The sequence below is a fragment of the Syngnathus scovelli genome, chromosome 18 (genome assembly GCF_024217435.2).
Source record: "Syngnathus scovelli strain Florida chromosome 18, RoL_Ssco_1.2, whole genome shotgun sequence".
Classification (NCBI taxonomy): domain Eukaryota; kingdom Metazoa; phylum Chordata; class Actinopteri; order Syngnathiformes; family Syngnathidae; genus Syngnathus; species Syngnathus scovelli.
Window position 1 is genome coordinate 693,780 of NC_090864.1, and position 60,948 is coordinate 754,727.

A 60,948-nucleotide genomic window follows, 5' to 3' on the forward strand; every position below is an offset into this window, starting at 1 on the left:
AGATTGACAGCTGCATTTGCGGTCAAATTAGTTGTACCTCGCACTTAATTCATCGACTCCCCTATCTGGGTGGAGCGAGAGCATCTTGCTCTGTGCGGCATCCATGCGCTCTCCTATCTGGGTAGAGCGTGGGTAAATTATAATTTTGCGTCTAATTGTTTTCCTATTGGCGCTAGTTTGCGCTCCCTTTTATTTCCTCCTTGTGGCCATCGACAACGTTTCGGCATCTTTTGTGCCTTCCTCAGGTCTGGCACACGGGAATTGCAGCTAAATTTAGTTTTGTTGCATGTGGGTTAGGGTTAGGGTTAGGGGGTTAGGGTTTAGGGTTAGGTATTTTGAGTTTATCTCGCTAAACCTTCCCCAAAGGGTCCGCCGACCCTGTCGGTTAGATAGAAGGCAACGGAAGGCACGAGCCTACGCATGTCTCACCAGTAAACCTCGCCGTACCAGGTCACATAAAATCTGGATTGGGTACGAAGGACAGCGAAGTGAGAATGCACCTCTGCCAGAACCTCCCCCGAGTAGCTGAGGCGCTACCCAGGTCTTCGGCCAGCAAGATGGAAAAAATAAGAGAAGAAAAAAAAAACAACCTAAAGTCCTACCCTTGGATTACATTATGTCTATTCACTTTGAACCATTGTTTACCTCATGTCTTGTTTTTATATTCAACCAACCGTTTTCCTTAGAAGTTAGGGGTTAGGGTCAGCTAAAAAGTTCCTCCCCCGAAGGAGAGGAGCAAAGGCACGGTCCTTCTATCCTTACCTGCCCCCCATAACCGGCTCCAAAGTATCCTACCCATTGCGGACGCGCCAGCCATGTTGGCCCGGACTACTTAGGGCTTAATAAAGTTATTTTTTTTACCTTGAACTCGTGTTTGTGCTTCTTGTATGTTTGATTTTGACTGTACTTACCCGATCTGGTCACCTGAGGGAAAAAAAAAACACTAATTTAAAGTCCTACCCTTGGATTACCTTTGTCTATTCCCTTTTAACTATTTTTGAACTAATATCTCGTTTTTATATTCAACCAACCATTTTCTTTAGAGGTTAAGGTTAGGGATTAGGGTTAGGGGTTAGGTTTAGGGATTAGGGGTTAGGTTTAGGGATTAGGGGTTAGGGATTAGGGGTTAGGTTTAGGGATTAGGGGTTAGGACTAGGTCTATAAGGTTATCTCGCTACACCTTCCCCAAAGGGTCCGCCGACCCAGCCGGCCAGACAGAAGGCAGCGGAGGGCACAGGCCGACGCATGTCCCCCTCAGCAAACCCCGCCGCACCGGAGTCGCACAAACTCCGGAACGAAGGACGGCGAAGCGAGACCGCACCTCAACCAGAAACCCCCCCCCCGGAGCAGCCGAGGCGCCCCCCAGGACCCCAGCCAGCAAGACGGAAAAACAGCGAGACGCGAGAGAAGAAAGCCACCCCATCCCTGGACCACATCACGTCTACCACCCTTGCAGCATTCTTGACCCAATATCTTGTTTCTATACTCAACCAACCACTTTCTTCAAAAGGGATCCCATTAAGTCGACATTGTTGTTCTGGGTAATTTGAACGTCATAATTTTGTAGACACCTTGGGGTCACAGAGTGTTTCGGCCATTATCACCAGACACCCTCGCCCAAGGGAGGCCCCACCGGGGTCGATCAAGCCCCGGAGTGTGTCTACCTCCTCAATCGAAATCTCAGTATCTGTCTAGTCAACTGTCCAGCTTTAACGCAGACAGCATAAATCAATTGGTCAGTCTTTTAGTCCTTTTGTTGTGCTGATTTGTTCAACCATTAAACCTACGTACAAAACCTTTGTATTCCTTTGTATGGCATGCCACAAGTCTGGTAAAACAAAGTTTAGGGCTAACCTGGTATAGTTTTGCTTCGCATGCTCCCGCATATCCCATCTCAATAAAGTCTAGCATAGCGTAATACAGCATAACCTAGCCTTGACGATTAAAAAAGTTTCACCTGATATTCTCAAAGAATCGGAAGAATCTTCCATATTAACTGGAAACAAGGTCTTCCCCAGTGCCCTTCCCCCGAGTCACCATCCTACCGCCGAGCACCTCCTCCCCAGAGCCTCAGCGAAGCAACTGACGGCTCTCGTCATACAATCACGCACCCACATCTAACTGATAAGCACCAAAAAATATATATATCGGCAAACCCTATCGGTACTGTTTAATTGGTTTAGTCGTGCAACATTTAAATGTAAATTGAATTCATAATTTAAATCCAATCATATATTTAGGAATACATTCATCTACGTAAATTGCGATCCCCCTAAGTCCCGCCCCCTGGAAACACTCGTAAACTCCTGTCAATCACCCTGGCGGCTCTTTTCTCCGTAATCCCCCTATCTTTCAAAACCTCACATCGCCCAAATAAACGATCAATATAAAATAACATTCTCCTAAATCCCCTGGTATTATTAAAGTGTGTACCCCGATCCCCTTCATTCGTAGAATTAATTTATAACATTAATACGATCGTACATTCAAGATTCAAGATTCAAGAGTTTTTTACTCGCCATGTTTGAGCGTGCCAAACAAGGAATTTGACTTCGGTAAATCACAGCCTCTGTTCAACATTTAGGTGACTAACAACAACACTCAGGACATGTGAAGAACGAAAGATATTCTCAAACACCCCCTGATCTTAAACTCCCAAGAGGGCAAGGAAAAACTCAAAACTCCAGCTAGGGGAAATGAGAAACCTTGAGAAGAGACCACAGATGGGAGGGTCCCTCTTCTAGGATGACCAGGCTGCAATGGATGCAGAGAGGACACATAGTACAAACAGTGTAGACAAAAAAGGTGTGGCAAGCGGGATGTTATTGCACAGTAATGACTCTGAGACTCTAAGAGTGGTGTGAGTTCATCAGAGCGACAGCCTGGGGGAAGAAGCTGTCTCTGTGTCTGCTGGTTTTAGTGTACAGAGCTCTATAACGGCGTCCGGAGGGGAGTAGTTCAAACAGGCTGCAACCTGGGTGCGAAGGGTCTGTTGAGATGTTACTTGCAAGTTTCCTGGTCCTGGACAGGTACAAGTCTTGGATAGATGGGAGGTTGATTCCAATTATCTTTTCTGCAGTCCTTATTGTCCGTTGCAGTCTGTGCTTGTCTTGTTTGGAGGCCGATCCAAACCAGACAGTGATGGAGGTGCAGAGGACAGACTGGATGATGGCAGTGTAGAAGGTCTTCAGCAGCTCCCGTGGCAGGTTGAACTTCTTGAGCTGTCTCAGGAAGTACAGCCTCTGCTGGGCCTTCTTCCGGACAGAGTCTATGTGGCCGGTCCATTTCAGGTCCCGAGAGATTGTGGTTCCCAGGAACTTGAAGGTGTCTGATGAGACAATAGTATTACTGCGGATAGTGAGGGGTGAAAGTGGTGAAGGGCCTCGCCTGAAGTCCACTGTCATCTCCACGGTCTTGAGCGGGTTCAAGTCCAGGTGGTTTTGGCTGCACCAGTGACCAGCCGCTCCACCTCCTGTCTGTACGCAGTCTCATCACCGTTCTGGATCAGTCCGATGAGAGTGGTGTCGTCTGCATACTTCAGGAGCTTCACGGAAGAGTCACTTGCGGAGAAATCGTTGGTGTAGAAGAGAAGAGCAGTGGGGAGAGGACTGTTGGGTTGACAACATTTATCTGAAATCAATCTCGGAGACGGTAGGTCTTTCTTGGCTTAGCGTTTTCTCCTGCGCAGAAGGGCGCATCCCAGACACAGCAAGTGTGGCTGAGATTCGCGCTCTGCTCTGAGTTTTGCCGAGCTTTTTATTGAGAAAGAAACAATTGGGCAAGTGTACATGATCGGGTAGGTTCACAGGCAGGAAATACATTCCATAGTTATATCTCATTACCACAGAACAAACTCTCATGGACGGAGCAGTATGGACGTCTCATGACTATTAGCTTAACAAAAACGTAGTCTTTAGTGGCCCTGGGAATACATCCCGGTGTCGTACTCATGACTTCAACTTAAATGAGACCTCTGTCTGCTTCAGCCATCCCATGACAATCTCATGATCTGAACATGTCTAGCTAACTATGGGGCTTATTGTATAGCGCGGCTAATGACTCCAGTCATTAGCCGGCCATATGCCCCCAAATCATTTTCACAAGGCTAGATGGTCACATACTGCGGAGAGTCTTGCACACAAAAGTAGATACATAGAATCCAATGATAAAAAGTATATCATTTCCAACATTCCCTCCTGTTTTTAACATTGGAATTCATGGGAAAACAAAACATCAACTAATAACTACATATGTGTATAAATGAGTATATGCTTACACAATATAGTATAGTACCATCAAAAAGCATGAAAGTTTACATTCCAGAGTTTATCAGAACTACAGCCCTTCATCCGGCTTTGGCTATGTTCGTTATAATGGAATGTATTTTGTTCTGGATCGTCAAGAAAAATAGACAGGTAGGCGATTTACGCAAGGCGGTCCCACTCATCTTGTTCACACTGGGCCAACATGATATTCTGGACAGCAGATGCTGATGTCAACCTTTTAGTCATGTGACTAATTAAAATAATGCCGCATGTGGTCGTTTGATAAAGTAATGAAGGACATAATATTGACACAATATCACAGCATACTGCAAAGTTGAAATGCTCTTAGTTTTGCCCCCCTTGCATATGTATGTGTCTGTCGTTGAATTGCTCTGGGATCACTGCCCAGGGCCTGCTGTCCATCCAAGATCTTTATGTCCACTTCACCGTCCTCAGAGTCTCTTCCCAGGCCCCGGTCAGCGTTCAGGAGTTCCCTAGTAATCGACATCTCCATAACCAGTCGTCAGCAAACAATTCTTCTCCTTTGTGGTTGTTTGGGGCACGGGGATGATTGGTGGTCGTTGTTCAATAGAACCTCCAAGCGTCCCTGCATCTACTCCTACGATCCAGAGGCCCGCGTGAACCTAAAACAAACAAACAAACAAACAAACAACAACACTCCCCCCAGGAGTTATGAATTATCTTCCTTATTTCTCATCGTGCTGTCAGTCTCGCACGATTTCTCCTGTGACTGCTGCCTGTTGAATTCTGGCACGTCCTGTTAAAGCCTCCAAAACAAGTGAATCCAAAAAAGCATTGAATGTCACAATTAAATTTTATATGTATCTATTTACGCACTCAAACGTAACTCCACCCCCCTTTAACACATTCGCCCAATGTGTCATTAGGCATTTAAAAAGGAACCGGCAAACGTCCTACCACATCATCACGTCTTGCAGCCAGTCCTGTCGAACCTTGCAGTCATCCAGGATCGTCATCCCCAAGTTCCTGAAAATTGACTGTGCACCTCACACTCGGCAATACCAACAACGGACACTTGTGCTCACAAAACTACACAGGCATCGAGTATCTACTAAATGAATATAGACACACAATGAATCATGGCGCACGGGGATTCCGTCCTGAAAATCATCAATCATCATAAAAATCAAAAGGGTTAGGGTTAACATTTTCACGTGAATTCAACATAAACTTTCCAAGACTGCAATCGACAACCTGCAAAAGTAATACAAGTTATAAAACTGATGGAAATGATATACTTTTTATCATTGGATTCTATGTAACTACTTTTGTGTGCAAGATTCTCCGCAGAATCTGGCCTCGTGAAAATGACTTGGGGGCATATGGCAGTCATTAGCCGCACTATACAATAAGCCCCACAGTTAGCTAGACATGTGTAGATCATGAGATTGTCATGGGACGGCTGAAGCGGACAAAGGTCATGAGTACGGCACAGCAATGTATTCCCAGAGGCACTAAAGACTACATCTTTGTTGAGCTAATGGTCATGAGACGTCCATACTGCCCACTCCATAAAGAGTACTCCCTGTGTTCTGTGGTAATGGGATATAACTGTGGAATGTTGTTCTTTCTGTCTGGAAACCTATTCGACCATGTACACTTGCCCCTTTGTTTCTCTCTCAATAAAAGCACGGCAAATCTCAGAGCAGAGCGCGAATCTCAGCCACACTTGCTGTGTCCGGGATCCGCCCTTCTGCGCAGGAGAAAACGCTAAGCCAAGAAAGACCTACCGTCTCCGAGATTGATTTCTGGTAAATGTTGTCAACCCAACATTTTTGGGGGCTCGTCCGGGATTTCCTGAAAATCTGCTCGCTGATCCGAAGAGTGTTGAAGACGCCGAATCCGTGCACGGCAGAGGTCACAGGACGCCTGAAGGAAAGCCCTGGGGAACAATGTTCATCCACCAGGCCGGCGTCCGGTTCAGCACCTCTCGGCAGCGAGGATTGACGGAAACTTCAAAGGAAATCTCTCGGAGACTCGGTGAGACCTTTTTGTTGGCTGCGTGGTTGGGGTATTTTAGTCCCCAGAAAAAGGGTACCTGGGTAAGGACAGCGGAGTCCTTGTTGTGAATTCCAAGTGATAGGAATTCGGTCTACAGATGGAACTTGTAGACGGAAATACTGTGATGGACCTCATTTGAACCATTTTAAATTGACAGATTACCCTAAACTTAAATTGCAAGTCTTAACTGTTATTTCTCTCAATTATACTGTAATTTCCAGAAACTCCTCCTATTTTCAGGCCACTATCTATCTTTTGTTTTCCTAACTTTGATTTTATGCCATTCTCTCTATTACCTTTCCACCTTTCCTGATTTGAGCCTTCAATTTCTGATCTAGTTTCCAAATTTTGCCTAGTATCATCTCTATTTTGACCTCAGTATTAATGGTGTTATGCTCACTTTACAGATATTACTGAACTGTCCTGAATTTATAATTCACTGCCAGTACATCGAAGGCCATTTCTCAGCTGTTCACTTTTTCCATGTTCCTGTTAGGCTCCACTATTCGAATCTTCGAATTTTCATATAGAGTTTCTTTTAGGTTCCTGTGTGGATCATGTTTCACACAAACAGGACATGCTTAAAAAAACATTTTTTTTTCAAGAATCTAAACCAAAGGTAACTAATAGGTAACTAATAACTCATCTCCCCCCTGTTGTCACATAAGTGACACAACAGGCGTTGCCTTAAAAGTCATTTTGGCAAAACAGTTTTGTTATTGACATCGTCAATAGCACCTTATCCATTATCACACCCTTTGTTGTTTGAACTAATATCATTTTCAATCTTGTCAATCCTTCTTCTACTTTTGGTGTCCACGCGAATGTATCTTTGACTGCTAACGGCTGTCCATGAGCCACTCCTGTTAGTGGCTTAGCAATTTCAGCATAGCATGGAGCCCAAGCTCAGCTGTAATGACAAAAAAAAACATCAGTTGTTCTTCGTGGCACCTCCTGGCTTTCCTGACCTCTCGGTTCAGTGTGTTTCTGGTCTGCTTGAACAGGTCCCGGTCGCCGCTCCTGTAGGCCTCCTCCTTGACTTTGCGCAGCCTCCTAAGGTTCGGTGTAAACCAAGGTTTGTCGTTGTTGTACGTGCAGAAGGTCTTAGTCTGCACACACAGATCCTCACAAAAACTGATGTATGATGTGACAGTGTCAGTGAGTTCATGCAAGTCTGAATTTGCAGCTTCAAAAACACTCCAATCGGTGCAGTCAAAGCAGGCTCGGAGGTCCTGCCTTGACTCCAATGTCCACTTCCTGACAGTCCTCACCACAGGCTTTTAGTTTTTAGTTTCTGTCTGTAGGCAGGGATCAGATGAACTAGACAGTGGTCCGAGAGTCCTAAAGCTGCACAAGCCACAGAGTGGTATGCATCCTTAATTACGGTGTAGCAGTGGTCCAGTGTCTGTGCCCCTCTGGTGGGACACGTTATGTGCTGTCTGTATCTGGGGAGTTTGTGTGCGAGGTTCGCCCTGTTAAGATCACCCAGAACAATGATTAGTGAATTTGGTAGAAGTTTCTCCATGTCTGTCACCTGGTCAGCCAGCATCTGCGTGGCTTCACTCGCACGTGCGTGTGGTGGGATGTAAACAGCCGCCATGACGATCGAGGAGAACTCCCGTGGTGAATAGAACGGCCGGCAGTTTATGAAAAGTGTTTCTAGGAGAGGGCTGCAAAACTCTTTCAACACCATGACATCGGTACACCAACGTTCATTAATGTAGAAACAGAGACCACCTCCCTTTGATTTTCCGGAGAGCTCCGCGCTGCGATCTGCACGCGTTAGCCGAAACCCAGCTAACTCCATGGCGTGGTGGGGGGTTCGTTCGCTAAGCCACGTCTCAACAAAACACAGCGCGGCGGATCTGCTGAAGTCCGTGTTCCTTGAAGTGAGGAGCAGCAGTTCGTCCATCTTGTTCGCCAGGGAGCGGACATTCGCCAGATGAATTGACGGTGGGGCAGAACGGAACCCTCTCTGCCTCAGCTTTACGAGGGCTCCCGCTCGTTTTCCGCGTCGCCGCCGTCGCGCTAGCTTGTATAGCACCGCCGCTCCGGCTAAAATCTCCGACAAACAGTCTGAATCAGAGAGAACAGGAGAGAAAATACCAGAAGAAGACTGACCGATGTTTAACAGTGCTTCTCTAGTAAAAGTGATCCGGGATGGACAGCAGAAGACACAGAAAACACACAAAATAAGACAAAGAAACAGAGAGCGACTCACCGTGGCAGCCATCCGCGGCGCCATCAGTCGTAACCAAATCCCCGTAAGCGTATCGTAGCTAATGTTATGAGCGTTAGCTGTGTTTCCTTTATTGATATCCGGCAATTTAATATTTTCTCTTTTCGTTCTCTTTTACCTTAGCATACTCCCGCACATCCTATACCAATAAATTCCAGCATAGCGTAGTACCGCATAACGTAACTTTAGCAATTAAAAAGGGTTCACCTGTTTCTCTCAAAGAATCGGAAGAATCTTCCACCTTACCTGGAAAGAAGGTCTTCCCCAGTGCCACTCTCCTGAGTCACAGCGCCACCGCCGAACGCCACCCCCCCCACGAGCCTCAGCGAATTAACTGACGGCTCTCGTCATCCCATGACGTTCCCACATCTAACCGATAAGCCCTAAAACATTCGGTAACCCCTATGGTACCGTTTAATCGGGTTAGACGTGAAACATTTAAATGTAAATTGAATTCATCCTCTAAATCAAGACATATATTTAGAAATACATTCATCTACATAAATTGCGATCCCCCTAAGTCCCGCCCCCTGGAAACACTCGTAAACTCCTGTCAATCACTCTGGCGGCTCTTTTTTCCGTAATCCCCCTATCTTACAAAATCTCACATCGCCCAAATAAACGAACAATATGGAATACCATTCTCCTAAATCCCCTGGTATTATTAAAGTGTGTACCCCGATCCCCTTCATTCGTAGAATTAATTCATAACATTAATACGATCGTACATTCGTAACCAAATCCCCGTAAGCGTATCGTAGCTAATGTTATGAGCGTTAGCTGTGTTTCCTTTATTGATATCCGGTCTCATTCATCCGGCAATTTAATATTTTCTCTTTTCGTTGTCTTTTAGCTTAGCATACTCTCACATATCCTATACCAATAAAGGCTAGCATAGCGTAGTACCGTATAACTTAGCTTTAGCGATTAAAAAGGGTTCACCTGTTTTTCTCAAAAAGAATCGGAAGAATCTTCCACATTACCTGGAAAGAAGGGCTTCCCCAGTGCCACTCTCCTGCCTCACAGCGCCACAGCCGAAAGCCAACCCTTCTTTTCTCTTTTCTTTTCTCTCCCACGAGCCTCAGCGAAGCAACTGACGGCTCTCGTCATTCAATCACGTTCCCACATCTAACTGATAAGCACTAAGACATTCTGTAAACCCTATTGGTACCGTTTAATTAGGTTAGTCGTGAAACATTTAAATGTAAATTGAATTCATCATCTAAATCAAATTATATATTTAGAAATACATTCATCTACGTAAATCGCGATCCCCCTAGGTCCCGCCCCCCGGAAATACTCGTAAACTCCTGTCAATTACTCTGCCGGCTCTTTTTTTTTCTGTAATCCCCCTATTTTCCCAAACCCTCCCCTCGTCCAAATAAAAAATTCATATGGAATAAAATTCTCCTCAACCCCCTGGTATTATTAAAGTGTGTTACCCGATTCCATTAATTCGTAGAATTAATTTATAACATTAATACGATCGTATATTTGTAACGAAATCACTATAAGCGTATCGTGGCTAATGTTATGAGCGTTAGCAACGCGGAAGTACTTTTTCATTTCTGAATTTAAAGGGTATCATTAATCCCCTAATATTCGCGTCTAGCCGAGCTCTATTCGTACCACAGCGATTTAGTGTGCCAAGGGCGCCCTCAAGCGTCCCATCACGTACTATGTTTTCCTTTTATGTGTTAGAAGAAAAATCCTTCTTTTTTTTATATTTTTCTTTTAGAGTTTGCTTAAAATCAAAAATATAATTCGATTATAGTCCCCCCTTTTTTTTGTTTTGTAATTTAATTCAATTTAAACGTAAATTTTTAGATTTGGTTGGATTAAAATTCATTCTGGAATCTCATTGCATTTAGGATCAACATAAGGTTCAGTTTAGATTAATTTTGTTGAAATTTGGTGTAATTCCTAATTAATTTAGCGTTAATGGTTAGGGTCAGAGGTCAAGGTTAGAATTAGGGTTTGGGTTAGGTTTTCATTCTGAATCTGAACTTATGTAAATTTTATGAATTGATTAAGTGTTAGGATTTAATGTTAGAGTAGAGTCCAAATAAGGATGAAGATTAGAATTTGGTGTCCGAGTTGGGCACTTTATCTATGTTGTCAGGAAAACCAGCCAACCAGAGTTAGACTCTTTGATTAAATGGAAAGTGTCAGGTTTTTCTCCAACCTCCTTTCAGCCGTCTCCCAATCACATAAACATCCCCCACAAGAACTTAAACCAAGGAACAATTATGATATTTTCCCTAATTTCCATATATCGTTTCGGGAGGGCATTCCCTCCAAATTTTCCCCAACCGTGTAAACTCCACCACTAGAACTTCTATTTTAACCCCGATATTCCAGTGTTCTCCGTTTCCGTTGTTGCCAAATTGAGTCCTAGTGGATATTGAGTTTTCAACCTCCTGACCCATCTCATTTCCGCGTTTTCCCTATCCCTTTGTGTCCAGCCCGCACAGCTCTCCAAAATCCGTATTCTCAAGTTACGTAACCCGTGCAGGCGGAAATGGCGTACTACATGCGTGTTACGCTTCTGGTTATGTGTGATGCTGTAGCGGTGCGCATGCAGTCTGCTTCTGACATCATTTCGAGTCCGTCCCACATACATAACTCCACACAATCGACAGCTCATACAGTAGACCGCATTCCGCGTAGACAAGGCCTTACCCGTCTGTGTGAAGAAATGTTCTTTCTTCTGAGAGTCTGTTATCACTCCTATTGATCTCCTGGCTGCACGAGAGGACCCACTTTTCATTTTAGTGCTAACCAACAAATCTTTTAAATTTGGATTCCTTTTGAAGGCTGAAACCACCTTATGTTTCGCCTTCAGGTCAGTCAGCGCCGACGCTTCCAAATTCTGTTTAATTTTTCTGTGAACATTGACTGTGTAAGAGTTGTAAATCGAAATTAGAGGAAGTATCATTTTTTTAACCCGCTGAGTGTCCCCTCTTCTTCCTTTTTTCCATGTTTGTAGCTTAATCGTGCGAAGAAATGACCGAGAATAACCTCGTTGCTGTAATGACCTGAACAAGACTTTGGTCGCTTCTTCCCTATCTTCTGTGCGAGTGCAAATTCTCCCGAATCTCAAGAGTTGTGAATAAACCAAACCCCCAAACGTGTGTCTAGGGTGAAAACTCTTTTTGTGTAGTAGCGCATGAGTATCTGTGGATTTAAAAAATACTCTGACATCAAGTCCCCCTGTTGTATGAAATTCCGGTCCCTTATATGTAGTTGTGTCAAGAAAATTAATTTCCCTCTCGCTAATCTGTGCCGTCAGTTTAATTGAAGGGTGGTGGCCATTTAAGGTTTTAAGAAACACGTCAAATTCTTCCCTAGAATCTCCCCAAATTCCCCAAATATCATCTAAGAACCTCAGGTAAGCTATAGGTTTCTTAGAGCACTGTGTCAAGGCGTTCTCCTCCCATTCAGCCATATAGATATTGGCATAGGCTGGAGAGAAACGTTTCCCCATTGCTGTCCCCTTGACCTGTAAAAAATACCCATTGTCAAATTGAAAATCATTCTTAGTCAGATTGAGTTCCAGCAATGCCAAAATGTGTTCATCCGGGCGGCCCAAAATCGGATTACGTGCCAAAACATTGCGTACCGCCTCTAAACCCCTAGCAGTTTCAATATTAGTATACAAGTTTTCAACATCCATGGAAAACAACCAACAGGTCTGTGGCACGGTCAAGGTCCGTACTTTTGAAACAAAATCATTAGTATCTTTGATGTAACTCGGATGTAGAATTGACAAGGGATTCAAGTAATAATCTACTAGCTCAGCCGAGCCGTAGGATTCGCTACTACAATCTGACTCGATGGAACGTCCTGGCGGCATTTCGTAGGGCCAGGGCCACGATGCCGGGTCTTTATGAATCTTAGGGAGTAGATAAAAGTATCTCGGACGTGACGGGGATGCTCCTGTTAAATACAAGAATTGTTTTTTTAGTAATGTGGTGCTCTTTTCTCATTTGATCTAATATTGTGTGGACTAACTTTTCTGTATCCGGATAAATCGTTTTTTGGATCGAATGGTAATACTCCGTATTGCGAAGTTGTCGATGAGCCTCTCTCACGTAATTTTTTCGGTCCATAATGACCACCGCTGACCCTTTATCTGCTGGCTTAATAATCAATTCCTCTGCCGAACTTAAGTCGTCCAGGGCTCTTCTTTCGCCCTCTGTCAAATTTGGCATCTCTCTTGGGACTTCCACTTGTTTTAGGACTGCTCTGTCTTTGTGTATTAATACTTTTATCTCCCTGGGTACTTCATCATCCTTGGGCTCCCACATTGAAGCCGACTGGAATTTGGGTGGTGCTGCCGTCGTCGAAGTTCCAAAATAAGAGTCTAGTTTTAACCTTCTATGGTACTGTCGCACATGGGCCTTGGTGATCCTTCTCTGATCCTTCATCATGGTTGCGGTGGGGACGAATGTAAGCCCCTTCTCCAGAAGCTCCCTATGATCTTTCGTCAAACTAAAGGAGGTCGACAGGTTGACCACTGGATCAGCCAGGGTTATCTCCTTGAGTTAGGGGAGGCTCCTTGGCATAAAAAAGGTTTTCCACAAGTTATCTATCTATCTCTTCAGCCGTGTCCGTTGTCCAATGGATGTTGTCCGGTCCTGTGGTAAACAGTCTTGATGATAAGCGTTGAATCGAATGACCCGTTTCCTCTATTATTTCATTCAGTTCCCTAAGGTTGGCTTGGATCTCCAAAGGAAGTGATTGGGAATAATTAATTTTAGGAATGAATATTTTAGCATAAGGAAAAGTGGCCTTAGCTGCTCCCAGCAATCTGGCTATCTCCTTGGATATGAATATTGGGATGACCCTACCTCTATTGTTAAGGCCCAAGGATAAAATGACCCCTAGCACGTTGGGAGAGGTTGCAGTTCTGTTTCTGAGTAGGTGAATCCCATGGCGGATTTTAGCTCCCGGGTAACAGTCCACTTGTACTTCGCGGTCTTCGATTTTCTGCAATTTGGCCAAGTTTGAATCACCTACAATCAACCATCTTCTCTGGGGAAACAAAAACCAATTTGCCCTCTTATTCCCTTCATGTTCGTGTGTGGTGTACATCGATTGTGGTTCGGTTTGTGTGTCACGTGACTGGAAGAATATTGTTTCCAGTAATTTCGGTCGTGGTGTCTCTCTTCTCCTAATTGGTGTTTCTGACGAGTTAGGGCCAGTAGGTTCCTGGTATTTCCTCCTTATTCCTTCAATGCGCTTCATTAGAGTCTCTGTCGTCGGTTCTTCGGAAGCTGTCGAGTCTTCCTCTTGAGTCGGTGAAGGTAAGTCTTCCATCTGCTGGTCAAGGTAAGTCGTTTGAGGCGCTCCCCAATCCTCTATGTGTTGGGCATCCCTCTGTTCCCCTGAGTGGTGGGTGAGCTTCTTACTCCTCTTTCTCTTTTTCTTAGTCTCCTTAATCTTCTTAACTTCACCTTGTTGAGTGTCTTTTTTTAGGTTGGGGTTAGGGTCAGGGTCAGGGTTAGGGTTAGGGTTAGGTTTTGAGTACAGAGACCCACTCCAAAAGGAGCGAGGAGGTGCACGGACCTCCCGGTCCCAGGATCCCCTATCCTCCCTGTCCAAAAAATTGGGCGGTTGACGTGGTCCCCTCCGACCACGACTAACCACCGTCCACTCTGTCATTGTTGTTTTTTTTTAACTTATTTAATTTTGAAAATTTAATGTATTTTTAACTTTATTTATTTACCAAAGCATTTAATGTACTAATTTGCCAATGAAATCCAATTCAATCCCTTTATTTATTCACGTATTTATTGAGACCCCCAAATCAATAAAGTCCCCAATAACCCAAACCCAGTGTATTGTGCCAAAAACAACAAAAAAACTTCTTTTTAAATGAACTGAAACAAATACGACGTTTCGACCTTAATCGGTCTTCATCGGGTACTATAAAAAAAAAAAAAATGAAAAAAATGAAGAAAACCCCCAAAAAATATATTAGTGAAAGAGTTGGCTAGTTTTTAAGAGAGCAGAGAGTTGTCGACTGTTCGAGAGACAAAAGCACAATGAACCTGTTTTTTTCTCGCCTCCTTTTATACTCTTTCATTTTTTCTTTTTTCCGGGTCCCTTTTCCTTTTTCCTTTTTTCCTTTTGATTCAGATTTTATTTTGTTGACTTGTATATCACTTTTCGCACCATAAACCACTAAATCCACTGGTCTAATTATTTTCATTCGTTCTGTTGCTTATTTTACATCAAATGTATAATTTGTGTTAATATTGTTTTATTTATTTATCTCTTTCGACTCAATCATCAATTAATATTTAATGTTACCTCTGTGTTTTTAATACTTCTGAAATTTCGTAAATGATTTTAAAATTAATTAGTATTTATACATTTTAAATTTTGACGTTCTAAACTTTTATGTATTTTTAAGCTTTCTTAGTGTTTTTGAAAATTTGTAATTGTCATTTTTTTTATTTTTACATGTTATAGCGGCAGAATTATAATTTAGGCGATTGTTGATGTTAGGATTGTGTGATGTGGGTGGGGTTAGGGGTTAGGGTTAGGGGTTAGGTTTAGGGTTAGGGTTAGGATTAGGTTTGGGGTTAGGGTTAGGGTTAGGGTAGGGTTAGGATTAGGTTTGGGGTTAGGTTAGGATTATGGGTAAGGAGTAGCGATTGGGGTTAGGTTAGGATTATGGGTAAGGAGTAGGGATTGGGGTTAGGGATGGGATTGTAGTAAGGATCCAAATCAAGTGGTGTATGGTGAATCTTCAATGCTTAATGTTTAGTCCAATTGGCTCCCTAGTTCCCAATGTAAATATCCAATATCGTTCCCTCCCTTTTCTTTCTATGTCTGTCCAATTAATGTTCCTTTGTAATCCCGCCATTCTCATTGAGGCCATACCATGATCAACAACATGTTTAACTAAGGGTGTGTCCATTTCTTTCTTGTTCTTCACATTATACCGATGCTGATACATGCGTGTGGACAAATTGTTTCGTGATTCGCCAACATATTGGATCCCACATTTGTTACAAAAAATAACATAAACACAATTTCTAGATTTTGGGTTGATTCCCTGGTCAATTCCAAATACTGTTCCCATTTCTATATTTTTAATGAAATTTAGTCTCTTGAATTGAGTGTCCAACAATAAGGGTTTGTCCCACTTCAATGTTGGCAATTTTGCCCGGATCAAAATATCTGCCAGACTCTTGTTCCGCTTGTAGGCAGAAATGACCTTAGTGCCAGAAAATAGCCCCAGAGCACCCTGTCCGTCGTGGCTGCGCCAGCCATGCTGATCAGGCCAAGTTGGGCTTAAGAAACATGTATTTGCTTTGTATTTGTTGTTTGTTTTTGTGTTTGCACTTTGCCTATCCAGTCGCCTTTGTTATATATGTAATAAATGAGTCTCGACTTGGCATGATAGATTGACAGCGGCATTTGCGGTCAAATTAGTCGTACCTCGCACTTAATTCATCGACTCCCCTATCTGGGTGGAGCGAGAGCATCTTGCTCTGTGCGGCATCCATGCGCTCTCCTATCTGGGTAGAGCGTGAGTAAATTATAATTTTGCACCTAATTGTTTTCCTATCGGCGCTAGTTTGCGCTCCCTTTTATTTCCTCCGTGTGGCCATCGACAACGTTTCGGCATCTTTTGTGCCTTCCTCAGGTCTGGCACACGGGAATTGCAGCTAAATTTAGTTTCGTTGCATGTGGAGCTGTTTCCTCCTTCATGGCCGCATCGAGACTGAATTTCCTGCTCCGAGCAGTCCTTATATGTGTTTCATGTCAGCAATTTGCGTTTCGTTCCGGATAATTTTCCATCTACTCATTTTAGCTTATTAACTTGTTGTTTTTGCTCTTTTCTTGCAGGTACCGATTGGGTGTGAATATGTGAACTCGGCATAGTTAAGTATAACTGTGTGTTTTTCTGTTTCAGGTTATCCAGGTAAGTATTGTTTTTTTTGATAGTGTAAATTTTTACTTTCAACCACTTTTTAGTTTATATTCAATTTCGTGTTTGTGTTCAAATTTTTGACTTCTTAATTTCCATTTTTTGACTTCCAGGTTGAAATTTTTTTCATAATGGGAGTCAGGGAGGGATTTGGATTAGGGTTAGGGTTGGGGTTAGGGTTTGGGGTTAGGTTAGGGTTAGGGTAGGATCGGTTTAGGGGACAGCGCACAGACGCAGCAGGAGCTCAATGGAAACTGGAAACGTGGGGGGGCAGTGGAGGTGGCACAGGCGAGTTAGGATTAAGAAGGGAGTTCCTCCCCCGAAGGAGAGGAGCAAAGGCACGGTCCTACCATCCACGCCCACGTCCCACATCCAGCCCCAGAGCAACCTGTCCGTCGTGGCTGCGCCAGCCATGCTGGTCAGGCCATGTTGGGCTTAATAAACATGTATTTGCTTTGTATTTGTTGTTTGTTTTTGTGTTTGCACTTTGCCTATCCGGTCGCCTTTGTTATATATGTAATAAATGAGTCTCGACTTGGCATGATAGATTGACAGCTGCATTTGCGGTCAAATTAGTCGTACCTCGCACTTAATTCATCGACTCCCCTATCTGGGTGGAGCGAGAGCATCTTGCTCTGTGCGGCATCCATCCGCTCTCCTATCTGGGTAGAGCGTGGGTAAATTATAATTTTGCGTCTAATTGTTTTCCTATCGGCGCTAGTTTGCGCTCCCTTTTATTTCCTCCGTGTGGCCATCGACAACGTTTCGGCATCTTTTGTGCCTTCCTCAGGTCTGGCACACGGGAATGGAAGCTAAATTTAGTTTTGTTGCATGTGGAGCTGTTTCCTCCTTCATGGCCGCATCGAGACTGAATTTCCTGCTCCGAGCGGTCCTTATATGTGTTTCATGTCAGCAATTTGCGTTTCGTTCCGGATAATTTTCCATCTACTCATTTTAGCTTATTAACTTGTTGTTTTTGCTCTTTTCTTGCAGGTACCGATTGGGTGTGAATATGTGAACTCGGCATAGGTAAGTATAACTGTGTGTTTTTCTGTTTCAGGTTATCCAGGTAAGTATTGTTTTTTTGATAGTGTAAACTTTTACTTTCAACCACTTTTTAGTTTATGTCAGGTGCAGAGCAGGGAGAGGATTCGAATGCAGAGACTTCAATGTCCAAAAAGGCTTTTATTGTCTCCACTGATAGTCGAACAAAAAACGCCTCAATAGGAGGGAAAAAAGGGAAAACTAAGGCGCCTCGAACCGAGGGAGAAAAAGGGGAAATCAAAGCACCTCGAACCGAGGGAAATACAAAAACAAGATAGCGATGTAACCAAGTTAACATCGGGGATCAAAGTCGCTCAAACAAGGCTTGTACGTGGAACTCGAGGGTTTCGTGATCGCTAGTGTTCTTACAAGGCAAGACGCACTGGCACTGGATACTGGGAAAGACGCGGGTTATATGGACACAGGAGGGGAACACAGGTGAAGACAGTTGGTCATTGACGCAGGTGCACACACTTGGAATCAGGGGTTCACGTGACCGGACGCACAGGGGAAGGACACACCGACTGGAACGAGAGGAAAATCACACAATAAAACAGGAAGTGATCCGGACGACACATGACAGCATGACATAACCCCCCCCTCTAGGGCCGGATCCCAGACGGACCCGGAGCATCGGGGTGAGCCGCGTAAAAGTCATCTAGTAGCCCGGGATCCAGGATATAGCTACGCGGCACCCATTGCCGCTCCTCTGGCCCGTAACCCTCCCAGTCCACCAGGAACTGCCAGCCCCGGCCCTTCCGGCGCACGTCCAGCAACTTCTTAACTGTGTAGGTAGGCCCACCCCCCACCGTCCGCGTAGGCGGGGGTGCCGCGGGAGCCGGCACCATCCCACTCTCCCTAACCGGCTTGACCTTCCCGACGTGGAAGGTGGGATGCACCGCAAGGGACCGAGGCAGACGGAGTCGCACAGCCGCTGGACCGACGACCTTGGAGATCGGAAACGGCCCTACAAAACGGGGGGCCAGCTTCCTGGAGCCCACCTGGAGGGGAAGGTCCCGGGCGGACAGCCAGACCCGCTGGCCGGGCCGGTAGACAGGTGCCGGACGACGTCTCCGGTCAGCCATCCTCTTCACCCTGTCGCCCTGGCGGACCAGTATGGCCCTTGCCGCTGCCCAGATGCGCCGACAGCGTCTCACCACGGCGCACGCCGAGGTAACTGACACCTCCGGCTCGCTGTCGGGGAAGAGCAGGGGCTGGTATCCAAAGACGCACATGAAGGGGGACATCCCGGTCGCCGTGATGGGAAGGGAGTTATGGGCGTACTCTACCCAGGTCAAGTTTTGACTCCACGACGAGGGGTTCTGGGTTACCAAACAGCGGAGGCCCATTTCCAGCTGTTGGTTAATGCGTTCTGCTTGGCCGTTCGCTTCCGGGTGGTAGCCCGAAGTGAGGCTCACGGTGGCCCCTATAAGCTTGCAGAAAGCCCTCCAAAAGCGGAACACGAACTGGGGGCCCCTATCTGACACGACGTCCGAGGAAATCCATGAATCCTGCAGACGTGGTCCATGAGAACTACTGCCGTACGTTTGGCCGAAGGTAATTTGGGCAGGGCAATGAAGTGGGCCATCTTGGAGAACCTATCCACGACGGTGAGTATCGTCGTCTTACCGCTAGACACCGGCAGTCCCGTGACAAAATCCACAGAGATGTCGGCCCATGGTCGAGAGGGAATGGAGAGAGGCTGCAGCAACCCCACCCGGAGTGTTCTTACTCCGCGCACAGATGGAACAGGCTGCAACATACTCCCGGACGTCCGCCCCCATGGAGGGCCACCAGAATCTTTGTTGGATGACGTGCAGGGTTCTTCGCACGCCCGGGTGACACGTGAGCCGGGAGGTGTGCGCCCAGTGGATCACTTGGGATCGTAGTTGGGGCGGAACAAACAGTCTATTCTCGGGACTTCCCCTAGGGGGTGGATCATCGTGGTTTGCCCGCTTCACCAAGTCCTCTATGGGCCAGGTTACGGCTCCCACCACGCAGTGAGGGGGGAGAATGGGCTCTGGCTCTGTGGACACCGGGTCTGGGCTGTAGATGCGTGACAGCGCATCAGGTTTGGTGTTCTTGGCCCCCGGTCTGTAAGACAACGTGAAATGGAAACGGTTAAAGAAGAGGGACCAACAAGCCTGGCGGGAGTTCAATCGCTTGGCCTCCTTGATATATTGCAGGTTCTTGTGATCGGTCCAAACCAGAAAGGGGTGTTGGGCTCCCTCCAGCCAGTGTCTCCATTCTTCAAGAGCCGTTTTGAATTTGCTAACAATTCCCGATCTCCGACGTCATAGTTCTGCTCCGCGGGGGTCAGCCGTCGGGACAAAAAGGCGCATGGATGGAGCTTGTTGTCGACCTGGGATCTCTGAGACAGGATGGCGCCGATTCCCTGACTGGAGGCATCAACCTCCACCACGAACTGACGAGATGGGTCGGGCAAGGTAAGGATTGGAGCGGTGGTGAACCGCCTCTTCAGCTCCTGGAAGGCGGCTTCAGCCTCCGCCGTCCAGCGAAACGGAACTGTCGGGGAGGTGAGAGCGTGCAGGGGAGCCTCGGTGGCGCTGAAGCCTCGTATGAATCGTCTATAAAAGTTAGCAAATCCCAGAAATTGCTGCACTCTTTTGCGGCTATCCGGTACCGGCCATTGGGTCACCGCGCTTACTTTGGCTGGGTCCATCTGGACCTTCCCTGGGGCTATGATGAAGCCAAGGAACGATATCGTTTCTGCATGGAACTCGCTCTTTTCGGCCTTTACATAAAGTCGATGGTCCAGGAGCCGTTGCAGGACCGACTTAACATGACTCTCATGGGTCCTCAAATCTGGTGAATAAATTAAGATGTCATCCAAGTAAACGAAAACAAAGTGGTCTAAGAAATCACTCAGAACGTCATTGATCATGGCCTGGAAGACCGCGGGGGCATTGGTGAGGCCGAACGGCATTACCCGGTATTCAAAGTGTCCCCGGGGGGTGTTGAAGCCCGTCTTCCACTCATCACCTTCCCGAATGCGCACGAGGTGATACGCGTTACGCAAATCTAACTTGGTGAATACCCGAGCCTGCTGCAACTGATCAAACACGGCCGACATGAGTGGGAGGGGGTACCGATTCTTTATAGTGATCTGGTTGAGGGGACTGTAATCTATGCAGGGGCGCAGGGTTCCGTCTTTCTTCCCCACAAAGAAAAACCCGGCCCCTGCAGGCGATGATGACGGCATGATCAGACCCGCTTTAAGTGACGCGTCAATATAGTCATTTAAGGCCTTCTTTTCGGGGCCCGAAAGGGAATAAAGTCTCCCCTTGGGGATCGAAGCACCGAGCAATAGGTCTATGGCGCAGTCGTAGGGACGGTGGGGTGGTAAGGAGCTCGCCTTGGCTTTGCTAAATACCTCCGCAAGTTGATGGTAGCATTTGGGTACTTGGTTTAGATCCGGAGCTCTGAACTCTGGTTCAGGAGACGCAAAGTCCGAGGGAGAAGTGCATGGGGACTCGATCGAAGGGTTCGGTTTGACACACGATACTTGGCACTGGGATGCCCACCCCTTTATCTCCCCTGACTCCCAGTTTATTGCAGGGTTGTGGTGTTTTAGCCACGGATAACCGAGGATAAGTTTTTAATCAACGCAATAATTTACAACCGTTGACCAGTCGAAATAATCGTCGAAATTTGGCATCTGTGGCTGGAAGCAGACGCCGAGTTCGACGTTCCTCCCAAACGCCACACTCCCTCGCTTTTCAGGGCTACACAAAAAAACATATTTTTCAAAACAACGAGTTGTAATTACCTTGTACGCTCTAGACGGTCAAGTTGCAAGCTGAAAACAAAAATATTTGTCTTGTTAGTTGTCGTGTTACTAACCGCTGTGTCTTGTTTGCAAGCATTGCCGCTTTCCTACTTCCTGTTGCAAGTCACGCCCACGGATTATAATTTTGCCGTGAGTTCCGCCTATTGACATCATGTCCGCGTCACATGACTGCGACATAATATTATCTAAAACTGTTTGTGCGGTATTGTGTTGTTTTGTGCGGTATTGTGTTATTCTGTGCGGCGTCGTGTTGTTCTGTGCGGCGTCGTGTTGTTCAGTGCGGCGTCATGTTGTTCAGTATGGCATGGTGTAGTTCAGTGCAGCATGGTGTTGTTCAGTGCGGCATGGTGTTGTTCAGTGCGGCATGGTGTTGTTAAGTGCGGCATGGTGTTGTTCAGTGCGGCATGGTGTAGTTCAGTGCGGCATGGTGTTGTTCAGTGCGGCATGGTGCTCTTCAGTGCGGCATGGTGTTGTTCAGTGCGGCATGGTGTTGTTAAGTGCGGCATGGTGTAGTTCAGTGCGGCATGGTGTTGTTCAGTGCGGCATGGTGTTGTTCAGTGCGGCATGGTGTTGTTCAGTGCGGGATGGTGTTGTTCAGTGCGGCATGGTGTTGTTCAGTGCGGCATGGTGTTGTTCAGTGCGGCATGGTGTTGTTCAGTGCGGCATGGTGGTGTTCAGTGCGGCATGGTGTTGTTCAGTGCGGCATGGTGTTGTTCAGTGCGGCATGGTGTTGTTCAGTGCGGCATGGTGTTGTTCAGTGCGGGATGGTGTTGTTCAGTGCGGCATGGTGTTGTTCAGTGCAGGATGGTGTTGTTCAGTGCGGGATAGTGTTGTTCAGTGCAGGATGGTGTTGTTCAGTGCGGCATGGTGTTGTTCGGTGCGGCATGGTGTTGTTCGATGCGGGATGGTGTTGTTCGGTGCGGGATGGTGTTCAGTGCGGCATGGTGTTGTTCAGTGCGGCATGGTGTTGTTCAGTGCGGCATGGCGTTGTTCAGTGCGGCATGGTGTTGTTCAGTGCGGCATGGTGTTGTTCAGTGCGGCATGGTGTTGTTCAGTGCGGCATGGTGTTGTTCAGTGCGGCATGGTGTTGTTCAGTGCGGCATGGTGTTGTTCAGTGCGGCATGGTGTTGTTCGGTGCGGCATGGTGTTGTTCGGTGCGGCATGGTGTTGTTCAGTGCGGCATGGTGTTGTTCAGTGCGGTATCGTGTTGTTCAGTGCGGTATCGTGTTGTTCAGTGCGGTATCGTGTTGTTCAGTGCGGTATCGTTGTGTTGTTCGTATTGTGTTGTGTTGTTCGTAATGTGTTGTGTTGTTCGTATTGTGTTGTGTTGTTCGTATTGTGTTGTTGGTATTGTGTTGTTCGTATTTTGTTGTGTTGTTCATATTGTGTTGAGTTGTTCATATTGTGTTGAGTCGTTCGTATTGTGTTGTGTTGTTCGTATTGTGTTGCCTCTAACACTTAGCTTCTAACACTTAGCCTCTAGCACCTAGAAGGTAAATAAATAGGAAGGAAGGACTCACCGGTGATGTCGTCGCCCACGTCCAAGCGTTGTACTTTGTATTTTCATCCTTCTGACAGTGGAAAACATATAGCCAACAAACACCGTGGAACCTAAACGAATGAAAGAAAACTATCATTTGGCCACAACCAACATTCACAGATACAACACAATGTGACGTGCGGGGTTGAGGTTAAAGGTTGAGTGAAGGGCCCTCGTTTTAAACTACTTTTTTGAAAAGGAGTGGGAACAAAACGTATTTAATTTATTTATTGGGAAGTAGTAAGACTTATTAAATTTATTTAATCTACTTTTCTTCCCAGGCAAAATTTGATGTGCCGCAATTCCAAATTTCCAAAGTGAATGAAGGAATGAAATCCTTTAAATTATGATTTTGTATAAATACTAGGCATAAACACAAAATCTACGGCACAAAATGGGCAGACTTTACTTGTTTGAAAAGGACTGGTTACAAGACAGACTTTTTTAATTTATTTAATGGGAAGAAGACTTATTTAGTTTAATTGATCTATTTTTGTTCCCTGGCAAAATTCGATTTGCTGCAATTCCAAATTTCCAAAGTGAATGAAGGAACGAAGTCGTTTAAATTATGATTTTGTATAAATACTAGGCATAGACACAAAATCTACGGCACAAAACGGGCAGACTTTACTTGTTTGAAGAGGACTGGTTACAAGACAGACTTTTCTGATTTATTTAATGGGAAGAAGACTTATTTAGTTTATTTAATCTTTTTGTTGCCTGGCAAAATTGGATTTGCTGAAATTGTATTTTGCCAAATCTTGACTTGAGACCTGATAGGAAGTATTAAACGCTCAGTTAAATCGATACAAGTTGGTAATAAGAGCGAGTAATGTTGGTTGAAGCGACGAATGAAGGTTAAAAGCAATTTAAATTATGACTTTGTATAAATACTAGATATTAACAGAACATCTACTGCGCAAAATGGGCAGAGTTTACTTGTTTGAGAAGGAGTGGCTTATTTAAGACTAAGATTTATTTAATCTGTTTGTTCCCTGGCAAAATTGGATGTGATGCAATTCCAAATTTCACCACATGATGGTGCCAAATTTTGACTTCATAGGACATATTCAACACTTAGTTCAAGGTAATCAGATTTGTTTATAATTCTAATGGCCTTTTCAAAACTATTCTGGATTACTACTTTGGATCTATTCTACATTACTTGTACATTACTCTGTAACAGATTAGGCAGTATAATCACATATGTTAACTTGAGAGTGCCCACACTCAATCTACTTATCGTGATGTGTTAAATCAATTACTGTTAGACATTATTTGTCTGATAATCTACCAAATCTTTGAATTGAAGAATTTGTGATTTAATTAATAGCTTGTTGTTATGTTCAGGGTAATCAGACTTGTATATAATTCTAATGGCCTTCTTTTGAAAACTATTCTGAATTACAACTTTGGATCTTATATTACTTTGCAACAATATACTCGGTGACAGATTAGGCAGTATAATCACATATGTTAACTTCAGTGCCCACACTGTATTTATTTATGGTTATTTGTTAAATCAAGTACTGTTAGACATGAAATAGGAAGTGTTTAACATAAATGTTATGGCTACTCACCATTGTAGCTCGCTCCTGGTCAATGATACGAGCCTCTTCTTGCAGTGGAAAACTTGCAGCCAACAAACACCGTGGAACTTAAAGGAATGAAATTAAACATTAACATTTCGCCTGGACCAATATTCACACGTACAACGCAACGCGGCTACACTTCTGCTAGCGCCTCAGCTACACGTTGCTATTACAAACGTAAATCTCTTTAAACACAATGAGTGTTACTTACCGTGTGCGCTGTAGACGGTCCAGTTGCAAGCAGAAAATAAAGATATTTCTGTTGATATTCGTCGTTGCTCAGTGGCTCACGGCCATCGCGCCAACAGATTTGAATTTTGGTGGAAGTTCAGCCAATTACGTCATATCCGCGGCACATGACTGCGACGTAATACCCGCTTATCTGAAACGGCAGTTAAAAGTAGAGTTACATCAAGTTTTCTTTTTTAATCAACGCAATCATTTACAACCGTTGACCAGAAAGAATCGTCGAAATTCGACGTTCCCCCCAAACGCCACACTCACTCGCTTTTCAGGGCAACAAAAGTACTTCTTTTTAAAAACGATTAGTTGTACTTACCGTGTACGCTCTGGACGGTCCAGTTGCAAGCAGAAAATAAAAATATTTCTCTTGTCTTTGTCAACATCGCCATTTTCCTACTTCCTGTTGCGAGCCACGCCCACGGATTTAAATTTTGGCGGAAGTTCCGCCCATTGGCGTAGTTTTCGCGTATAGCAAATCCGATTGGTTGGGAAGGGGGCGCGGTTATGCAGCCGAGGGGTCCTGTGATCGGTGGGATGTAAAGTAGGCGTCGACGTCACGTCCGCGTCACGTGACCACGACGTGGCAGACGTCATATAGCAACCGCTGTTTTGTTTAGTAGACTTACAGTTGTTATGCATTGACATAATGGCGCACACTCCAAATAGATTTAAATAAATTAAATAATTCTTCTGCCCACTCCCTTTTAAACAAGTTAACTCTCCCCGCGGATTTGAATTCCGGCGGAAGTTCTTACAGTTGTTATGCGTTGACATAATGGCGCACTGGTTAGCATGTCCACCTCTTAAGCATGATGTTGCGGGTTCGACGCCTGATCAATGTTAGCATGGAGTGAGCTGAAGTGCATGGCGCTGAAGATTTGAATCTTTGAAATGCGCTGAGGTCTGACGTATCAGGCAGAATGGTTTGCCATCACGTTCAACAAAAAATAGAAACTTTCCCACTCTGATAAAAACGTCCTGTGTTCATCTACATATTTTCGTTTTGCTGTGCATCTTTTCCCTGCCATTTCGAGAGCCCAATTGACACTAATAGTTTACTGGAATGTGTTTGCCCATCCTACTTTGTGGAATTTCACCACATGCGCTTTTGACGAAAATACTAAATTGAACTCAAGTGAAGCCAACACGCACAACCCCCCCCCCACACACACACACACCTACACACACACACACAAATGTTGATATGAACATAAAAGAGCCGCATGCGGTTCGGGAGTTGCGGCTTGGCCAAACCTGTACTATACAACTTTATTTGTGTAAAATTTTCACAACAGCTGTCACACAAACAAAGCGGGAAAAACCGAAGACGTGCGTGTTCCGCCCACGCTGGATTTATTTGCACCTTTGAAAAGACACCGTATTGCCGCAGATGTGGCAAAGAGTACTTTTGGGCATCTGAGACGGAAGGATGTCCAAAGCATCACGTCACCTGCTCTGGTAGGAATGGTGGTGGGACGTTGAGGTCAACCGCTTTGGGGTTGGCTGAATCTTTGGTCGCAGGATGCCACACACTTGAAGACAGAAGCAGAAAAGCAGAGCTAAATGCAAAATGTACTCACCGGTGACTCCAATTTTTTCCCCCCCTGAAGAAATGGATGGACGGGTGGCCCCGGCTGGCCGGTGGGACTCTTGTTATTCTGACCCTTTTTAGTGCGCGTTTGGGGCAACAACCGTTTTTTGTGGCGCTCTCTTCTGGTTCAAGAGTGCCCTGCATGTGAATTTGCCTTTCCTGCCTTCTGATTGGATGAGCGCCGGTGTGACGCGGTGCCTCTGTCACCGTGGCGGGGGGTATACGTCGGCATCGGAGCGTCTGCCAACGTCTGAGACCGGCTGGCAGTGTATCGGAGGTGTCGAGTGCGGTGCCGCTGGAGCTCACTCACCAGCTGGTGTTAGGGCCACAGAATGAAGGCCAAGGAGAAGACTAGAAAGAGAAACAGAAACTTCTCCTCCAATTGTTTGATTTGTCTCTTCTGAGCTTCGATGAATTCTTTCAGCTCTTTGTTCCTCTAGGACGGACAAATGGAAAGTAGCCTTCAAAAGCCAGTAAGCGTGCAAGTAAGTGCCGGGCTGGCTTTGGGCCCTTACCTGTTGCGCGCTGTGCAGCAGATCCATTCTCTCTTGGAGGATGCAAGCGTCGCGCTCCCTCAACTCCCACATCAGGGCTCGCTTCCATTGGTCCACGGCGCTCCTAAGCTCTTGTCTCTGATCCGCCGTCAGCACGTCATACACGCCAGCGTGGCTGGCTTTTTCGCCGTCCGTGGCGGGGCAGTCCCGCTGCGGTAGCGCCTCGTACAACATGGCCTCCAGCTCCATGATCCTCTGGGCCGCAATCCTCGTCCATCAGTGGTCCGGCGGGAGATTTGAGGGCGGCTTACCTTATGAGCCTGGTCCATGGAACGCTTCCTGAAGTCCAACTCTTCATCCAGGTAGCCCTTCTGGTTGCAGAACATATCCTAGCACAGCTCAAGGTCAGAATTGTTGGGGCACATTGCCCCGAGTTCCCCTTGGCTGATGTCGCGTGTCTGTCTACCTTCTCACTTTCAATGTCCAACATCTTCTGTTGAAGTGCTGACTTGGTCACTTTGATGTATTCTAACCACTGAGGAAAGGCTGCTGTCACATAAGCAGAATGCGAGAGCGTGCGTGGACGTGCGCGTTACCTTCTCGGCTAGGGTGGGAAGGGTCCTGGCGTGAATCACGACCACCTGCTCCTCGTTGGTGAGATTCTGCAAGAGCCCAAAGGCACAGCGTCAACAAGGTTCTTTCAGCGCAAAGCCTTCCAAAAGTCACATTTGAGCCGCCGAGTCTCGTGGAGTGCGAACATAAGGAGTTCGACATACACTTACGGCGTTATCGCCCAGGATGTCCAGCTTCTTCATCAGATCACTGATGACGATGTCCTGGGGAAAGGCGCAAGGAGCAATGTAAGGTGTTCTGGGACCTCAGGTTAAGGTTAGGGTTGCGAGGGACGCCTTACGTACGCTCACGCCGTCGGCCTCGCAGTAGATCTGCAAAGGGCTGAGGCCGTCTGGGAAACGGACTTGCAGAAACTTCAAGACGGGGGAGCGCCACTCCCTCTCCTGAAAGGCAGAGGCATGCATCCATCCGTCCGTCCGTCCGTCCGTCCGTCCGTCCGTCCGTCCGTCACATCTCTGGCCTCAACACGCTTGTGCGAGTCTTCCCACCTCCAGCTCCAGGATGCGGAACTCAAGCAGTTCGTTTTGGTCTCGGATATCCTGGATGTGCTCTTTCAGACGCGCTTCTTCCGCCTCCATCCGCCTGACCTGAAAAGACAGTCAGACCTCATCTGCGGGGCTTCCGGACGGGTGTGACGCCAAGCGACTCCGCCCAGCGCCTTTCTTTCCGTCACCTTTTCGGCCAACTGCTGATTGCTCTGACGCAGCAGCTGCTTCTCCTCCACCCACTTGACATTCTAGAAGAGACAAACGCGTGGACAGCTTTGAAATGTTGTGTCATTTTCATCCACAAATTATTTGGTTGACTGGAAAATGACATTTGCTTTTCTCCGCATTTTCCCAGCCACGTTCAGGGGGGGGGGGGGGGGGGGGTTGGTCCAGTAATGCCAGACGAATGAGTGACTGAAGAATGTAGCTATTTTGTCTGAGAAAAAGGTGTGCTCATTGATAAGCTTACCTGTCCTTGTTGCTTCAGCGCTGACTCCAGATCTGCTACTCTGCTTTGATAGTGACCCATTTCTACTGTCATGTAACATGGGGGGAAGAGATGGTGGAAATGGTAAAATATGGATTATTCACAGGAATAAATTGGCAGAGCTGAAATTCCAAATTTGTCCAAAAGATGGCGCCAGACCAAAACATGAGACCAAAAAAGGGGCCAAAATAAGCTAAGCAAGTTAAAATAGAAATAAAACAGGAACACGGTGTCGGATTGTGAGTCACGCATGGACGCACAAATGTGATTTTTACTTTTTGATTTCTTTGCTTGGCTAAAAATGTATTCTGTAACAGCTTAAAGCAATATTGTTAGTCAATTCGATCAAGGGACCCGTCACTATGAGAATAGTGTCGTGACATAAATTGTTTGGAGAAGCACAAATGTGATTTTTACTTCTTGATTTCTTTGCTTGGCTAAAAATTGATTCCCTCTTTCATGAACTGTGTTTTGCAATCGAATTGTTCTGGGATTGAATGATTTTATTAACACGGGTATCAGTGGGTGAAATTGTTCGGTTTCTGGAGTGATTAAGATTTGTAATTCTATTTCATGTTTCTTCAATAAATGTGTTGTGTATATTCATCTACTTTGTTGTGCGCTGATTTGTACTGAATGTACAATCGATGGTTCGGGGTTGATTTGACAATTTGATTAATGTGCGGGGGGTTATTATGGTATAACATAGGACCGTAATAAATAAAAGTAACATCAGACAATTTTAGAGAATTGAATAACTTTCGTAGTTATTTGAGACACGAGTGAATTTCAATCCGTTTGAAAGTTTGCTTCGTCTGAATAAATTAACGGAAGTGTTTGAATCGGATTATCGGTTTGGTGTAGAACTGAAAGTAATTTAATTATTTGAAGGGCGCAGGCCCGTTTCCCCTTTTGACGGGCCGCGTAAAAAGTAACTCCGAACATGTTAGAGAATTAAATAACTTTCGTAGATATTTAAGGGAAGAGTGAATTTCGTCAAAAGTGAATTCGTTTGAAAATTTACTTCCTCTAAATAAAATAACGACGATGGTTAAAATAGATCATTTGAGTTGGTGAAGGATAAAAGTATTTCGATTGTCCGTCGGGCGCGGCCCAGTTCTTAATTTTGTCGGGCCGCGTCAAAAGTTAAACAGGACACGATCGAAAAATAGACTTGCCTTCCAAATTAATTACAAATCTAAATAGAGTAAGACATTTTTATTCGTTTTAAGAAAGTTGTTATTCTTTTTAAAGCAATCAAGTGGGGTGAAGCACTCCGACAGTTAAGTGCTAGATCTACATATAAGAAGTTAGAATTAATAACGTAAAGTGCATTAATTTTCTCCTTAAATGCTATTATTGTCACACTTTTATTAATTCGATTCTCTTTCGAATTAACAAGTTGGTCGGCTCGCTGCTTGAGCGACCAAGTAGAACGGACCCATATAGACATTTACTTCGGCAAAACTAGTGCTAGGGTGCGCTATACAAACGAATCCCTGAGGTCTTAACAAAGACATCTAAAAATATCCGTAACATAATAAGAACTTCAAACATTAGCGGGGAGCCATCAATACGATGCGGTCACTTCGAAGTCTTGCCTCGAATTGAGTTACTCGGCTCGAGCTTAGGGTGACTTGAGAGGGATTGGCGTCGTACAGAAATTAGATTGATTCCGGTGGAGTTAATTTAACTCGGGTGGTTAGATTACGGACGAATCTCCGAACCCGGCTAAGACAAACCCGTTACCGGGAAGCCGGGGGCACCTTATTGAAAGAGGTGCGTTTGACACTACCATCAGCTTTTCTCTGGTCTGAAAGGAGGAGGAGGGAGGCTCCTCCTCCTCCTTTCAGACCAGAGAACACCCGAGGCTGGGTGAGAACGGGGAGGCTGCGACCCGGCCGGGGGTTGCGGGAAGGGGCGCCACCTTGATCTCCTTCTCGGCGTCGTAGTCCCCTCCGCTGGTCTGGGCTAGCAGAGCGTAGGCTCGTTGCAGCGCTTGATATTCTTGCGTCAGCTGGCGGTAGCGAAGCTCCGCCTCCTCATGCACACACCAATGCAACACAGCACTAGTACCAGAATCAGTCAGACCGGCGACAAAGCACCCGCGACGCAAAGACGAGTCCGATTCCAGGCTGAAGAGGAATGTTTGGCGCCAATACGCTGGCAGAAATGGCGGGCTACCTCTTCGGGTTCCGTGTCGGGGGTTCTGTCGGTGTGAAAAGACAAGGACGATCCGTCCGAGTCCACCAACACGTCTTCGTCGTAGCCGTAAAATGTTTCGATGACCTGCGGGCGCGGAAGCAAACATCTCTCTGAACAAACTGAAGCGACACCTCACGATGAATCGACGAGAGGAACGATAGCGAGAAAAAGGCCATTTCATCTTGCGCAACACCAAGCAGCCGCAAACAAACAGACTCACCTTGCAGGACCTCACGCTTTGTTCCTCCTCAGAGATTCTCGACGTCGGTATCGTAGCAGCAAATCTCTCTCCTGTCGACACAAATAATCCGCCTTTGAGATTCTTTGGATGCAAAGGGAACGAACGGCTCCGGCGCAGAAACAAACGCGACTCACGATGACATTTCTGACATGAGGTCCTGTCTCCAGAGCCTGAAAAACCCGTCACCGGCGATGATTGGAGGGACGCTCGTCTTTTCCAAAAGTGACAACTACAGGGTGTGTCAGGGTTTTCCAGATTATCTTTATCGTATGATTATGTTGCTTTGACTTTGACTGCAACCTGTAATAAATAATATTATTTATCCCTTATTTATCCCTATCGCTTATCCCTTCCTACACAAAGTCGTAAAACATCCCTTGCTATGTTTTGACTAGAGGTCAAGGGCTTTCTCTATTCAATCCACTCTTACACCCACCCTGTTTCTCTTAATAAAAATGCTCGTGCAGGAGCCGAGAGTCAGACTTCATTCGTACAACGGATGGACTCTCCACCTGCAGGTGTCCAAAAGAACTTACTTGTCTCCCGTGTGGTTCTTGCAAAATAAGTTGGAGCGAGCGCAACTCTAACAGGGTGCATTTTGCCACTAGCTGCCTACGGACAATGACGTCGCGCTCGCGGCTCATGGTTGACGGGCTGAGCAGCCGGGCGAGTCCGTCGTTTTCAGCGCACAGCGAGTGGCAAAGGCGCTGACAAAACGGGAGCTTTGAGCTGCTGAAAACGGCAAAACAAGTCTAAAGCGTGTTCAAACGCGTGCGCACAATGCTCCTGCTTGAAAGGTCGGAATTTAAGGGGCCAATTTTTTGGATGGCGGCCGCCGGCCAAGCTTTGGACGGAAAAGGTTTCCTGGCGACAGCGAGCGAGCGCGGCGCTGCCGTACGTGCACCGAGTCGCCTGCCTGAAGACCTTGGACAGGTCGTCGATGATGTGCCGCTGCTCCACAACTTGAAGGAACTCCATTTCACCGTCCTGCTGGCCGCAACCGCGCTCCAGGTCATTGAGCGAACTAGGCCTTCTCTGTGGAACACAAATTCAGTGGACTCTGTTGGCACGCCGCCGTTGTCCGCGTCGACTTACCAAGCTTGCCATCTCCTCGTTCTCCTGGGTGACAAAGCGCACTTTGTTTTCAAGGCGACACAGCACCAGCGAGAGTTCTTCATTCTTCCTGCTCAGGCGTTTGTTTTTGTACAGGAGTGGCAGAAACTGGCTTTCTGTTTCTCTCAGTCGCTTAAGCTGCAAGCATGAAGTGCGGGATGCGAAAGACGCACAACACGCGGGCCAGAACGTATCCATTCCTTTTGCATCGGTTTGAACGGAATCGTGGCTTTGGCTCCCAATAAAAGACATCTACCAGGCAACCGACTCGCCGCGCCGCTCAACTAATAAGCAAGCGCAATGGGTGCCTCGCTGGATGGCGCGCAACAAACGTAGCGCAAACCTTCAAGCGTGCCGTCAATAAATTACCAGTTCATTGCGCTCTTCAGAAAGCAGGGCGTTTCGATCCTCCAGTTTCCTGATGACTGCGCTGAGCTGAGCGATTTTCAGATGAAACCTTCGCGTGTCCCGATCCTCCTGAGACTGAAAACGCCCCGCAACACACACACACAACCACTCGTTCAAAGTTCAAAACTGTTTTTGTGCTACCTTCCTCCAGCAACGAACTAAGTCATGCGTACTGCAAGTGTGTGATGAGGTGGCTTACGCTATGAAGAGGATTGCTAGTAGCGCCGTTGACCCCACTTCCAGGGTAGTTTAGGCCCGCCCTTTGGGAATCCCTCAGGGCAGCGATCTGCTGCTCGGCAGCCTGAGTCTGCAGCTGAAGGCGGTGGACGTGGCCGGCCCCAGGGATTTATCCAAAACACTAACCTGTCTGTCTTTCAGCTTGATCTCATCCATCTGGATGTACAAACGGGGAGCGCTCAGGCAGGCGGGCAAACTCATTTGCCAGAATTGTGACAAAAACAAAGAGAGCAACCGGCCAATTTTTATCTTGAATCGACTAGAACACCATTGCTGTGACAAAAGCGAAGCGAGCAACCGGACGTTTTCTTCTTGTGAAATAGAATAGAATAGAATGCCTTAGGTGTCATTGCACTGCAGGTATACAACGAAATTGGGAACATAGCCACGCACCGCGCATCTGATCAGTCCTACCAGTCGGCGGATCTCCCTCTCGCAGTCTCTCTTGGTTCGGCTCAGCTCCTCCCGATGCTGGTGATGAGCCGATCGGAGCTCGGCCGCTCGGGACTGCCAGGCCTGCTGGGCCGCTGCCAGGGCTTCTTCCGCGCTCCTGGTGGAGGCGACACCGCTCGGTCTCCCGACACCGCCGCGTCTCCTCCACTTCCGCCAGCAAAGCGCCCCCGCTCCTCACCTGAGCAGACATTGCGCCACATCGGGCCGTTGAGACCGCAACGGAGCGCCGCGACGCTTACTGGGGACAAGCTACACAATACGGTAGCGGCCGCATCGGAGCCCGACGTGGCGTGCGGTTAGTCAGACACGGATTGAGCGGATCACCTTGTCCATGGAGCCGTCCCTCAGGCTGAGGACCAAGGCATTCAGTCGCTGGATCTCTCCATCTTTGATTTTGATCACTCTCATCAGCTCCATTTCATGCTGCCGCAGTAATGTCTCCCTGGTAACGGCTAACTTTTTCTGCTTCTCCTCATGGAGTTTGCTTTTGAGTTCCGTCATGGCGGCGGTGGCACGGTGGTGGTCCGCCCGCAGGTCCTGACTTCTCTCTCTCTCCAGACAGCTGACCTGACATGACTTAGACTTAGACAAACTTTATTGTCATCTTGTCTGCACATGGTGCATACAAAACGAAATTTCGTTGCACACGGCTTACAACAAAGTAGTGATATTGCAGTTGAATAGAAGTAACATATCCTATGAAAATATATATATACATATACTGTATATATATATATTACAAATAAGTATAAAGTGCAGCAGTGCTAATTATGCAATAGTGCAAGTAGGCAAAACAGTATTCAAGAGTGTGCAGAGGAATGCTAAACCATGTATTAAACTTCTATTTAAAGGGTTTACACAAGTTCAGTAAAGTTGGTAGTGCGAGATAGTGCAAGATAGAGTTCCGTAGTGTCATAAAGTACAGTTCTGTGAATGTGTGATGCAGAGTTCAGTTTAGAGCTCAACAGTTCTAATGTTCAACAGTCTGATGACAGCAGGGAAAAAGCTGTTGCAGAACCTGGTGGACCTGCAGCGGATTGTGCGAAACCTCTTCCAAGAGGGCAGCAGGGAGAACAGTCCATGGTGGGGGTGTGATGGGTCATTGATGATGTTACGGGCACGGGACATGCAGCGCTGAGATGAAATGTCCTGAATGGAGGGAAGAGGAGCCCCTATGATCCTCTCTGCTGTCCTCACCACTCTCCTCACGTTCTTCCAATCGGAGGCGGTGCAGCCTCCACACCACACAGAGAGTCAGCTTGTCAGAATGCTCTCTATGGTGCTCCTGTAGAACGTCCTCATGATGGGTGGGGGCAGGTGGGCTCTCCTCATCCTCCGCAGGAAGTACAAGCGCTTCTGTGCCCTCTTGACCAGTGCCGTAGTGTTCATAGTCCAGGTGAGGTCTTCTGTGATGTGGACCCCCAGGAATTTGGTGCTGCTGACCACCTCCACAGCTGAGCTGTTGATGATCAGTGGAGCGTGGTGAGGCTGGTTTTTCCTGAAGTCAGAAATCAATCAGAAATCAGAAATCAGAAAACCTTTATTGTCATTCTACATAGTACAATGAAATTGGAGACCTCCATCCAGTGCATGAGGTAGACACAAGTAACAGTCAAGTAATCGACTAGTAGAAAAGTAGATGAAATAATCAGAAACAGTAGTGCGGACAAAGTGCAGTAATAGTGCAGGAGGAAAGTGTCATCAGTGTCGGCTGGAGTTGAGGGCGGCTATGGCTTGGGGAAAGAAACTGTTTCTGAGTCTGTTTGTCCTGGTCTTCATTTGCCTGTAGCGTCTTCCAGAGGGCAACAGGTCAAACAGGGCGGAGCCAGGGTGGGAGCTGTCCGCTGAGATGGCCTTAGCCCTGCTGAGGCAGCGGGTAGTGTAGATGTCCGTAAGGGAGGGGAGAGGGCGGCCGATGATCCTCTGGGCTGCCTTCACCACTCTCTGCAGCTTCTCCCTGTCAGCGGCGGTGGAGCTGCCGAACCATACTACGATGCAGTAGGTCAGTAGACTCTCGATGGAAGATCGGTAGAAGGTCAGCAACAGGTCGGTGTTGAGGTTGTACCTCCTGAGGACTCTCAGGAAGTGTAACCGCTGCTGAGCCTTCTTGACGATGGTGGTGATGTTCTCTGACCAGGAGATCCGGTCAGAGATGTGGACGCCCAGGTACTTGGTGCTGTGGACCCTCTCCACCTGCTCGCCGTTGATGAAGAGGGGAGTTGGCTCAGGGCTGTGTCTTCTGAAGTCTATGATGAGCTCGTTGGTCTTCTTGGTGTTCAGAGCGAGATTGTTCTCAGAGCACCAGTCGACCAGCTCCAGGACCTCCTCTCTGTAGGCTACCTCATCGCCATTGGAGATGAGACCGACCACAGTGGTATCGTCGGCGAACTTGACAATCCGGTTGTGTTTGTGAGCCGGTCTGCAATCATGAGTGTAGAGGCAGAAGAGGAGGGGGCTCAACACACAGCCCTGTGGGGAGCCGATGCTCAGCGTACGGGTGGAGGAGAGGCGGGAGCCAACTCTCACAGCCTGGAGTCGGTTGGTCAGAAAGTCATTAATCCAGGCACATGTGAGAGAGGGGAGTCCGAGAGTGTCCAGCTTTGTGGTGAGTCTGTCCGGGAGGATGGTGTTGAATGCCGAACTGTAATCCACAAAGAGCATCCGGACATAGCTCTGCTGCTGCTCCAGGTGGTTCACCGCACAATGGAGGGCTACGGCGATGGCATCTTCTGTGGATCTGTTGGTCCGGTATGCAAACTGGTGGGGGTCGAGGTGTGGGGGAAGATAATCCTTGATGTGCTGAAGAACCAGCCTCTCAAAGCACTTCATGATCATCGGAGTGAGGGCCACTGGCCGGTAATCATTCAGGCTAGAGATGGCCGACTTCTTCGGCACTGGGATGATGGTTGAGGTTTTCAGGCAGGGCGGGACGGTTGCTAGGGCCAGGGAGCGGTTGAAGATTGTGGTGAAGGTGGGGGCGAGCTCCTCAGCGCATGCCCTCAGCACCTTGCCGGGGACCCCATCCGGGCCTGTGGCCTTTCTGGGATTCACTGTAAGGAGCACCTTTCTGACCTTGTGCTCCTGAACAGTGAGTGGAGTGATGTCAGAGCTGGGTGGGGGAGGGGGCAGGGCAGGGACAGGGGAGTGCTGCTGGGATGTTCCAAACCGAGCAAAGAAGCTGTTTAGCTCCTCTGCCAGCTGTGCGCCTTGGTCTTCGACTTGAGCGGCACTGCCCCTGAAGTTGGTGATCTCCTGGATGCCCTGCCACACCTTGCGGCCATTGTTGCTGGACAGGTGGGACTCGATGCGTTTTCTGTGGTCCGCTTTCGCCCGTTTGACTCCTCTCCTCAGCTCAGCTCTGGCAGCGCTGTACAGAGCTCTGTCTCCTGACCTGAAGGCGGTGTCGCGGGCTCTGAGGAGAGAGCGGACCTGGCTGCACATCCAGGGTTTCTGGTTAGGGAAGACCCGGATGGTTTTGGTCACAGTCACATTGCTGGCGCAGAACTGGATGTAGCCCAGAACTGTGTCTGTGTGTGTCCCCAGCTCCTGGTGGTCGAACAGGTCCCAGTCTGTCCGTTGAAAACAGTCTTTGAGTTTGTGGAGTGCATCCTCAGGCCAGGAGGTGATGGTCCTTAAGGTGGGTCTGAGTTTGCGTCTGAGGGGGGTGTAGGCAGGGAAGAGCAGGAGGGACAGATGGTCTGATTGCCCGAGGTGGGGGAGGGGGATAGCTCTGTATGCATGTTTGATGTTGGTGTAGACATGGTCCAGGGTGTTCTCACCTCGTGAAGCACACTTTACGTGCTGGTGGAAATTCGGCAGAACAGTCTTTAAGTTGGCCTTGTTAAAATCCCCCGCTACAATGTGGAAGCCATCAGGGTGAGCCCGTTGTTGTTCACTCACAGCTCTCAGCAGGAGAGAGAGTGCCGTGCTTACGTCAGCGTCGGGTGGAATGTAAACAGCAATGACGATAACAACAGCTAGCTCCCTCGGGAGGAAAAAAGGCCGGCACCTGACTGCCATGTACTCGAGGTCCGGACAGCAGTGGCTGCCTACGATGGTCGCATTGTTGCACCAGTTTTCGTGCACATACATACAAAGCCCCCCACCTCTGCGTTTACCGGAGTCCAATGTTCTGTCCGCGCGACGATGATCTCCTTCATCTTCTCCACATTCAGGATCAGGCTGTTGTCTCTGCACCAGCCCACCAGCTGCTCCACCTCCTCTCTGTAGTCCAGGTCGTTGTTGTCTCTGATGAGCCCCACCACCGTTGTGTCGTCTGCGAACTTCACGATGTGATTGGTGGTGAACCTGGGGACGCAGTCGTGTGTCATCAGGGTGAACAGCAGGGGGCTCAGGACGCAGCCCTGAGGGGAGCCTGTGCTGAGGGTGATGACATCAGAGGTGTTCTGTCCGACCCGGACTGACTGAGGTCTGTTGGTGAGGAAGTCTAGCAGCCAGTTGCGAAGGGGGGTGTTGAAGCCCAGGTGTTCCAATTTTCCTACTAGATGCTGTGGGATGATGGTGTTAAACGCTGAGCTGAAGTCCAGGAAGAGCATCCGAACATGGGTGTTCTTCTCCTCCAGGTGAGCCAGGCTCAGGTGAAGAACGGAGGAGATGGCGTCCTGAGTGGAGCGGTTTTGCCGGTCGGCAAACTGGAACGGGTCAAATAATGGGGGGAGTCTGGAAACGATGTGATCTTTAAGCAGCCTTTCGAAGCACTTCATCATGACCGGAGTCAGTGCAACAGGCCGGTAATCATTAAATGAGGTGATTTGAGGTTTCTTCGGCACCGGAATGATGGAGGCAGTCTTAAAGCACGCTGGCACTGTGGCTTGGCCCAGCGAAGTGTTAAAAATGTCTGTGATGACCCCAGCCAGCTGACTTGCACATTCCCTGAACACACGCCCAGGAATGTTGTCGGGGCCAGGGGCCTTACGGGGGTTGACTCTCCTCAGGGTCTTCAACACATCGGCGCAGTCAAGGCAGAGTACCTCCTCTTCCTGATGGGGGACAGTTTTAACTGCTGGAGTGCCGTTTAGTGCCTCGAACCTCCCAAAGAAGTTATTTAGACCATTTAGAAAGTCAGCATCAACTTCACCCACCGGGGGGGGAGGGTGAGTTGTAGTCTGTAATCGCCCGTATGCCTTGCCACATACTCCTGGTGTTGTTGGCGTCGTGGAAACGATCCTGAATTTTTCGACTGTGGTCTCGCTTCGCTACCCTGATGGCACGGTTCAAGTTGGCTCTCGCTGTCCTCAGTGTCTCCTTGTCGCCAGACTTGAAGGCAGAGTTCCGCGCTCGTAGCGTTTGACGTACCTCCTCAGTCATCCAGGGTCGTTGGTTGCCCCGGGTGATGATATTCTTAGTGGTGCTGACGTCCTCGGTGCATTTGTTGACGTAGGCTGACACAGTCATGGCACACGCATGTCAAATCTACATCGGGGAAACTGGGAGGGAGGGAGGGAGGGAGGGAGGGCGGGAGGGAGGGCGGGAGGCAAGCAGGGAGGCAGGCAGGCAGGGAGGCAGGCAGGCAGGGAGGCAGGCAGGGAGGCAGGCAGGGAAGCAGGCAGGGAGGAAGGCAGTGTCTGTCTGTTGAGGTTTTCACCTTGTTCTTCTCCTGCTGAAGTTCTAACTGGACGTCCATCAGTTTGGCTCTCAGCTCGTCATTGGCGGCCTGAAAGGCGTCCGTTCGCTCCGCCTTGACCCGCCCTGCCGGAGCTCGTTTGGACATCTCTTACTCGAGTCTCGCCCGGTCGTCAGTCAGAGATCACAACATTTGTACCTGGAGAGCACAAACGCAGCGCTGTTTTCCACTGGCTTCGGACTCAACTTCAATCGGTACCGTAACGTACAACATCATAAACATAGATCTAGCTTGACTTATTCATTGAATAAATGCATTTGGTTCTTCAAAACTGCATCACGCAACATAGCGTGACCGAGACGGCCGTTATCCACCTGCGTGAAGTTATTTGGTGAAATGAATGAGATGTTTAAGACACCATCGTTCTGTCTCTATGTAGATGAAGGGAAATAATCGATTGCTGAAGGTCCAAAGGTGTTGTGATAAACAAATAAACATATTAGTGACATATTTGTGATAAACATATTAGGCAGGATAATCACATATGTTAACTTGACTGCCCACACTGTATTTATTTATGGTTATTTGTTAAATCGAGTACTGTTAGACATGAAATAGGAAGTGTTTAACATAAATGGACGACGAAAGGGGTACTCACCATTGTAGCTCCTGCTGGTCAATGATACGAGCCTCTTCTTGCAGTGGAAAACATACAGCCAACAAACACCGTGGAACCTAAAGGAAGGAAATTAAACATTAACATTTAGCCTCAACCAACATTCACAGATACAACGCAACGCAAACTACACAAACGTAAATCTTTTAAACACAATGAGTTGTACTTACCGTGTACGCTCTAGACGGTCCACTTGCAAGCAGAAAATAAAGATATTTCTGTTGATAATCGTCGTGTTTGTATCCGTTGTCTCGCTCAAGGCCATTGCGCCCACAGATTTGAATTTTGGCGAGAGTTCAGCCTATTGACGTCATTTCCGCGGTGTAATACCCGCATATCTGAAACGGCAAAGTTAAGAGTAGAGTTAAATAAAGTTTTTAATCAACGCAATAATTTACAAACGTTGACCAGTCGAAATAATCGTCGAAATTTGGCGTCTGTGGCTGGAAGCAGACGCCGAGTTCGACGTTCCTCCCAAATGCCACACTGCCTCGCTTTTCAGGCCAACAAAAAAAACATATTTTTCAAAACAATGAGTTGTAATTACCTTGTACGCTCTAGACGGTCAAGTTGCAAGCTGAAAACAAAAATATTTGTCTTGTTAGTCGTCGTGTTACTAACCGCTGTGTCTTGTTTGCCAGCATTGCCGCTTTCCTACTTCCTGTTGCAAGCCACGCCCACGGATTATAATTTTGCCATGAGTTCCGCCTATTGACGTCATGTCCGCGTCACATGACTGCGACGTAATATTATCTAAAACTGTTTGTGCGGCATGGTGTTGTTCTGTGCGGTATTGTGTTATTCTGTGCGGCGTCGTGTTGTTCTGTGCGGCGTAGTGTTGTTCAGTGCGGCGTCGTGTTGTTCAGTGCGGCATGTTTTTGTTCAGTGCGGCATGTTGTTGTTCAGTGCGGCATGTTGTTGTTCAGTGCGGCATGGTGTTGTTCAGTGCGGCATGGTGTTGTTAAGTGCGGCATGGTGTTGTTCAGTGCGGCATGGTGTTGTTCAGTGCGGCATGGTGTTGTTCAGTGCGGCATGGTGTTGTTCAGTGCGGCATGGTGTTGTTCAGTGCGGCATGGTGTTGTTCAGTGCGGCATGGTGTTGTTCAGTGTGGGATGGTGTTGTTCAGTGCGGCATGGTGTTCAGTGCGGCATAATGTTGTTCAGTGCGGCATAATGTTGTTCAGTGCGGCATGGTGTTGTTCAGTGCGGCATAATGTTGTTCAGTGCGGCATAATGTTGTTCAGTGCGGCATAATGTTGTTCAGTGCGGCATAATGTTGTTCAGTGCGGGATGGTGTTGTTCAGTGCGGCATGGTGTTGTTCAGTGCGGCATGGTGTTGTTCAGTGCGGCATGGTGTTGTTCAGTGCGGCATGGTGTTGTTCAGTGCGGCATGGTGTTGTTCAGTGCGGGATGGTGTTGTTCAGTGCGGCATGGTGTTGTTCAGTGCGGCATGGTGTTGTTCAGTGCGGCATAATGTTGTTCAGTGGGGCATAATGTTGTTCAGTGCGGCATGGTGTTGGTCAGTGCGGGATGGTGTTGTTCAGTGCGGCATGGTGTTGTTCAGTGCGGCATGGTGTTGTTCAGTGCGGCATGGTGTTGTTCAGTGCGACATGATGTTGTTCAGTGCGGCATAATGTTGTTCAGTGCGGCATAATGTTGTTCAGTGCGGCATAATGTTGTTCAGTGCGGCATGGTGTTGTTCAGTGCGGCATGGTGTTGTTCAGTGCGGCATGGTGTTGTTCAGTGCGGCATGGTGTTGTTCAGTGCGGCATGGTGTTGTTCAGTGCGGCATGGTGTTGTTCAGTGCGGCATGGTGTAGTTCAGTGCGGCATGGTGTTGTTCAGTGCGGCATGGTGTAGTTCAGTGCGGCATGGTGTTGTTCAGTGCGGGATGGTGTTGTTCAGTGCGGCATGGTGTTGTTCAGTGCGGCATGGTGTTGTTCAGTGCGACATGATGTTGTTCAGTGCGGCATAATGTTGTTCAGTGCGGCATAATGTTGTTCAGTGCGGCATAATGTTGTTCAGTGCGGCATGGTGTTGTTTAGTGTGGGATGGTGTTGTTCAGTGCGGCATGGTGTTGTTCAGTGCGGCATGGTGTTGTTCAGTGCGGCATGGTGTTGTTCAGTGCGGCATGGTGTTGTTCAGTGCGGCATGGTGTTGTTCAGTGCGGCATGGTGTTGTTCAGTGCGGCATGGTGTTGTTCAGTGCGGCATGGTGTTGTTCAGTGCGGCATGGTGTTGTTCAGTGCGGGATGGTGTTGTTCAGTGCGGCATGGTGTTCGGTGCGGCATAATGTTGTTCAGTGCGGCATAATGTTGTTCAGTGCGGCATGGTGTTGTCCAGTGCGGCATAATGTTGTTCAGTGCGGCATAATGTTGTTCAGTGCGGTATATTGTTGTTCAGTGGGGCATAATGTTGTTCAGTGCGGCATGGTGTTGTTCAGTGCGGGATGGTGTTGTTCAGTGCGGCATGGTGTTGTTCAGTGCGGCATGGTGTTGTTCAGTGCGGCATGGTGTTGTTCAGTGCGGCATGGTGTTGTTCAGTGCGGCATTGTGTTGTTCAGTGCGGCATGGTGTTGTTCAGTGCGGCATGGTGTAGTTCATTGCGGCATGGTGTAGTTCAGTGCGGCATGGTGTTGTTCAGTGCGGCATGGTGTTGTTCAGTGCGGGATGGTGTTGTTCAGTGCGGGATGGTGTTGTTCAGTGCGGGATGGTGTTGTTCAGTGCGGGATGGTGTTGTTCAGTTTGGCATGGTGTTGTTCAGTGCGGCATGGTGTTGTTCAGTGCGGCATGGTGTTGTTCAGTGCGGCATGGTGTTGTTCAGTGCGGCGTCGTGTTGTTCAGTGCAGCATGGTGTTGTTCAGTGCGGAATGGTGTTGTTCAGTGCGGCATGGTGTTGTTCAGTGCGGCATGGTGTTGTTAAGTGCGGCATGGTTTTGTTCAGTGCGGCGTAATGTTGTTCAGTGGGGCATGGTGTTGTTCAGTGCGGCATGGTGTTGTTCAGTGCGGCATGGTGTTGTTCAGTGCGGCATGGTGTTGTTCAGTGCGGCATGGTGCTGTTCAGTGCGGCATGGTGGTGTTCAGTGCGGCATGGTGTTGTTCAGTGCGGCATGGTGTTGTTCAGTGCGGCATGGTGTTGTTCAGTGCGGCATGGTGTTGTTCAGTGCGGCATGGTGTTGTTCAGTGCGGCATGGTGTTTTTCAGTGCGGCATAATGTTGTTTAGTGCGGCATAATGTTGTTCAGTGCAGCATAATGTTGTTCAGTGCGGCATAATGTTGTTCAGTGCGGCATAATGTTGTTCAGTGCGGCATAATGTTGTTCAGTGCGGGATGGTGTTGTTCAGTGCGGCATGGTGTTGTTCAGTGCGGCATGGTGTTGTTCAGTGCGGCATGGTGTTGTTCAGTGCGGCATGGTGTTGTTCAGTGCGGCATGGTGTTGTTCAGTGCGGCATGGTGTTGTTCAGTGTGGGATGGTGTTGTTCAGTGCGGCATGGTGTTCAGTGCGGCATAATGTTGTTCAGTGCGGCATAATGTTGTTCAGTGCGGCATGGTGTTGTTCAGTGCGGCATAATGTTGTTCAGTGCGGCATAATGTTGTTCAGTGCGGTATAATGTTGTTCACTGCTGCATGGTGTTGTTCAGTGCTGCATGGTGTTGTTCAGTGCGGGATGGTGTTGTTCAGTGCGGCATGGTGTTGTTCAGTGCGGCATGGTGTTGTTCAGTGCGGCATGGTGTTGTTCAGTGCGGCATGGTGTTGTTCAGTGCGGCATGGTGTTGTTCAGTGCGGCATGGTGTTGTTCAGTGCGGCATGGTGTTGTTCAGTGCGGCATGGTGTTGTTCGGTGCGGCATGGTGTTATTCAGTGCGGCATGGTGTTGTTCAGTGCGGTATCGTGTTGTTCAGTGCGGTATCGTGTTGTTCAGTGCGGCATCGTGTTGTTCAGTCCGGTATCGTGTTGTTCAGTGCGGTATCGTGTTGTTCAGTGCGGTATCGTGTTGTTCAGTGCGGTATCGTGTTGTTCAGTGCGGTATCGTTGTGTTGTTCGTATTGTGTTGTGTTGTTCGTAATGTGTTGTGTTGTTTGTATTGTGTTGTTGGTATTGTGTTGTGTTGTTCGTATTTTGTTGTGTTGTTCATATTTTGTTGAGTTGTTCATATTGTGTTGAGTTGTTCGTATTGTGTTGTGTTGTTCGTATTGTGTTGCCTCTAACACTTAGCTTCTAACACTTAGCCTCTAGCACATAGAAGGTAAATAAATAGGAAGGAAGGACTCACCGGTGACGTCGTCGCCCACGTCCAAGCGTTGTACTTTGTATTTTCATCCTTCTGACAGTGGAAAACATATAGCCAACAAACACCGTGGAACCTAAACGAATGAAAGAAAACTATCATTTGGCCACAACCAACATTCACAGATACAACACAATGTAATGTGCGGTGTTGAGGTTAAAGGTTGAGTGAAGGGCCCTCGTTTTAAACTACTTTTTTGAAAAGGAGTGGGAACAAGTAAGACGTATTTAATTTATTTATTGGGAAGTAGTAAGACTTATTAAATTTATTTAATCTACTTTTCTTCCCAGGCAAAATTTGATGTGCTGCAATTCCAAATTTCCAAAGTGAATGAAGGAATGAAATCCTTTAAATTATGATTTTGTATAAATACTAGGCATAAACACAAAATCTACGGCACAAAATGGGCAGACTTTACTTGTTTGAAAAGGACTGGTTACAAGACAGACTTTTTTAATTTATTTAATGGGAAGAAGACTTATTTAGTTTAATTGATCTATTTTTGTTCCCTGGCAAAATTCGATTTGCTGCAATTCCAAATTTCCAAAGTGAATGAAGGAATGAAGTCGTTTAAATTATGATTTTGTATAAATACTAGGCATAGACACAAAATCTACGGCACAAAACGGGCAGACTTTACTTGTTTGAAGAGGACTGGTTGCAAGACAGACTTTTCTGATTTATTTAATGGGAAGAAGACTTATTTAGTTTATTTAATCTCTTTTTGTTGCCTGGCAAAATTGGATTTGCTGAAATTGTATTTTGCCAAATCTTGACTTGAGACCTGATAGGAAGTATTAAACGCTCAGTTAAATCGATACAAGTTGGTAATAAGAGAGAGTAATGTTGGTTGAAGCGATGAATGAAGGTTAAAAGCAATTTAAATTATGACTTTGTATAAATACTAGATATTAACAGAACATCTACTGCGCAAAATGGGCAGAGTTTACTTGTTTGAGAAGGAGTGGCTTATTTAAGTCTAAGATTTATTTAATCTGTTTGTTCCCAGGCAAAATTGGATGTGATGCAATTCCAAATTTCACCACATGATGGTGCCAAATTTTGACTTCATAGGACATATTCAACACTTAACTATTATGTTCAAGGTAATCAGATTTGTTTATTATTCTAATGGCCTTTTCAAAACTATTCTGGATTACTACTTTGGATCTATTCTACATTACTTGGCAACAACATACTCTGTAACAGATTAGGCAGTATAATCACATATGTTAACTTGAGAGTGCCCACACTCAATCTACTTATCGTGATGTGTTAAATCAATTACTGTTAGACATTATTATTCTGATAATCTACCAAATCTTTGAATTGAAGAATTTGTGATTTAATTAATAGCTTGTTGTTATGTTCAGGGTAATCAGACTTGTATATAATTCTAATGGCCTTCTTTTGAAAACTATTCTGAATTACAACTTTGGATCTTATATTACTTTGCAACAATATACTCGGTGACAGATTAGGCAGTATAATCACATATGTTAACTTCAGTGCCCACACTGTATTTATTTATGGTTATTTGTTAAATCAAGTACTGTTAGACATGAAATAGGAAGTGTTTAACATAAATGTTATGGCTACTCACCGTTGTAGCTCGCTCCTGGTCAATGATACGAGCCTCTTCTTGCAGTGGAAAACTTGCAGCCAACAAACACCGTGGAACCTAAAGGAATGAAATTAAACATTAACATTTCGCCTGGACCAATATTCACACGTGTTAGGGTTTTCCAGGTTATCTTTATCATAGGATTATGTTGGAATGCAACAGGTAATAAATACCTTACCTTGTCCTCCTTATCACAAGATCGTAAAACATCCCCTGAGATGTTTAGACTAGAGGACAAGGGCTTTCTATTCAGCCCACTCATACCCCCACTCTGTTCCTCCTAATAAATATGCCCTTGCAGGAAGGAGACCTTTCAGACTTCATTCGATAATCGCTGTTCAGACAGCGACGAATGGACTCTCCACCTGCAGGTGTCTAAAAGAACTTGCTTGTCTTCTGTTTGGTTCTTGCAAAATAAGTTGGAGTGAGCAAATCTCTAACATTTTGGTGCCGAAACCCGGGATCCTCATACCCACCATCTGACCGGCGAAGGAGGACGTGCTGCATTGTCGACAAGCCAGCGTCCATTAGGAGGACCTGGAAAAGAAAGTCCTGGGAAGAGAATTCTTCGCTGGGCCAGCATCTTAGGTCTGCCTTCGTCTGACAGAGGTGGATTGACGGGATCCGGCGGTGCAACGAACCAGGGGACAAGTAAGTTAAAGCGCTAAAGATACGGCTTTGGTTTGTCCGGGCTATGAGATTCGGCTTTGGTTTGTCCGAGCTATGAGATTCGGCTTTGGTTTGTCCGAGCTATGAGATTCGGCTTTGGTTTGTCCGAGCTATGAGATTCGGCTTTGGTTTGTCCGAGCTATGAGATTCGGCTTTGGTTTATCCGAGCTATGAGATACGGCTTTGGTTTGTCCGAGCCATGAGGCCTAAAAAAGCGCTGGAGTTAGTGTGATTGAGTGTGTGACTGGTAGGATAAATTGACTAAAAAGCAGTTCTAGCGTTGATCCATGGCAATAAAACAGGCTAGTAATTTGTTGAAAGGTCAATTTAAACCTGCATTGAGGATCCTCAAAGAAAAAAAAAAAAATTGAAAAAAAATTGTAAAACCTTAAGCGACTAAAATTAAGATGGGAAATAAGAACGGTAAATCTCTTGCTCTGCTCTTCTTTAAAACGAGAAGTTCATGGCAAGTAGATTTCTTAATTGTATGCAATGCATGCTGAAGTGGAAGAAAATGTATGGAGTACAAGGAAATTTGACAAAGAATTCAGGGTGCATAGTGGCATCCCATTCAATGATACAGCTGAGAGTGCTTATCAACAACAGCTTAAAAATGCGCTCCTCACTAATTTCCGCCCTGAAATGGGCAGTTGGGTGAGGAAACACTTCGTGGAAGCGGACACTGCTTGGTTTACAAAAAACATGCAGTGGCCCGGAGACGCTGATAAAGGGATTGAGAAAGGCAAAAGTTCTGATGTATTTCATCTAGATGATGATAATGATCTAAATGAAGATACAACGATCTTCTTCCAAAGTTCCCAAAGGGGCAGAGGAAGAGTTAGATACCAACAAGGTCGCAGGCCGCCATATAATTCAAAACCCCCACGAGATTCTGAACTGTGGGGGACGAGGACACTTCGCACGAGAGTGTCGTTTTGCAAAACAATATCAATCAAAGGGTGGAGGAAGGAGCAGAGAAAAAGCCAAATTTTTAGCATGACAAGCTTCCTCCTCTTTGACCGCTTATGCTCATACAGAGAAAGAAAGAATAGATGCCCATATGACAGCAAAACATGTCATTGTCAGATTATTAGAATTTTTTTTAGATTATTAGAAATCCTGTCCATCCAAGAAGTATGACAATGCTGTTTGTATGCCCAAATTACAAATGACTAGAGCTCAAATTGTGTTACACTGAAGTTAAAATATGCAAATCAAGTGGTAAAGGAATGCAACTTGCTTCTAGAAGATAAATAAAATTAGAATGTGCTGTCCTCGTGTGCATGGGAGGGACCAGCTCATGATCGACCACAGGAAATGGCCAGCCTGTGACGAATCATTGTTGCTGGGAACTACCTTTTGCATGCGAGAGCTGTGCATGTGTGTGCGTATATGTTAAAATGATGAACATTGGCTAAAGTTTTAGTATAAAAAAATTTTGCTAGACTGTGGTCTATCCAATTTGCACCGCAGAACAGAAATGATTTTGAAAGATAAAAATGAGAGGAAAAAGAGAGAAATCTGTTTGCGAGCAGAAACTAATCCACACTAGTGCATGTTAGTGTCAAGCCCTCATGAGAAATTCGGAGTTAACAAAACAACGGAACATGCTTTCAGGAATTGGAAGAAGCTAAATTGTGAATTTAAGATTTTGCAATGCTACATTTAATAGGAATAATTGATTGATTGTGTTATAAGATTATACAAAATTCTAAATGCAAGCTAAATCTGAGAGATTGAGTTCTTCAAATTTAAAAACAAAGGAAAAAATCAGATTAATTTGCCAGTTGGTTGTTTTAGTTAAGTCTTTTTTGAATTGGTGGATTGCTCTACCAGGAAACCTAAGTTGGAAATGATATATGAATGTTGTGTGGTGAGCTTGGATGAATTGGGACCAATGTGATAGAAAGACTCCTTTTTGGAGACTGCGTGTGAGATGCAAATGAACATTGATGAATGATAGCCTGAATGAAAAGAAATTACAGGTTGAATGGTTGAAGTTGTTGGCGACTACTATAGAAAATTAGTAGAGCGACTTTGATGAAAGAGTGATTTTGAGCAGGTTGAATGTTAGAAAGAAACACGTAGCTTTTGGATTGATAATTAACTAGAAAAAAAACTGGAGAACCAGTAACACATGTAGAAGATGTGTGAACTGAGAAATTGAGAAGCGTTTTGGAAAGAAAGTCAAATTAAATGATGATGGAATCGTATGTAGTAAAGAACGCATTCTCCCAAAAAGTTTGTCAAGGTGTGAGGCATGGGCGTTGCCAAGCCTCAGAAGGGGGGGAGTGAGTAGGACTAGGACAGATAGTGGAAGATAGTAATAATACAACACTTTATGACAATGAATTTTCGAATACATTTGGTGTTATATTGTGGTAAATTTTTTGTTCTGGTGTAGATAGTTTAGCAACACGAGAGATTTAGAGGTTCAAAAGAAAGACAGTTAAAAGAAAACATTTTTGATTTGGACAATTGCAGGCTAACAGGAACATGGGAAAGATAAGAACTACGAGGTGGGATCCAATTTCATTGGGGAGATTGAGAATTCACAGCACCATACTCTAAGTCACATTTTTGAGCAAGCATGACAATAACATGTGAGAGGTCAAGACATACAGATCAGGGCTTGATGTGGAAAGCAGACCTCGATGAGTTGATTTTCAATAATGATACTGAAGACAACATACTGTCCGATTAAATTGGAACTATAGATAAAATGTAGCTCAAAAATAGGATGAGTTGCAGGATTTACGATATAAAAACGAGACCGCTGTTATTAGGAGAATTTGAAGTTTGGTAAATAAATGTTACCAGCAAATTGATGGAAGCAGCTACATTTGGAAATAGTCTTACAAGTGTTCAAACCAGCCTGTCATTCTCAGTGTCAGGGCCCCTGAAACCCAATCCAAGACTTCGCCTGCAGCCGTGAACAACCACAAAATGGTGCCTGGCTCTGAAGCACCTTTGACCTTTGGCGAAGGACAAGAAAAGACTGCTGTTGTGCTTGGAGGAGGACAAGTACACTCCGGAGGAAATACAACATCCTCGGGGACGGAAAAGACAGTGAAAAGCGGAGGAACTCACAATGATGAAAATTGACTCATTTGAACAATGGACTCATTCAAGAGTGTTGGATGGGGTCGCTCTGAAGCAACAACAAAAGAACACCAACTTGATAGGGTGAAGTGCGGCAAAAAGATATGGACTTGGAGTGTCTGACAACCAAATCGCACTCCTTGCTACGGCGTTCCCAAATTTGGTGAAGCTTGGTTCAAAGTGGAAGGGAGGTTCATTGTGCACTGAGTTTGACAGAACTGAGGAGATTTGATAAATAAATAAATAAAAATTTGAAAAATACGTAGGGCTACAGATTATGATCAGAGATTGAACGGATTTGGATAAAACAAATAGGCTAAAACGGTAGGAAACAAGAGCAAGATCTTATATTTTGGCTCATCAAGCTTAAGACGTAGAGGTCGAGTTCTATAAATTTTAGAACAGGACATTTGGCAGTCAGGAGGAAGCTAGGTTGCTCAATGTACCTACTCAATACAATAGTAAGTTTTTTGCACCGCAGTGGAGGTTGGATGGTCAGAAAGTTAGGTACGTTCAATTTTTGACATTCACACAATCATGCATAGGAGTCACAAGGCAACAGTTAACAAGACAATGACTGCAATAGGGGCCACCTACGACTGCACCGACATGGAAAAGTAGAAGTGAGAGAGCAGAGTATGGGATTATATGCTAAAACGTCTGCTATACAGTTACCGATAGGAGATTCTATCAAGAGAAGCTACATGAGAGATGGATTAGAATCTCTTTGTCTGCGTGGGTGCGTGTGCGTGTGTGTGTGTGTGTGCTCACACCCTGTGTGGATGCGAGCGTGTGAGGAGAAAGAAGGCATGGGTAAGACAATCTCTTTTAAACCAGGAGGCAATAAATGGGAACGCCCCTGTCATAAATAGTTTTTGGTTAAAGGGAATCATTAGGAAGTGTTCAAACTCTTCCCGCAAACATTCCTATTTGCCAGTTAAATGGGCACTACAATTGACTACGAGAGTTGCAAACAACAGATGAAGAGCAGTCCTTGGCAGATTATATGATCAGGACGCTCAAACTGTGTCAAAGACAAATTTACTGCCGCTTGATCTTTCCTCCTCACAGGTCGACAACCCCATCAATCCAGGAGACTGGGTCTACATCGAGGTCATTAAAGGAAGGAACTGGGCCAGCCACGACGGGAGGGACCATTCCAAGTCTTGCTGACTACACATGTTGCACCCAAGGTTGCAGGATCCACAAATGCATTAACGATGACTGCTCTCCAGGAGGAAACTGGATGGGAGCTTTGGACATCACCGCTGTGTGCCAGGATGAGAGAGCCATTTTCAAGGTGTAAGGGCTCTACTACCAACATGGCTGCACCATCGGACGGGACCTACTTCATTCAGAAGTTCAGAGGCACTGCCTCACCTGCATCCTATGAGTGCACGTGCCTGTTCAGTACGGATCATGGTTTTGTGGTCACGAGAGTTGTCCGATGCTGCCTGCCAACTGGACACGAGTGTGTGCGCCAGTGTGTGTGACAGACCTCACCTACAGACTAGAACATCAGCAGCTGACGAAAATGCGAGCACATATACAACTTCTTAGACGTGACAGATGTGATAATGATAATGAGACGTGGATTGCGTAGATGCTGTTCTGTTGAGCATGTATTACGGAAACTTGTTGATTTGACCATCAAATATGCTTCGCAAGTAATGGATACGCTGATGTACTGTTTCTTTGTTTTTCTTTTTGTTTTTATTGATAGCATTCTGGTCGCCTTAAGGCAAAGGGACCGTGTAAGAATTTTCCTGCTAATAACATCTGGCCAGCAGGTTTTTCGCTTACACAATAAGTTTGATCTGGGGTATTAAGGTAATGCCTCATCTTCACTGGAAAGTGTTGCTATCATTGTTTGTTGTTTTTATTTTTCCTATTCTTCTTTCTTCATTATACATATATATGTGTTTTTTTCTTACTTGTCTTTGTTGTTTGGGGTAGCATAATCATATGATAAAACAGGAGGGAGATGTTAGGGTTTTCCAGGTTATCTTTATCATAGGATTATGTTGGAATGCAACAGGTAATAAATACCTTACCTTGTCCTCCTTATCACAAGATCGTAAAACATCCCCTGAGATGTTTAGACTAGAGGACAAGGGCTTTCTATTCAGCCCACTCATACCCCCACTCTGTTCCTCCTAATAAATATGCCCTTGCAGGAAGGAGACCTTTCAGACTTCATTCGATAATCGCTGTTCAGACAGCGACGAATGGACTCTCCACCTGCAGGTGTCTAAAAGAACTTGCTTGTCTTCTGTTTGGTTCTTGCAAAATAAGTTGGAGTGAGCAAATCTCTAACAACACGTACAACGCAACGCGGCTACACTTCTGCTAGCGCCTCAGCTACACGTTGCTATTACAAACGTAAATCTCTTTAAACACAATGAGTGTTACTTACCGTGTACGCTGTAGACGGTCCAGTTGCAAGCAGAAAATAAAGATATTTCTGTTGATATTCGTCGTTGCTCAGTGGCTCACGGCCATCGCGCCAACAGATTTGAATTTTGGTGGAAGTTCAGCCAATTACGTCATATCCGCGGCACATGACTGCGACGTAATACCCGCTTATCTGAAACGGCAGTTAAAAGTAGAGTTACATCAAGTTTTCTTTTTTAATCAACGCTATCATTTACAACCGTTGACCAGAAAGAATCGTCGAAATTCGACGTTCCCCCCAAACGCCACACTCACTCGCTTTTCAGGGCAACAAAAGTACTTCTTTTTAAAAACGATGAGTTGTACTTACCGTGTACGCTCTGGACGGTCCAGTTGCAAGCAGAAAATAAAAATATTTCTCTCGTTAGTCGTATGTTACCATCCGCTGTGTCTTTGTCAACATCGCCATTTTCCTACTTCCTGTTGCGAGCCACGCCCACGGATTTAAATTCTGGCGGAAGAGCCCGCCCATTGGCGTCGTTTTCGCGTATAGCAAATCCGATTGGTTGGGAAGGGGGCGCGGTTATGCAGCCGAGGGGTCCTGTGATCGGTGGGATGTAAAGTAGGCGTCGACGTCACGTCCGCGTCACGTGACCACGACGTGGCAGACGTCATATAGCAACCGCTGTTTTGTTTAGTAGACTTACAGTTGTTATGCATTGACATAATGGCGCACACTCCAAATAGATTTAAATAAATTAAATAATTCTTCTGCCCACTCCCTTTTAAACAAGTTAACTCTCCCCGCGGATTTGAATTCCGGCGGAAGTTCTTACAGTTGTTATGCGTTGACATAATGGCGCACTGGTTAGCATGTCCACCTCTTAAGCATGATGTTGCGGGTTCGACGCCTGATCAATGTTAGCATGGAGTGAGCTGAAGTGCATGGCGCTGAAGATTTGAATCTTTGAAATGCGCTGAGGTCTGACGTATCAGGCAGAATGGTTTGCCATCACGTTCAACAAAAAATAGAAACTTTCCCACTCTGATAAAAACGTCCTGTGTTCATCTACATATTTTCGTTTTGCTGTGCATCTTTTCCCTGCCATTTCGAGAGCCCAATTGACACTAATAGTTTACTGGAATGTGTTTGCCCATCCTACTTTGTGGAATTTCACCACATGCGCTTTTGACGAAAATACTAAATTGAACTCAAGTGAAGCCAACACGCACAACCCCCCCCCCCCACACACACACACACACCTACACACACACACACAAATGTTGATATGAACATAAAAGAGCCGCATGCGGTTCGGGAGTTGCGGCTTGGCCAAACCTGTACTATACAACTTTATTTGTGTAAAATTTTCACAACAGCTGTCACACAAACAAAGCGGGAAAAACCGAAGACGTGCGTGTTCCGCCCACGCTGGATTTATTTGCACCTTTGAAAAGACACCGTATTGCCGCAGATGTGGCAAAGAGTACTTTTGGGCATCTGAGACGGAAGGATGTCCAAAGCATCACGTCACCTGCTCTGGTAGGAATGGTGGTGGGACGTTGAGGTCAACCGCTTTGGGGTTGGCTGAATCTTTGGTCGCAGGATGCCACACACTTGAAGACAGAAGCAGAAAAGCAGAGCTAAATGCAAAATGTACTCACCGGTGACTCCAATTTTTTCCCCCCCTGAAGAAATGGATGGACGGGTGGCCCCGGCTGGCCGGTGGGACTCTTGTTATTCTGACCCTTTTTAGTGCGCGTTTGGGGCAACAACCGTTTTTTGTGGCGCTCTCTTCTGGTTCAAGAGTGCCCTGCATGTGAATTTGCCTTTCCTGCCTTCTGATTGGATGAGCGCCGGTGTGACGCGGTGCCTCTGTCACCGTGGCGGGGGGTATACGTCGGCATCGGAGCGTCTGCCAACGTCTGAGACCGGCTGGCAGTGTATCGGAGGTGTCGAGTGCGGTGCCGCTGGAGCTCACTCACCAGCTGGTGTTAGGGCCACAGAATGAAGGCCAAGGAGAAGACTAGAAAGAGAAACAGAAACTTCTCCTCCAATTGTTTGATTTGTCTCTTCTGAGCTTCGATGAATTCTTTCAGCTCTTTGTTCCTCTAGGACGGACAAATGGAAAGTAGCCTTCAAAAGCCAGTAAGCGTGCAAGTAAGTGCCGGGCTGGCTTTGGGCCCTTACCTGTTGCGCGCTGTGCAGCAGATCCATTCTCTCTTGGAGGATGCAAGCGTCGCGCTCCCTCAACTCCCACATCAGGGCTCGCTTCCATTGGTCCACGGCGCTCCTAAGCTCTTGTCTCTGATCCGCCGTCAGCACGTCATTCACGCCAGCGTGGCTGGCTTTTTCGCCGTCCGTGGCGGGGCAGTCCCGCTGCGGTAGCGCCTCGTACAACATGGCCTCCAGCTCCATGATCCTCTGGGCCGCAATCCTCGTCCATCAGTAGTCCGGCGGGAGATTTGAGGGCGGCTTACCTTATGAGCCTGGTCCATGGAACGCTTCCTGAAGTCCAACTCTTCATCCAGGTAGCCCTTCTGGTTGCAGAACATATCCTAGCACAGCTCAAGGTCAGAATTGTTGGGGCACATTGCCCCGAGTTCCCCTTGGCTGATGTCGCGTGTCTGTCTACCTTCTCACTTTCAATGTCCAACATCTTCTGTTGAAGTGCTGACTTGGTCACTTTGATGTATTCTAACCACTGAGGAAAGGCTGCTGTCACATAAGCAGAATGCGAGAGCGTGCGTGGACGTGCGCGTTACCTTCTCGGCTAGGGTGGGAAGGGTCCTGGCGTGAATCACGACCACCTGCTCCTCGTTGGTGAGATTCTGCAAGAGCCCAAAGGCACAGCGTCAACAAGGTTCTTTCAGCGCAAAGCCTTCCAAAAGTCACATTTGAGCCGCCGAGTCTCGTGGAGTGCGAACATAAGGAGTTCGACATACACTTACGGCGTTATCGCCCAGGATGTCCAGCTTCTTCATCAGATCACTGATGAGGATGTCCTGGGGAAAGGCGCAAGGAGCAATGTAAGGTGTTCTGGGACCTCAGGTTAAGGTTAGGGTTGCGAGGGACGCCTTACGTACGCTCACGCCGTCGGCCTCGCAGTAGATCTGCAAAGGGCTGAGGCCGTCTGGGAAACGGACTTGCAGAAACTTCAAGACGGAGGAGCGCCACTCCCTCTCCTGAAAGGCAGAGGCATGCATCCGTCCGTCCGTCCGTCCGTCACATCTCTGGCCTCAACACGCTTGTGCGAGTCTTCCCACCTCCAGCTCCAGGATGCGGAACTCAAGCAGTTCGTTTTGGTCTCGGATATCCTGGATGTGCTCTTTCAGACGCGCTTCTTCCGCCTCCATCCGCCTGACCTGAAAAGACAGTCAGACCTCATCTGCGGGGCTTCCGGACGGGTGTGACGCCAAGCGACTCCGCCCAGCGCCTTTCTTTCCGTCACCTTTTCGGCCAACTGCTGATTGCTCTGACGCAGCAGCTGCTTCTCCTCCACCCACTTGACATTCTAGAAGAGACAAACGCGTGGACAGCTTTGGAATGTTGTGTCATTTTCATCCACAAATTCTTTGGTTGACTGGAAAATGACATTTGCTTTTCTCCACATTTTCCCAGCCACGTTCATAGGGGGTTGGTCCAGTAATGCCAGACGAATGAGTGACTGAAGAATGTAGCTATTTTGTCTGAGAAAAAGGTGTGCTCATTGATAAGCTTACCTGTCCTTGTTGCTTCAGCGCTGACTCCAGATCTGCTACTCTGCTTTGATAGTGACCCATTTCTACTGTCATGTAACATGGGGGGAAGAGATGGTGCAAATGGTAAAATATGGATTGTTCACAGGAATAAATTGGCAGAGCTGAAATTCCAAATTTGTCCAAAAGATGGCGCCAGACCAAAACATGAGACCAAAAAAGGGGCCAAAATAAGCTAAGCAAGTTAAAATAGAAATAAAACAGGAACACGGTGTCGGATTGTGAGTCACGCATGGACGCACAAATGTGATTTTTACTTTTTGATTTCTTTGCTTGGCTAAAAATGTATTCTGTAACAGCTTAAAGCAATATTGTTAGTCAATTCGATCAAGGGACCCGTCACTATGAGAATAGTGGCGTGACATAAATTGTTTGGAGAAGCACAAATGTGATTTTTACTTCTTGATTTCTTTGCTTGGCTAAAAATTGATTCCCTCTTTCATGAACTGTGTTTTGCAATCGAATTGTTCTGGGATTGAATGATTTTATTAACACGGGTATCAGTGGGTGAAATTGTTCGGTTTCTGGAGTGATTAAGATTTGTAATTCTATTTCATGTTTCTTCAATAAATGTGTTGTGTATATTCATCTACTTTGTTGTGCGCTGATTTGTACTGAATGTACAATCGATGGTTCGGGGTTGATTTGACAATTTGATTAATGTGCGGGGGGTTATTATGGTATAACATAGGACCGTAATAAATAAAAGTAACATCAGACAATTTTAGAGAATTGAATAACTTTCGTAGTTATTTGAGACACGAGTGAATTTCAATCCGTTTGAAAGTTTGCTTCGTCTGAATAAATTAACGGAAGTGTTTGAATCGGATTATCGGTTTGGTGTAGAACTGAAAGTAATTTAATTATTTGAAGGGCGCAGGCCCGTTTCCCCTTTTGACGGGCCGCGTAAAAAGTAACTCCGGACATGTTAGAGAATTAAATAACTTTCGTAGATATTTAAGGGAAGAGTGAATTTCGTCAAAAGTGAATTCGTTTGAAAATTTACTTCCTCTAAATAAAATAACGACGATGGTTAAAATAGATCATTTGAGTTGGTGAAGGATAAAAGTATTTCGATTGTCCGTCGGGCGCGGCCCAGTTCTTAATTTTGTCGGGCCGCGTCAAAAGTTAAACAGGACACGATCGAAAAATAGACTTGCCTTCCAAATTAATTACTGGGCAAATCTAAATAGAGTAAGACATTTTTATTCGTTTTAAGAAAGTTGTTATTATTTTTAAAGCAATCAAGTGGGGTGAAGCACGCCGACAGTTAAGTGCTAGATCTACATATAAGAAGTTAGAATTAATAACGTAAAGTGCATTAATTTTCTCCTTAAATGCTATTATTGTCACACTTTTATTAATTCGATTCTCTTTCGAATAAACAAGTTGGTCGGCTCGCTGCTTGAGCGACCAAGTAGAACGGACCCATATCAACATTTACTTCGGCAAAACTAGTGCTAGGGCGCGCTATACAAACGAATCACTGAGGTCTTAACAAAGACATCTAAAAATATCCGTAACATAATAAGAACTTCAAACGGTTCGGAGGCAGGTTCGAGTGTGGCCTGAGGGTGCCTCCGATGCACTTCGTGACTGCTTCGACACCACTGACTGGGACTTATTTAAGCAGGCAGCCACCTACAACGATTGGACGGACATAGAGGAGTATACTGACTCTGTTACCTCTTACATCACAAAGTGCATCGATGATGTGACTTGCTCGAAATCCGTCGTCACTCGCGCGAACTGGAAGCCGTGGCTGACGGGGGCTGTCCTCAGACTGTTGAGGGCCAGGGACAAGGCTTTCAGAGCGGGGGATGAGGCTGGCTTGAGGACAGCGAGGGCCGACCTGTCCCGAGGCATCAAAGAAGCGAAGAAGGCGTTCTCGTGCAAGGTCTCCACCCACTTCAAGGACAGCAAGGACGCACGTAGCCTTTGGCGGGGCATTCAGACCATCACGGACTACAAGCCCGCGCCGAGGAGCTGTGAGGGCGACGTCCGTCTGCTGAACGATCTGAACCGCTTCTTTGCTCGCTTCGACGCCCAGAACAGCACTTGCCCACTGAAGTCCACTCCCCCCCCCCACACGAGCAGCCCCTGCGCCTCTCTGCCGACGGTGTGAGGAGGGCGCTTGCCGCTATTGACACCCGTAAGGCGGCGGGCCCTGACAACATCCCGGGTCGAGCGCTGAAGGACTGTGCTGGGGAGCTGTCGGGTGTCTTCACGGACATCTTTAACGTTTCCCTGCAGCAGGCCATCGTCCCCTCGTGTTTCAAGGCTGCCACCATCGTTCCTGTGCCAAAGAAACCTGCACCATCCTGCTTCAATGACTACCGCCCTGTAGCACTGACGCCCATCATCATGAAGTGCTTTGAGCGGCTGGTCATGGAGCACATCAAGTCCGTTCTCCCCCCCACCATTGACCCTTTCCAGTTTGCGTACCGTGCCAAGCGGTCCTCTGAGGATGCCATCTGCTCTGCCCTCCACTCGGCCCTCACCCACCTGGAGAGACAGTACTCATATGTGAGGTTGCTGTTTGTCGACTTCAGCTCTGCCTTCAACACCATTGTGCCGCAGCGACTCATCTGCAAACTCGACGAGCTGGGCCTCAGTACCTCCCTCTGCAACTGGATACTGGACTTCCTCAGTCAGAGGCCTCAGGTGGTGCGTGTTGGCGACAAAATCTCCGCCAGCATCACGCTGAGCACGGGAGCCCCCCAGGGCTGCGTGCTCAGTCCATTGCTCTTCACCCTGCTGACGCATGACTGCACTGCGACCTACAGCGACAACCGCATAGTGAAGTTTGCTGACGACACGACTCTGGTGGGTCTCATCACGAAGGGCGACGAGACTCGGTACAGGTCAGAAGTTGACCTTCTGACCACGTGGTGCAGGGACAACAACCTCCTGCTGAACGTCAATAAGACCAAGGAAATGATTGTTGACTTCCGGAAGGGTCACACAACACACCTGCCGCTGATCATTGATGGTGCTGTGGTGGAGAGGGTGAGCTGCACCAAGTTCCTGGGGGTGCACATCAGTGAGGACCTCTCCTGGTCCGAAAACACCTCGTCACTGGCAAAGAAAGCTCAGCGCCGCTTGTACTTCCTGCGGAAGCTCAGGCGTGCATGTGCTCCTCAGGCAGTCCTGTCTACATTTTACCGTGGCACCATTGAGAGCGTCCTCACCAGTTGCATCGCTGTCTGGGGTGGTAACTGCACTGAACAGAACTTGAAGGCCCTGCAGCGCATAGTGAATACGGCTGGTAAGATTATTGGTGCTTCGCTACCCTCCCTGAAGGACATTTACACCTCCCATGTCGCCCGCAAGGCAACCTCGATTGCCAGAGATGTGAGTCACCCGGCTCACTCTTTGTTTGACCTTCTGCCCTCTGGGAAGAGGTACAGGAGCCTGCGCTCCCGCACCACCAGACTCGCCAACAGCTTCTTTCTCCAGGCTGTTAGGGCCCTGAACTCGCTACCCCCTTCTGCGTAGCGTGCGGCACTGTTGCGCTATTTTCGGGAATGTCTGCTGTACACGCACTTGCTCCTTTTTTTTCTGCTCCTCCTATTTCTTTATTTCTTTATTTATTTATTGTTGTGTTATTTATTCATTATTTATTCAGCACGCTTTTGTTATACTTGTTTACTTGTTTGTCTGTTGTGAGCCATGTCTTGTCACCGTGGGATAGGGGGGAACGAAATTTCGGTTTCTTTGTGTGTCTTTGGCATGTGGAGAAATTGACAATAAAGCTGACTTTGACTTTGACTTTGACTTTGACTTTGATTAGCGGGGAGCCATCAATACGATGCGGTCACTTCGAAGTCTTGCCTCGAATTGAGTTACTCGGCTCGAGCTTAGGGTGACTTGAGAGGGATTGGCGTCGTACAGAAATTAGATTGATTCCGGTGGAGTTAATTTAACTCGGGTGGTTAGATTACGGACGAATCTCCGAACCCGGCTAAGACAAACCCGTTACCGGGAAGCCGGGGGCACCTTATTGAAAGAGGTGCGTTTGACACTATCATCAGCTTTTCTCTGGTCTGAAAGGAGGAGGAGGGAGGCTCCTCCTCCTCCTTTCAGACCAGAGAACACCCGAGGCTGGGTGAGAACGGGGAGGCTGCGACCCGGCCGGGGGTTGCGGGAAGGGGCGCCACCTTGATCTCCTTCTCGGCGTCGTAGTCCCCTCCGCTGGTCTGGGCTAGCAGAGCGTAGGCTCGTTGCAGCGCTTGATATTCTTGCGTCAGCTGGCGGTAGCGAAGCTCCGCCTCCTCATGCACACACCAATGCAACACAGCACTAGTACCAGAATCAGTCAGACCGGCGACAAAGCACCCGCGACGCAAAGACGAGTCCGATTCCAGGCTGAAGAGGAATGTTTGGCGCCAATACGCTGGCAGAAATGGCGGGCTACCTCTTCGGGTTCCGTGTCGGGGGTTCTGTCGGTGTGAAAAGACAAGGACGATCCGTCCGAGTCCACCAACACGTCTTCGTCGTAGCCGTAAAATGTTTCGATGACCTGCGGGCGCGGAAGCAAACATCTCTCTGAACAAACTGAAGCGACACCTCACGATGAATCGACGAGAGGAACGATAGCGAGAAAAAGGCCATTTCATCTTGCGCAACACCAAGCAGCCGCAAACAAACAGACTCACCTTGCAGGACCTCAAGCTTTGTTCCTCCTCAGAGATTCTCGACGTCGGTATCGTAGCAGCAAATCTCTCTCCTGTCGACACAAATAATCCGCCTTTGAGATTCTTTGGATGCAAAGGGAACGAACGGCTCCGGCGCAGAAACAAACGCGACTCACGATGACATTTCTGACATGAGCTCCTGTCTCCAGAGCCTGAAAAACCCGTCACCGGCGATGATTGGAGGGACGCTCGTCTTTTCCAAAAGTGACAACTACAGGGTGTGTCAGGGTTTTCCAGATTATCTTTATCGTATGATTATGTTGCTTTGACTTTGACTGCAACCTGTAATAAATAATATTATTTATCCCTTATTTATCCCTATCGCTTATCCCTTCCTACACAAAGTCGTAAAACATCCCTTGCTATGTTTTGACTAGAGGTCAAGGGCTTTCTCTATTCAATCCACTCTTACACCCACCCTGTTTCTCTTAATAAAAATGCTCGTGCAGGAGCCGAGAGTCAGACTTCATTCGTACAACGGATGGACTCTCCACCTGCAGGTGTCCAAAAGAACTTACTTGTCTCCCGTGTGGTTCTTGCAAAATAAGTTGGAGCGAGCGCAACTCTAACAGGGTGCATTTTGCCACTAGCTGCCTACGGACAATGACGTCGCGCTCGCGGCTCATGGTTGACGGGCTGAGCAGCCGGGCGAGTCCGTCGTTTTCAGCGCACAGCGAGTGGCAAAGGCGCTGACAAAACGGGAGCTTTGAGCTGCTGAAAACGGCAAAACAAGTCTAAAGCGTGTTCAAACGCGTGCGCACAATGCTCCTGCTTGAAAGGTCGGAATTTAAGGGGCCAATCTTTTGGATGGCGGCCGCCGGCCAAGCTTTGGACGGAAAAGGTTTCCTGGCGACAGCGAGCGAGCGCGGCGCTGCCGTACGTGCACCGAGTCACCTGCCTGAAGACCTTGGACAAGTCGTCGATGATGTGCCGCTGCTCCACAACTTGAAGGAACTCCATTTCACCGTCCTGCTGGCCGCAACCGCGCTCCAGGTCATTGAGCGAACTAGGCCTTGTCTGTGGAACACAAATGCAGTGGACTCTGTTGGCACGCCGCCGTTGTCCGCGTCGACTTACCAAGCTTG

At 46.9% G+C, this 60,948-nt stretch overlaps 1 protein-coding gene and 3 long non-coding RNA genes across 4 annotated transcripts; all 4 read right to left on the reverse strand.

Moving 5' to 3' along the window:
* Nucleotides 1-3,656: 3,656 nt before the first annotated feature.
* Nucleotides 3,657-10,553, reverse strand: LOC125985971 (uncharacterized). The gene is made up of 2 exons (XR_011085718.1): nucleotides 7,277-10,553; nucleotides 3,657-7,218 (listed from the first exon to the last, which is right to left on the reverse strand). It is a non-coding gene; the product is annotated as an uncharacterized lncRNA (long non-coding RNA).
* Nucleotides 10,554-27,864: 17,311 nt separating this feature from the next.
* Nucleotides 27,865-28,461, reverse strand: LOC125985979 (janus kinase and microtubule-interacting protein 3-like). The gene is made up of 3 exons (XM_049749310.2): nucleotides 28,401-28,461; nucleotides 28,117-28,179; nucleotides 27,865-28,030 (listed from the first exon to the last, which is right to left on the reverse strand). Exons 1-3 carry the CDS (start codon nucleotides 28,458-28,460, stop codon nucleotides 27,905-27,907), a joined length of 249 nt encoding a protein of 82 aa, XP_049605267.2. The 5' UTR covers nucleotide 28,461; the 3' UTR covers nucleotides 27,865-27,904.
* Nucleotides 28,462-38,646: 10,185 nt separating this feature from the next.
* On the reverse strand, nucleotides 38,647-51,882 carry LOC137839661 (uncharacterized). Its single transcript, XR_011085702.1, has 7 exons — nucleotides 51,778-51,882; nucleotides 51,430-51,600; nucleotides 45,222-45,299; nucleotides 43,604-43,694; nucleotides 39,883-39,912; nucleotides 39,318-39,394; nucleotides 38,647-38,857 (listed from the first exon to the last, which is right to left on the reverse strand). It is a non-coding gene; the product is annotated as an uncharacterized lncRNA (long non-coding RNA).
* An 865-nt stretch (nucleotides 51,883-52,747) lies between these two features.
* Nucleotides 52,748-53,506, reverse strand: LOC125985974 (uncharacterized). The gene is made up of 2 exons (XR_011085737.1): nucleotides 53,394-53,506; nucleotides 52,748-53,024 (listed from the first exon to the last, which is right to left on the reverse strand). It is a non-coding gene; the product is annotated as an uncharacterized lncRNA (long non-coding RNA).
* Between the last annotated feature and the right edge of the window lie 7,442 nt (nucleotides 53,507-60,948).

Bases quoted from the DNA above. Each gene is read 5' to 3' on its own strand.
- LOC125985979 (XM_049749310.2), bottom strand. From the start codon at position 28,460: ATGGGTCACTATCAAAGCAGAGTAGCAGATCTGGAGTCAGCGCTGAAG. The intron at 28,180-28,400 runs GTAAGCTTATCA...TGTCTCTTCTAG, and splicing joins CGCTGAAGCAACAAGGACAG to AATGTCAAGTGGGTGGAGGA. The intron at 28,031-28,116 runs GTGACGGAAAGA...CTGTCTTTTCAG, and splicing joins ATCAGCAGTTGGCCGAAAAG to GTCAGGCGGATGGAGGCGGA.